Source organism: Danio aesculapii, chromosome 7, assembly GCF_903798145.1.
Source record: "Danio aesculapii chromosome 7, fDanAes4.1, whole genome shotgun sequence".
NCBI classification, from domain to species: Eukaryota; Metazoa; Chordata; class Actinopteri; order Cypriniformes; family Danionidae; genus Danio; species Danio aesculapii.
Genome location: NC_079441.1, coordinates 17,863,334 through 17,927,204, shown reverse-complemented (window position 1 = coordinate 17,927,204; position 63,871 = coordinate 17,863,334). Strand labels below are relative to the sequence as shown.

The following is a 63,871-nucleotide window of genomic DNA, read 5'->3' as shown; positions in this document are numbered from 1 at the left end:
TATCACAGGAGAACTAATAAACTTGATTTCAACCGTATGTGTGTTGAATGTTTTGCTTGTGCTAGCTAGTTTTCAAAAATGCTTGGTTATCAGACACATTTTTGGTTGTTGGGTTTAGTCTGCTCCTTGTGGACTGGAAAAAGCAAGGAACGACACTGCAAACAACCTTATAAGGGTTAGTTCACTCAGAAATGGAAATTCTGTTATTAATTTCTCACCCTCATGTCGCTCCAAAGCCATTTAACCTTTGTTTATAATCTAAAATATCTTCATTTGTGTTCCTAAGATGAAGGAAAATCTCAAGGGAGTAAAACAACATTTTGAGAAATTAATAATCCATTTTTTGACCCTTTAAGGTAAAGTTAAATATGTTATTAGTTATTCAGTATTGAGTATTATTATGGAGCAGAGCAATTTGCAATCCTCTGAGCTTGTCTAGAACTTGACAAAATAATTTTAGCAGTTAAATATGTTATTTTTTTTGCAAGTTAGTAGTTTTCATTGCTGTCCAAATGATTCTTTTAAGGTATATTGCACTTTAAATGTCAAATAAACACAGTTATGTACATTACGAGCATTCTTGTGTAATTCGTAAACATAAGTAGTAGTTATGTCTCAAGTGAAAATCAACTGGTGTAAAAAAAATCAGTGTATTGAACAATGTATTGTATGTATTTGTATGACCAAATATTTAAATGAATTAAACTCCCCACCATAGTATTTAGTATTTTAATTAAATATATTTTATAACAATTGGAATTTTGTCATTAAATTACAATTTCGCAATACTTCTCAATGACTTTGAGCCCATCTCGACTATAAACTATAATTTAATAAGTGCTCGCAGCTTATTTATTACACTTTTTAGCTGTCATGCTCAACACAAATGCCTGGTAATAATAGTAATAAATCAAGTAATACCTTTAATCCCTGAAGAAATGACCTTGTTTTTCCAGTGGTCTCTCACTCGTCCGCGTGTTGAATCTGGGTGTATCAGTGTTACAGGTGTGGTAGAAAGTCTTGCATGTGCTTTTCTTTTGGTGCACTGATCTGCCTCTCCCTCCATGTCTCTCTTTCTCCCGGATTGAGTGAGTTCAAACCAGTCTGATGAGATTCCAAACCAGATTACATGCTTGTTTCAATTACTTTTCACGGTCAGAGCTTGCCAGATGATTCGTGGAAGAACAGGAGTAGTTTTGCTCTCTAATATAAATACATAAAAAATTGTCAGCTCAACACATTTTACATCTAATTCACAACACTTTGCATCATACAAAACCTATAATGGATAGATTCTTGATTCTGATTTGTTAAGCCATCACAGACACTACTGTGAATTACTCTAAAAACATACATTTGTGAATTTGTTACATCAGCTTTATTGCAGAACTGCATCTGTGTTGCTGCGGCTCCATATACTATGCATTTCAGCTTGATTAATTGTTTAATTGAACTGCTTATTACATTGATTGCTTATTTATTGAGGAACAAATGACCCCATTTCATTTTGAGACCATGTAATTCCCCTTATCAAAGAAATTCTCATGCACTCACCGGCCACTTTATTAGGTACACCTTATTAGTACGCGGTTGGACCCCCTTTGCCTTCAGAACTGCCTTAATGCTTTGTGGCATAGATTCAACAAGATACTGGAAATATTTCTCATATATTTTGATCCATATTGACATGATAGCATCACGTAGTTACTGCAGATTTGAGGGCTGCACATCCATGATGCGAATCTCCAGTTCCACCACATCTCAAAGGGGCTCTGTTGGATTGAAATCTGGTGACTGTGGAGGCCATTTGAGTACAGTGAACTCGCGCTTTATGACATGGTGCGGTATCCCGCCGAAAGTAGCCATCAAAAGATTTGTACACTGTGGTCATAAAGTAATGGACATAGTCCGCAACAATACTCAGGTAGGCTGTGGTGTTGACACGACTAATCTGCCCAAAGTGTGCCAAGATAATATCCCCCACACCATTACACCAACACCATCAGCCTGAACTATTGATACAAGGCAGGATGGATCCATGCTTTCATGTTGTTGACGCCAAATTCTGACCCTACCATCTGAATGTCACAGCAAAAATCGAGACTCATCAGACCAGGCAACATTTTTCTAATCTTCTATTGTCCAATTTTGGTGAGCCTGTGTGAATTGTAGCCTCAGTTTCCTGTTCTTCGCTGACAAGAGTGGCACCCAGTTTGGTCTTCTGCTGCTGTAGCCCATCTGCCTCAAGGCTCAACATGTTGTGCGTTCAGAAATGCTCTTCTGCATACCTCGGTTGAACGAGGGTTTATTTCAGTTACTGTTGCCTTTCTATCAGCTCAAACCAGTCTGGCCATTCTCCTCTGACATCAACAAGGCATTTGTGCCCACAAAACTGCCGCTCACTAGATATTTTCTCTTTTTCAGACCATTCTCTGTAAACCCTAGAGATGGTTGTGCATGAAAATCCCACTAGAAGAGCAGTTTCTAAAATACTCAGACCAGCCCGTCTGGCACCAACAACCATGCCACGTTTAAAGTCACTTAAATGAGCTTTCTTCCCCATTCTGATGCTCGGTTTGAACTGCAGCAGATCGTCTTGACCATGTCTACATGCCTAAATGCATTGAGTTGCAGCCATGTGATTGGCTGATTAGAAATTTGTATTAACGTGCAGTTGGACAGGTGTACCTAATAAAGTGACCAGTGAGAGTGTATGTGTGGAAATCCAGCTTACAAAGTGCCTTCGGAATATTATCCCATTTGTGACTTTAGGTTTATTGCATTTAAGTGTTGAATACACAACAAACTATATCAAAATGCCTGTCTTGTCAAATTCATATACAGTGCTCAGTATAATTGAGTACATCCCATTTTGAAAATGAGTATTTTTCTCCATTTCTCAGTGAATAAAGGCAATGTATTTTGGTGCATTTAAACAAAACAGATGTATTAAACAGATATATCTATTAAAATTATATTTTAGTCACCAAACATATTTAAAAATTGAAAGATAATACAATTAAATTCAAGCACCTACAAAATTTCAATAAAATTTTTCAATGTTTTTGCTTCTCTTGATTTTTCCTGTATTTTTTCCTGCATTTAATATTTTTCCATAACATTCAAATTTGTGATTTGGCTGCAGTACTGACTAGTCTTATGTAAATACATACATTTTGTATAGCTTCCTATTAAAATATGAATTTAAAAGATAGATTTGTGAGGGGTGTACTTATACATGCTGAGCACTGTATACAGTCAGTTTAGCATTTAATACAAATATTGTGTGGTAATTATTTTAAATTCAATGCCATACCTAAAATATTAATTAGTAATATTATTTAATACCCATTAATACTGTTTTAAAGGGGGACAGAAGAAGACAAACTTGTATAAATTGCAGTAATACAACAGGTAATATAATAATACATGGCCATGCAAATAAAACAAAACTTCATTATGAGAAACTTTGAGGTAGGGTTAAAGCAGCAGCCTTTTTCCTTCCTTCAAGAAAACAGTGGTCATTCAGTAATCTGAATGCTATTTTAACATTTAAAAGCTACTCTACATCTGCCATAAACAATAGATGGAGAGATAAAAAGACAACAAGCTCAAGTGATCAGGGCTGCTTTGTCACGTACATCACTAAAGTTGGTTCCAACCAGTTCTTACCTTTTGTCTCAACTAGTAGATAAACACTGAAAAGAGTAGAGAGAGAGAGAGAGAGAGAGAGAGAGAGAGAGAGAGAGAGAGAGAGAGAGAGAGAGAGAGAGAGAGAGAGAGAGAGAGAGAGAGAGAGAGAGAGAGAGAGAGAGAGAGAGAGAGAGAGAGAGAGAGAGAGAGAGAGAGAGAGAGAGAGAGAGAGAGAGAGAGAGAGAGTTGCTGTTCGTATTTAAATAAGCAAACACTTAAAGACTAGATCTTACAGGGATTAACATGTGCAGAAAAAATTAATTCATTACTAATGCTGTGTTGCTTATTATTTCCTTACAAGTGTAGAAATCGTATCACATACAGTAGTTATGTTTAAGGATGACAAGGCAAACAGTCATTGTGCTCAAACCATGATAGAAAGCTTCATTTTCTAGACCAGTTGACCTGAAGCCCACTGAACGTCTTGAGAAAGACTCTACAGAGCACTTCTACTGTCTTTAGGATTATTTTAATCTTTATTAATGGTGTGCAATTATGGTGTGGCCTTATTTTAACAACCATAAGCAATTGTACAATGTTTATTTCCATCAAGAGTGCCATTAAGTTTTGGCTGAGGTCCTGTTTTGATAACGGGAGCACCTGATACTGAGGTATTAATGGTTTTCATGTCAACAAGTTGTCGTATGTGGAAAATCAGGCTTCTTTTGCAGTTTGAGCCTGATGAATCTTTGCATGTCATCCTGAAATATGACCATGACTATATTAAGAAATAAAAAGCTACACACCAGATCAGTAAGGGTTTAAAATAGATAATTGTTGGTAAACATATATGCCAAAAAAAAACAACACAATCTCATGGCAAATCAGAACTTTAAGAATTAATGGCGATTTTGATTTAGTCATACATGATCTCATTTGTACATTTAAATATGATTTGCTCACCTGCCAGTGACAGTTGGGTTTAGGGATGGAGTCTGGGGGCACACCTCCTTTTAAAAACCATGTTTTCATAAGAATACAATAGTATTAATTTGTATGAATTAGCGGCTTTTCTGACAGTATGTAAAATACTTACGTTTCCTTGTGAGCCCAGTCTGTCAGAAACATTAATCACTGTAATAAAGATCTGATTATACACTATGCTTACTTAAATCTATACAGATTGTTTAATTTGAAATATAACTAATTAATGAATGCATTTTAACCTTTTGTGCTTGAGGTAGTCTACGATAAGAGTCATGAAATGTTTTAGAGGGGGTGTGTGTAGAAAAAAAAAAGAATCAGTTTGTGATTTCTATAAAATGTGTTTTATTTCATTGCATTATATTTATTAGGACAGTCCCCAGTATGCTGTGTCTTAGCCCACCATTAGGCTTATTTTTGCAATGGTACAACAACCACATACAGTTGATGGCAAAATTATTATCCCCCTGGCAACATTTTTGAAATATTTCTCAAGTGATGTTTTATTTCAACATTTTTCATCATAATAGTTTTAATAACTAATTTCTTTTGTCTTTTCTATGATGACAGTACATAATATTTTAGTAGTCACAGATAGGTCTATAAATATTTGGACATCTTTGGCTCTATACACCAACACAATGGATTTTAAATTAAACGAACAAGATGTGCTTTAACTGTAGACTGTCAACTTTAATTTGAGGGCATTTACATTCAAATCAGGTGAATGGCGTAGCAATTACAAGTTTGCTGGACAGAATAATAATCAAACTTTCACTTTTTAATACTTGGTTGCAAATCATTTGCAGTCAATTACACCCTGAAGTCTGGAGCGCATAAACATCAGCAGACACTGGGTTTCATCCCTGGTGGTGGTTGCCAGGCCTCTACTGCAACTGTCTTCAGTTCCTGCTTGTTCTTGAGGCATTTTCCCTTCAGTTTTGTCTTCAGCAAGTGAAATGCAAGCTCAATCGGATTCAGGTCAGGTGGTTGACTTGGCCATAGCATAACATTTCACTTCTTTCCCATCAAAAACTCTTTGGTTGCTTTTGCAGTAAGCTTTGGGTCATTCTCCATCTGCACTGTGAAGCACAGTCCAATGAGTTCTGTGTTTGGCTTAATATGAGCAGAAAATATTGCCTGAAACACTTCAGAATTCATCCTGCTGCTTTTGTCAGCAGCCACAACATCAATAAATACAAGAGAACCAGTTCTATTTACAGCCATACATTCCCATGCCATGTCACTACCACCACCATGCTTCACTGCTTAGGATCATGAGCAGTTCCTTCCCTTCTTCATACTCTTCCCATCACTCTGGTACAAGTTGATCTTGCTCTCATCTGTCCATAGGATGTTGTTCCAGCACTGTGAAGGCTTTTTTAGAACTCTAATCTGGCCTTTCTGTTTTTGAGGCTCACCAATGGTTTACATCTTGCGGTGAACCCTCTGTATTCACTCAAGGGTGTTTTCTTCACCAGGGGAATAATTCTTTGGTCGTCCACCACAGTTGTTTCTGTGGTCTTCCGGATCTTTTGGTCTTGCTAAGCTCACTGGTGCATTCTTTCTTTTTAAGAATCTTCCAAACAGTTGTTTTGGCCATGCCTAATTTTTTTGCTATCTCTCTCATGGGATTGTTTTGTTTTTTCAGCCTAATGATGGCTTTCTTGACTGATAGTGACAACTCTTTGGGTCTCATCTTGACAGTTGACCGTAATAGATTCCAAATGCAAATAGCACACTTGAGATCAAGTCTGGACCTTTTATCTGCTCATTGTAATTGGGATAATGAGGGAATAACACACACCTGGCCATGGAACAGCTTAGACGACGATTGTCCAATTACTTTTGGACCCTTAACAAGTGGGAGGCACATATGCAAACTGTTGTAATTCCGACAGTGTTCACTTGATTTGGATGTAAATAACCATAAATTAAAGCTGACAGTCTGCAGTTAAAGTACATCTTGTTCGTTTTATTTTTAAATCCATTGTGGTTTCTGTATAGAGCCACATATTTTAGAATTGTGTCAATGTCCAAATATCTATGGACCTAAGTGAATTTGGTAAGATACTAGTATTCAGCTTAAAGTGCAATTTAAAGGCTTAACTGGGATAGTTAGGCAAGTTAGGGTAATTAGGCAAGTTATTGTATAACAGCAGTTAATATTTGTAAAAGAAAACAGCTGATAAAATACTGACAGAATCCAGCCCTGAATAATGTAGCGGCAGTATTGGATTACCCTGACAGAGAAAAAATAATGTTCTGTTTTTTTTTTTCAGACTTTGTCTACATTTTCCCCACAATTTAGGTTTGTATGCTAACGAAGAGTCCAAAAAATAAATATAGAGGCTCAGTAAACCTTTGCTAAAACACCAGAGCTGATAGGGGACTAAGAGTTTCGCACAGAACTGTACATTGTAGCATCTAAAATTCACAGACCAGCCGAAGATAAATAGAGGCAGGTGTTGCCAAGTAGAACCTAGCAACTCTTAGTTTGCATATATTATATATTGGATATATTCCAACCAATAGTAATCGTCCATAGACTAATGTAGCAGCCTACACAGTGTAAACTGACTGTGTGTGAGGTTTGAGGTCAGTTCCCCACCATGGGGACTTGTTGTCTCTTTTCGCTCACACTCTTTGCTCTCTTCATCTGGTAAACCACCTTTGCTGCCGCGTCTGTGAGACTCTGGAGGAAAACAAAACTCGGTTGAGTTCATTTATGCATGTGTACACGTTTGACCAAATCTGACTTTGGACCACAAAACCAGTCATAAATATATTTATGATTTTCAGATTTATTTGAGATTATTTTTTGAAAGTTGAATACACAAGCTTTCTATTGATGTGCACTTTGTTAGGATTGGACATTATATAGCTGACATACAACTACACTGTAAAAGAAATACTGGGTTCCAAACAATTCCTTCGTGTTGCTCCAACACAATGATTAAGTTAACTTAATTGTTTTAACAAATTTAAGTGAATTAAACATAAAATAATTAAGTTGTCACCAAAAAAACCTAAAGAACTGGGTTGTTTTAGCTCATTTTTGTAACACTTTATTTTGATGGTCCATTTGATTATTAGTAGACTGTCTGCTTAATATCTGTTGAACTTTAAGAAACTTTGCAAGTATATGTCAACCTATACTAACCCCAACCTTAACCCCAACCTAACAGTCTACTTATAATCTAATAAAAATTAGTTGGCATGTAGATGCAGTGTAACTTAAATTTAACAAACGGATCATCAAAATAAAGTGTGACCCTTATTTTAAATAAGTAGTTTGAACAAGCAGAAAAAAAATAAAATTCTTGAGTGTATTTAAAGGTTAGAAAAATCTAAATACTGAGATAATCACATTCCAAACTGAATAAACTAAGTTCTTAAGGATTCACATTAATCAAATATTGAGTCTTGAACCCTTGGCCTGCATTTGCATACACTAAACAAACAAAGAAACAACATAACACAAATCAAACAGTAAATTACATTCAACAAATAGAATTACTGTACATATTTAAATGTCTAACTGACATGGGGGGAAAAAATTTCTTAAAACAATTGTATCTTGTAAACAGTCTTATCTACCAGAAGGCAGTACCTCATACGCAATAAAATAATCTATGTGAGGGGTCAGATAATATTTTAGTAGCTTCATTAAGGACTGATTGCTTATGAAAAGATTTTAAAGATGGATATTCCCATTTCTCTATGGCTTTAGATTGATCTGTAATGTTTCCAAACCATACCCAGCAGACACACAACATCATAAGACATTAATATTAGGTTAGAATTTATTTGTAAGCATCTACGGACAATGACTACGTTTACATGGACATCAGTAATCAAATTATTTGCCGTAATCTGAATAAGACAATAATATGATTAAAGTGTTTACATGAGTTGCTTTTTAAATGTTCCTTTTAATGTACGTAGTTCGATAAATGTCATTGCGTCACCACACTATCTAAATTTCCTCCAGAGTTTCGTGTAAATTCAAGTGTTTAATTTTTGATTTGTTAACTTTAACTGCAGTTTGGCACTTTCACTTTCATTCAGGAACATTTCATGCATGCCCTCTGTGACAAACGAGATACTGAATGAGAGTATGAACTGCTGGAAGAGTGTTGTTTTAATGGATGTTTTAATTTGATACCGCATGCTGCAGGTGTCTGTGGTCCTTCACTGACTTGGTAGGTGCAGAGAATAGTGTCAAACAGCAGAGTGTGTATAGACTATCCTGTCGCCAAATGTGGCCAAAATCCTACACTACGGTAATAGTTTGATTAAGGTGTTTACATGTCTGTACTGAACTTCAATATTTAGACTAAAATCAGCATACTCCACATGTCTTAATTCAATTTCTGTTTAGTTCGATTATGACCTTAGTTAGGTTTACCTAAAGGTAACCAAAAATTTCTGTTTAAATGATAGAATCTTAAATCAAAGTATTGTCTTAATCGTATTAAAATTTGGTTATTGGTGTCCATGTAAACATACTCAACATTATTTTGACGTCCAATAAGATGTAAAATTACATTGATATTTTGTTGACTTGAGGTTGTGTTGGAAAATGACCAAAATTCTTAAACCAGCGTTATATTGATGTCAAATACTGACATTTATTCGTCATGTATGGCAACCAAAATCTAACATCTGATAGATGTCATAGTGGTAACATCCACACAACGTCAAGCTGTAACATCATAAGACGTTAATATTTGGATGATTTTAGGTTGCATGGAAACTAACCGAGATGCAACATCTGTCGACATTGATGTCATGCAATGCCCCACGACGTTGTGATACAACGTCAATATGATGTCATGTTGGTGTGCTGTGCCTGCTGGGTAATGTCCATAATGTTATATTAATATTTACAGTAGTAAATTGACGAAATATCTTCACAGAACATGATCTTTATTTAAAGGTGCAGTAGGGGATCTGCTAGAATGCTAACTGCTTAGCATATTATCTTTGGACGGCAGGGGACGGACTGTGTTTCACGCGTGTTTCGACATTAGATCAGACAACCCAGTTCCCCAGTTCGCCAGTTAGAAATGTAGTTAGTGCTTGGCCGGCGGCGTACAGGAATTACTTATTACTAAGCCACACTTACATGCTATTTCAGAGTGAATATTCAGAGTAGCAGTGAACAATATAGGGAGCGCGTCACAGGCTGTCATTGATCAAAAATGAACCAATGTGAATATAAAAGCAACTTCAGCTTAGTAAAGCAGGCTAGGTGGAACAGCACTATTTACTGATGTTTTGTTGTTAAACTAAATAACATCTACATTATCGATGCTGTAAAAGGTCCCTTATGAAAATAATCACATCAATCTTTCACCGGGAGATTTCAGTGGCTGAACAATGAACATGGTGTCATCCTTCCTCCAGCAGAACTAACTCCATTATTGATTCAGGATTTTAAAATGTTTCAATTCAGCATTTGATTTTACCGCGACTGTGACTGTCTCGTGTGCATGTGAATGTGCGGCGTGCATGCAGGCTTGCACACGCTAATGGCAGATATGCATGAACAGAGATGCGCAGAAGTCCAAATCTACATTTGCTCACAGACAGGTTGGGCTACTTATCGGAAGTATGAGAGATGTCCGCCCGACAATATTTAATTGAATGAACTTTTTTTTTTATGCCATACCCAGAATATAAAAATACATTTAGATCATTTACTTTAATCAGTACTATTGGACTGTGAAGAGACTTTCAACCAGCACAACAAAAAATGTTTCTGAAGACAATCACCTACGGCACCTTTAATATTATAATGATTTTTGAAATCTTTTTGACCAATGCAATGTATTTTTGTCTACTGCAATAACATACAGTATATCCATGCAATATAAGTCTGGTGGTCCCAAATGTGTAATAAACTGAAGCACTCCATCTTGGTTTGGATTGAATTGTGAATCCCCAATGTTATACATGTTGAACTCACCGCGGTGGAAGATGTTCGAGATGCTGGTTGGGTGTCAGTTTCTGCTGTGTTCTGTTCAGAGTAAAAGTGCCATGACACAAGGGTTTTATCATTTAGTCACAATGATTCATTGAAATTCTAATGCTGCTTGGGGCTATTTTTGGTGCGGAGCAGGTTTACAACCAGCATAATCACTGACTGATATCTACACGCATGTGTGTATGCATGAGAATGAGCTCTGGCTGTGGTATGCTGCCTTTACATAAACAATGACAATGCTTGATAAATGCTTTAGTATATGTAGTGTTACTTTAGTGACATGAAGTTGTTTTAAAGATACTTTATCTAGCATGGAGGCATTATGTAAAACAGAAGTGTCAGTTGTTACAAATAGAAATTGTCCTTTTAATCAAAGAATCCTAAAACAGCTATATCACAGTTTCCATTTCCAACTGCTGTTTTATTTATTTATCACTGATAATACTCAGAAATTATCACCAAATCAGCATATTGGAATAGTTTCTGAAGGTTTATGCACACTAAAGACTGGAGTAATTATGCAGGAAATTCTGAAATTAATGAACTTACTTAATTAATGACAATTACTGTCACACATATTTTTACACTTAATTCATAAACCTCGTAAAACGTGATATTTTCTCATTAAGACGACATATTTATTCATAATAACAAGATAATATGACGTTAAAATGACATCTTTTCTCAAAAACTAGATCTTATTTTGTTAAAATGACATCTTAATGAATAATATGTGTGTGGCAGCAATGCGTCACATTGATACTGTTTTTATGGTATATTTGTGAACATATAAATTCAGCTCTGGTGAGAATAAGACACATTTCAGGAATCAATTAATACAGTTAAATGAAATAAAATCATCTACAGTTGAAGCCACAATTATTAGCCCTCCTGTGAAATAGTAATTATTTAGCAAATATTTCACAAGCTATGTTTAACAGAGCAAGAATTATACTTCTTTTAGTTTGGCTGGAATAAAAGCAGTTGTATATTTAAACAAAAAAACAAATCAAGGTTAATATTATTAGCACCATTAAGATATTTTTTTCTTTCTTGATTGGCTACAGAACAAACCACTGTTGTTTGCCCAATTAACCAAGTTTAGCCTTTAAATTCCACTTTAAGCTGAATACTAGTATCTCGCAAAATAACTAGAGAAATATCAATGTACTGTCATCATCGCAAAGACAAAAGAAATTAGTTGAAGGTAGGGGTGGGGGATATGGAAAAAAAATCATATCACGATTTTTTCTGGGGAAATCATGATTCACATTTTTTATCCCGATTTTTTTTCCAGGTTGGTTTTTTTAAGACTATTTTGCAAATTACAAAGGGACAATACAACCAAACTAATGTCCCCATATAAACTCTAACCGTGTGTGTTTAAGAATATTTAATCAGGGGTCTGAACCGGTTCAAGGAACGGAAAAGAAAAACGGAAACGAATGACATTTTGCAGGAACAGAAACAAAAACAAGATCAACTTTAATCGTTCTGAACAGAAACATTTACGGTTAACCGGTTAATAATGTTATTTTATCGTTCTCTTTATTATATGAATTCAGGAAATAAAAGGCGTTAATTTTAATCATGTGTGCAAATGCGATGGTGACGCATACAACGTGTAGTGCCTGCGAAGCAGACGCCAAAAGCGAGAGTCGTTTCTGATGCGACGAAGTTGTCTTAAAGTTTACCGAGAACCTGCTCTTTCATGTACAAAGGTATGTTTCGGTCTAAGTTACTGCTATTAAAACTTGTATTTATACAAAATGAATGACTGATTGTCGATAGTTTTTATATGGGTCTCCATAAAGAAAATCATTTGGTAAATATTTCTCTTATCACAAATCATCTGATAAATCGATTTGTAATAGTGAAGGATGAGGGGCAGATCATAAACATGATAAAGTTTTGAATGATGATATAATATCAAACCACTCATTTTCCATTTGGAGAATTACAGCATTTAATAGCTTAGTCATTATAAACAATCCATTAATAAAATACATTATTTACAAGGCTCCTGAAGAAATAACTGAATATGCAATATGATCTGCATAATGATCCCAGTGAAATGAGGTAAGCGAACAGGTAATGTCTTTCAGCCAAAAAGTCTATCAGTAGGATATCTGTAAAAACGCAATCAGAGCCAATGTTATGTAGAAGAAGTGTTGCCTAAACGGCTATTACATTTCTAAAAAAATTAAAACCAAAATACAATTAATTGCATTTTTATTCGTTTGATAAAAATATACGGAGCGCAAAACCAGTATAGATTTAACATAAAGCAGGTTCATATTATAAATATTTCATTATCAATACTTATTAAAAATTCATTTAATTTTACCCCTTGAATAGAATTTTTTTATTTGCACCATTAAGAAATCAGGGCATTCTAGAGCCCTGTAATATTTTGTAATAAATTTACTTTTTTAACTGGTATTTTTTTCTAGAAAACCGTTTTCGGAATGTTTTGTTTAATAAGGAACGCAAGAACAGAAACGAAAAAAATAAATGAATTCTGCTCGGAGTGAACCGAATGGATTTTTTTTGGTTTGTTTTTAAACCCTGCTGTATGTGGCGATACAATGATTTTTCTGAAAAAGTGGATTGTGCAGTAATTTTTATCATCCACGATCAAATATCGTGTTAACGCACAGCCCTAGTTGAAGTTAAAGTCTTATCTGTTATTTAATATTTGAAAAAGAATTGAAATTTCACAGGAAGGCTAATCATTTGGCCTTCAATTATATAGAAATTATTTGCATGATTAAGTTTGTTTTAACCTGGTTGACAGTGGTGAGGTCCTCACAGATCATACTCATGGTACTGATCCAGTTCCCGTAGATACTCTCTTCTTTAGGGCTTGGCTTCTGTTGACTGAAAGAGACAGATATATATATATATATATATATATATATATATATATATATATATATATATATATATATATATATATATATATATATATATATATATATATATATGTATATATACATACAGTTGAAGTCAGAATTATTAGCCCTCCTGAATATTTTTTTTCTAATAATATTGACCTTAAAATGGTTTAAAAATTTTAAAAACTGCTTTTATTCTAGCCGAAATAAAACAAATAAGACTTTCTTCCAATGAAAAACTATTATCAGACACACTGTGAAGATTTCCTTTCTCTGTTAAACATCATTTGGGAAATACTAAAAAGAAAAAGAAATTCACAGGTGGGCTAATAGTTTTGACTTTAACTGTACACGTTCACATACAGTATAATGTATCAGAGTTGTGACTGCTGTACCTGATGTCCTTGAGAAGGTCTTGTTGGGCTGTCAGTTGTCTCTGTGCCTCCTGCACTCGGCCCTCCATCGTCAGCCTGGCACACAGCTGGGCACAATGAACACCCAGAACTGACATATTCAAACTGCCTGCCCAAACCCAGCTATATAAACAGAAGAACAACAGCAGACAGAGATGGAGAAATGAAGATCAATACTTATATCCTTCATGTTTCTTCAATGGTCTTGAAATATGTATGACAAGGGTGTATATATATATATTCAAAAATGATTTTTTCTTGTATTTTTTTTTTACAAAATACTATTAGAAATGAAAAGAACTGTTGTCTATTTTATCATATGAAATTAAGTTTTATTTCTGTGATAGTCTTCGTTTCTCTGGATTTATGATTTATATTTATGTGTTTGAGTTTAAACTACTTTTGTTTTATTTTGTAAACTACTGATGATATTTCTTCCAAATTTAAATTAATAATCTATTTTCAGCAAAATAACACAAAAGGTGGGCAGTTTTCAGACATGTTTATAAACCTCTTTAGATGACACAATACCAGCATTTTAACTCCAGAATAGTTAAAGGGCACCTATGGTGAAAAATCTACTTTTCAAGCTGTTTGGACAGACATGTGTGTAGGTATAGTGTATAGACCGTCATATTGGGGTGATATAAACACACCCAGTCCTTTTTTTAATTTTAATTTTTGTTGTTTTTAAATGTGCTCTTTAAATAAAGCAAACAAACAAACAAACAAACCTCAGTGTTATATGTAAGCGTTCTTACCAAAACGCAGACAAAACAGTTATTTTGACCAATTGTCATTTTCTAAAAATAAAAAAGATTTAAATGACAAAAGATTTTATTAGAAATTTGAAAGATATATTATCATACCTTTATAAAGTAGGATAATATATAGTAAAGTAAACCAATCCCCAGTAAATCAAGGGTCAAAATTCACCCGAAAGACAACCATTGCACTCTAAATGTGTACAGCCCTCATCAAAATAGAAAAATACTTTTTTCCCCCCCCAAAAGTTTGGATAATTTTAATTAAAGTCACCAAACTTTTTTTTACTGTTGTTAAAATGGAGACTAGGTCACTTTTGACTCGTAAGTCAACAGAAGAGTTAAACTCACTTGGATGAATACAGTAATAAGTCTGCAAAATACACTTTCTCTCAATTATGGTTAAATTTGGAAAAAATCCTCCAACATGTGTGGTAACTTAATTGCAATGTTACTATTGTGGTTGTACACATTGCAATGTTAAAGGTGTTGTTCACCCAAAACTAGAAAAATCATCTTTTTCTCACCCTTCACTTGATCCAAACATGTCTTAGTGATTTTACTTCCATAGCATTTGTTCTTCCTACTATAGCTTCCTACTATGGCTAAAAAAGAAACTCATAAAGATTTGAAACCACCTAAGGTGGGGTAAATAGTTAATCAGGTTTTTTGCAGGTTTCTGCAAGTTAAATTCAAGACTTTTTAAGACATTTTTAAGACCATTATGAAGGAAATTTTAGACTTATACAGGGCTAAATGCTAAGGATTTTTTCGAATTTCCCAAAAAATATTTTTACTTACCTTATCAAAAATGATTAAAATGTAATACATTTAATAATACAATGATAATAATTTTGTTTGAATATTTTTTGTATTAATTTTCAAATATATCCATTTACAAACCCTATAACCCTTATCAAAAAAAAAAAAAAAACATAGCTGTCAATTACTTCAATCTACAATAATAATAATTTAATAATAAAAAAATGTGGGTCAGGTCAGTCTCCTCGGCAGTAAACAAACAGAGAACTTTTAAACAACTGTAAGAAAAGTAATTAAAAGCTATTTTTAAATAAAAAGTTAAAAGTTTTATTTAGACGGAGTGTTGGTGATTGTATGGGTGTTAATGGCCAGATTGGGTAGCTATACCTGAACAAAGGAAAATTAAGACCTGTTAAAAAAGTTTTAAGACCTACAACACAACATTGCAGTAGGTTTAAGACTTTTTAAGGCCCCCGGGGATACCCTGTGAGGAAATCAAAATTTTGGGGTGAACTGTCTCTTTATTGCGGACATTATATTTTGGGCAGTCCTATGTTTTTCTGTGCTCTTTTGCAGAGATTCTGCATGTGGCACAATAGACTAGAGAACTGAGTGTTTTGTGTGCTGTTGTTGTTTGTGATGTAGTGCGTAATTTGCCTGCTGGTGGTGACTCTCTTTTGTTGAGTGATGACTCTGGTCACGTTCTGCAGTTCTCGAGTCCTGAAACTCAGCTGTAGTTGAAAAGGGACCCGGTCCCGTTGTTGGAAACCTACAAGTAAAAACAGTTCAACAATGCTATTTGCACTGTGCGCTGTTGCCTTACCAAGTTATTTTACTTGGTGTGTTGATCTGTTAGATTGCTAATACAGGAAGTTGTGATCCACATTCATACGAATTAACCATTTTCGGGTTTCTCAGCAGCGGAAGTTGTCATAGTTGGGTAAACTTAGAGCTCAGAGAATGAGAGAGTACAACTAATATTTTTTACTATCTTGATTGCTCAAATAATAAAAGAAAAACTCCACGATGGTGTTATCAAGACATTCAGAGAAAGGAGAAAAATTGTGTGAGAGTGATATGGCAGCCAGAAGAGAGAACAATTTTCAGATTTACTGTCCTGCCCAAGGACGCTGCATTAGAAACAACCTCGCATAAGAGGTAATTTGTTTTTTGTAATTTGATGCAAACATTATATAATACATTTGTAAATACATATAAATGTTCATACGTTTAAAAAAAACTTCTTTTAAAAACTTTCAAGGATTTAAGATGCTGATAACTTGTGAATTCTTGTTTTTTTTTTCTGACATTCGTCAGAAAACAGACACAAACGTTTCCGCTCAAGTCTTCCTCAGTCCCTCCACCTTCTTTTAAAATCACTAATTATGTTGAATAAGCCAATATTCAATTATTTAAAATAAAGTTAATTTGCTTCCATTTAAATATTAGACAATTTTCACGTCATGAGGAATATCACATCCACTTATACGTACAATACATTAATCCCATAACCAAATAATTATTATATTTAAATCACATGCAATCAGCGTTACATAACTGAAACAGACAGTCATCAATATCTACTTGACAAGTCTTTAAATTGCATAACAATGGAAAAATTCAATACTTCTGTGTCTGTTTCCTGACGAAAGTAAAATAAAACTTAAAATAAAAACAACAATATTCATAGTGTGGATCATTACTTTCTCTATTAGAAACCTAAAAGCACAGAATTTACAACTGGCCCAGCCGGGACTTGAACCAGCGACCTTCTTGCTGTGAGGCCACTGTGCCCCCCCCTTGAATTAGTCAATGTTTACTTATTAAAAACAGTTTATCTACTTCCATTTAAATATTAGACAGTTTTCACATCATGAGGGATATCAAACCCACCCATACAATACAGTAATTCCATAATCAAAAATGGATTCTATTAAAATCACAGTCATCAACAACTTCATAAGTCTTTAAATTGCATAACAATGAAAAATAAAAAAATGTTTGTGTCTGTTTCCTGACGAATGTAAAATAAAATGTCACCACAAGAATATTGGTATGAGTGAGTATCACTACTTTCTCTATCAGAAACCTAAAAACTGTGAAATTCACAACAAACCTTTTTCTGCAAACAGATTTACAACAACATCTTGGTTGTTTTTTTCAAACTGCTTCAGTTCACTTTCTTTCGTTTGCACACTGTATTAAATGCTTACTTTCAACTTTTTCTGGTCTGACTGCAAACTGGAAAGTGATCTCGACAGCCTCCGTCACATTGCCAATCTCTCTGACTAACCGATGATTATCCTCTTCGTAGGGGAAGTACCTTGTCAATCAGAGAGGAAAAAAACAAGAGTGTGTGCATGTGTTCTTGTCAGAGAATCGTGGTTATGTGTGTGGTGGAGGTAACTAACAGATACTTACATGCCGTCAGGTGCCAGAAGTGTTGCCATGACGCTAGTTGCTAGGACGTTGTCAGAAATAGCACTCTGAATCTCTGTGGCGACGGTACCAATGTTTACAATATTTATCTGAGAAATGGACAAGAACAATTACTATGAAAATGCATAGATTACATTTAACCCTTGTGCACTGTTCAAATTAACTAGCCTTTTATTATGTTAGGGATGAAAACATCCACTGAATTAAACTGCTGTAAAAATGCATCAGATAAATATTTTTTAATATTTTTGCATTAATCAATTAATCAACCTCAGTCCTGATCAAAACAGCTAAATGTTTATGTAAATTACAGGATTTTAACTCTTTTTAATTCATAAATGATGTCAGAGCGATTTGGTGATTGGAATTTTTCATTTTAGGTCGACAGCTAATGTTCAAACTAATGTTAAACTTGTTGTGCACCCACTAGTGATGGATGTCTTGCAAATGTGTGCACCAGTTTCCAATAGTCATTGTTTAAAGCACCCATTGAAATACAGCAGATGGGGAAAAACTGAATCCTCCTCCTTTGCATGTGTGGGTGTCACCAGTTCTGAGTATCAGTTTCCCTGTAAAAGGCTTCAAGCTATACGTTACTAAAACCATTAAAAACAGGTTAAGCTTCTAAATGTTCAGGATGTGCTAAAAGTCTGTAAAGTGACAGATATGGTGACTCATAGTGCTGTTAGCAGAAACAGTAGAGCAAGAGGCGCAGACAAAACTAGCATTTCTGAAGAGTTAACAATGGCCAAGAAGTGTGTGAGATGTAACCAAAGTATTGAAGGCAACGCCCTTATTAGGTATTTCTGAAATCCTCATTTACCTTTTGGGTTTTCTAAAATCTGAACGACGTTTAAAAGTAAAAGTTGTAGGCAGCAATTACATTATTTAACCAATAGGTGGCCAGCCATTGAATAATTCCTTCAAAAATGATCATTTGGGTTTTCTAAAATCTGATCTAATATCTGCAACATTTATTTATTTGATTATTTGGAGCCCAATTAAAGGGATTGTTTACCAAAAAAGGGAAAATCTGTCATCATTTTGAGCCTTGACTTGCACCAAACCAGTTTGAGTTTTTTTCTTCGGTTGAACACAAAAGAAGATCTTTTGAAGAAAGTTGGAAACCTGTAACTATTAACTTCCATAGTATGTTTTGCTCCTACTATGGATGTCACTAGCTATGTTTCCATTCAACAATTTTTTGGCAAATTTTGGAATATTTCGTTAAAAAATATGCAAATAATGTGCATAAAAAACTTATGCACACAACTGAGTAGGATTAACTTTTTAATCAAATAAGAAAAACATTTGCATGATTTCAATGTAATGCATTTACAGAATAATCTCCAGATGTGCATCAAAATTTCTGTTTTAACATATCATGTAACAAAAATAGTTGTGATGGGATGGCATTGATGGACAAAGCAGTAGACTGACAATTTGAAATAGGGGTGTAATGGATCACGATTGATCTGTGATTTGTACAGATCACAAACCATAGTTCGGAACACACATGACCCACGAATTAATACTTTTTTCACTTGTAGATTAATCCTAAATGTGTAACGATCGCAGAGAGATTATCTCTCGCGTCATTCAAATCACATGTATGAAAGCATTTAGGCTTTCCTGTAAATTATAATAATGATGATGAAAGATGTTGTGGTAGGTGACTCGGGATGTGGTGGGTTTCTTTGGTTGTTAAAGGTGTTCACTGCTTGTTTAGCCTGCATGCATCAATGCATTGAGTGTAAGCTGCACGATTGATCATTAAAAGATCGAGATCTCAACACCCACGCAACATTAATTATAAATGATGCTGATTTACATTTGTTTATTAATCCTTCGAATCGCTGCATTAAAATCTGAAAACGCAAAACTCAAGAAAGAGATTGAGTCTTTATTCTTTTGAGTTAGTTATGAAGTTACAAACAGTCAAATAACACAGAAGTACTGGTATAACAGTTTATAGTTTAGATATAACCACTGATGTTTATGGTAAAGATTAAAATCACAGTCATATGCATTTACGACGTTTAAAAGTAAAAGTTGTAGGCAGCAGTTACATTATTTAACCAATAGGTGGCGACAACCAGCCATTGAATAATTCCTTCAAAAATGATCATCTAGCAATGAAACATGAAGTTTGAGAGTGAATAACGAAATCATTTATTGAAAATGAGACTAAAATAAATATGGGTTGTACAAATTATAATGTTAGATTCATATATTTAGCATTATCAGCAACAGTAGTAGTAAGAGTGAATTTTTCACAGTACTGAATATTTAACATTTTTATTCAGCTGATTATTTCTTCATTTTATTTTTAATAAAATTACAGCTTCTAAGTTCTGTTTGTTAAAACCAAAAGGGTCTTGCAGTACTGCTTCTGTAATAAATGGAAAGCAAATGACATTTGTCTTCTCCCTTTTTGGCTGATCTGAAAAATGGTCTAATCCCTGACTTAAAAACCATAACATGATCCAAACCGTGAGATTTGTGATCTATTACACCACTAATCTGAAACGTTGTCTGGGTCATTCTAAAAAGCCTCAGCTAATGTCCGTCATCACAGTGGTTCAGTATTATTACCTCCAGAACTGTCTTGAGTGTCTAAGCTTCCAAAGAGCGTCTCACACCTTCAAAAGCCATTCATTTTTATCTTCATCCTCTGAGGCACAACTCAATTATTACATAGGGAAAAAAGACCCACAATGGATTCTCCAACGACCAGCAAATTGCATTTTTCTTATTGATATTTGGCTCCAGTTCATCAGAAAGTAACAATTTTATTTGAGGAATTTTATTATTTCAGTTATACACTGCCTACTAATGTTTATTAATGTAGAGTTAATGCTTAACACATAATGAATTCCATATTTGCTAATGCTTAATAAATGGTTCATAGTGTGTAGTTATTATAAAGTCTTACCAAATACTTTTGAACAAAAAAAAAAATGGTTTGGAACAAGTCAAGGGAAGGTAAACGATGACAGATTTTTATTTTTAGATGAACTATGCATTAAAGGTAGTGCATCAACATAAGCCAGATTGTTGAATACAGTCAGATTGTAAAATACAGCCGTAGATGAGAAAGAACTCACTCTTCCTCCTGTGTGATCAGCCAACTTCCCAACCTCCGCTAGACGGCAGTCCTCTCCTTCAAACGTCATCACGGACACGATCACACTGAAAATGACCACAACGATAGACCATTGTTATTATTCGACATTGTATTTTTCCTGTCTTTCTGTGTGTGCATTCGTTTAATTGATCATTGTCAATTACATAATATATCTATATGTCATGCAGTCACTCACCCCTTTTCAGCAGCAAAATGTGCTAACTGGTTGTAGAAGTAAGGTGAAGGGGTGGGACAATGAGAAGACTCTTGGTCTAACTGGCCCAGGCCTATGTTTGCCTGCCCGTCTGTGCAAATTATAACCTGAAACAAAACATTATATTTTATTCAATGCAGATATAAGCTCTTTTCTGTGATTGTTTTAGGACTTATGATTCTGGGAAATGACTAGAAATAACAAAAGGCAAAAATTGTCAAACTACCTGCTCTACAAGCAAGCGTGTTTATGGCTATACATAAAAATACAATTAATAACAATAAGAAAAGACCAGTTTTCAATAGCCGTGCCCACGCATACGTGAAAGAATGAGGTCAAGACACAAACAGGCCACTTAATTAGGTACACATGTCAGCTTTTTTAAGTTTAAACTGAACATCAAAAAGGAGAAGAAAGATGACTTAAATGGCTTGGTGTCTGACAGGTTGGTCTGAGTAATTCAGAAACTGCTGATCTATTGGGATTTTCATGCACAATAAACTCCAGGGTTTACAGAGGATGGTCAGAAAAAGAGAAGTGAGTGGCAGTTCTTTGGGTGAAATGTCTCACTGACGGCAGTAGTAAGGTAACCACACGTTACAACCAACGTCTGCAACAGAGCATCTCTGGACACAGGGGCGGACTGGGACAACATTTTCAAACGGAAAAAGTTATTGATGGTCAGGCCAAAGTGAATAGCGTGATGTTTATGAAAAGTGTGGGGGGGAAGCGGCAGGCCTGAATCACCGTGGCAGGGCAGATAGACCGCCAGGCCACCGGGAAATGTCCTGTTGCTCCCTATGGCCAGTCTGCCCCTGTCTGGACACAGAACACAAGTGACTGGACTACAGATGAGTGGAAAAGGTTTGCCTGATCCGATGAGTCTCAAGTTCTGCTTCCACCCCCCAGCAATATATATTGCAATATGAATACAATTTCACCAGATAACGTGAATAGTCCTATTTGGAAAGAATTCATTAATTTAGATTGATGGTTTTATTGGTTGATAAATAGTCTTAGTCGCTGACATAATCTTCAGCAGGAATGGTGAAAACTCACCCATTCACGCGGGGCGTCAGTGTCAACCCTTCCCATTCACTTTGAAAGGGTGACGTCAAGCTTTGCTGAATTGTATGTCCGTCTGGCTGCAGAAGTTGTGAATTTCTCAACTTTTTAAGTGCCAACGGAAGCGTCAGCCAATCAGATCGCCTTATGCAAATACCCCAGCTCAAACAGTAGCTGATTGCAGACTAATTTTATTGGCTGACACTGCTATGACGATCGCATCAGCCCCAACTTCAGACACACCCTCTGTCAAGCTTTGACGCTGAAGCCCCGTGTGATTCGGGTATAATGGCGGAGGGCTGCTTCTCACTTAGGGCTGTCTATGCCACTGAGGAAGAGATGGCATCTACAAAGGGAGAATGTCAATCAAAGTGTTTCGACACACTGCTTTTATGAAGTGTGATAATAAAAAAAAATATAGAATTAGTTAATTATTACCATTAGAGGCTGGCTGTATTCACATACTGTTGCCACACAAAATGTCTGAGTGCCTTATTGAATGCTTTCGGCTTCCACCCACTTCTAGCAAAGTATAACTAACAAAGTGGCTAGTGAGTGTAAAATAAATAAATAGACAGATAAATGTAGACAAGACTATGGGACTTCAAGACTATGGCCTTTGTGTTAACAGTATTTATCACTGAAGCAGGTTTAGTGACAGACTTTATGAAGACTGACTTTTGAACCAGTGAACTGTGATGCCATGGCAACAGAGATGAGGGCCGCAGGTCCCAGTGCAGTAGCTCCGTGCTCTCTGAGTCTGAGGACAAGAAGACACTGAAATAAACTATAAAGTTACAAAAGAGTGTTGGACTTTCTGCATAAATAGCACTGGAATGAAACATTGAGGTTTTAATAGGTGTTCAGATTTTAATAGCTTCAATAGGGAGATCTTTGTCCTGAAGGTCATGACCAGGTGAGGAAGATCATGTCCCCGTTAAAACTATTAAGGAACCATTTTGTGTACCTGGCAGGGGCGTAGTGGACATTTTAAAAAGACGGAGGACCGCTGAATGAGATCCAAAAGTTTATGTTCATTTAATTATTAATCACCATTGCTATGCCCCTGGTACCTGGTATCAAATAAGTGTAAAAAACAGTCAGTGTTTCAGTATCAGCCAGAAAAAAATGATTCTTCACCTAAATATATTGACTTTTTTGTTGTTTTTTTAACAGTGTATGTTTTTTTCAGTCTTCCTTGAAAATGTACAGGCTAATATCCTTCTATTTATACCATAGTTGAGCTTTAATCAGATTGGTTACAGCGTGTGGTAACAATTTAGTTTGAGTACCAATTTCCATTATTAACTACTTGCTTATTATTAAGGTATTGGCTGTATATTAGTACTTATGAAGTATATGATCCTATTCTATATACCTAAACCCACCCAATACCTAAACCTAACTAATACCTCACTAACAATTAATAAACAGCAAAGCAGTTCTTTATTGAGCTAAAAGTCTTAATTAATAGTTTGGTTGAAGCGATTGTATTTGGTAATAACTGCTTTTTGGATTCTTGACAATAATTTTAGGCACAATTATCCTTTACAAACTCTTCAGTTTACAGTGATTTCCTAAAGCTATGAACTTCAACAGTGTCAAATGAAGCAACAGCACAACAACTCTCAAATTCAGACAGACCAGCAGAAAAAAAATTCAGGCAAGTTAGTAGCAAACCTACAAAACATCCGCCCACACACACATGCGCAGATGAAAGACAGCATGAAAAAATTCCACTTACTCTTTGATTTTCTGGGTGAGAGGCTGAATAGTCTCTGCAATGCAGTGTGGGGTTTTGTAGTTTTCTCCCTCTGTCTTCAGATAGTCGTAGTCCACCAGTGCCCAGTCTTTCAGACAGAGCGGGACCCCTGTACCATCACCGTACACTGTTACCTGAAACACACAATATTCATGCTTCTCTCAAATCCAAAACCTATACTTCACCTCCATATAGAGTTCAATTCACATAAACAAATGCAGAGAGTCAAGACTTTTTCATTAAATGGCTCTTGGAGGAAACACTGCAATGTTAATAGGTTTCAATGGGGACATTTTAGTCCTGAAGGTCCTGATTACAAATGACAAAAACTGGTGATCTGGTGATACTATACAATACAGAATATGTCCAAAAAAGGAATAATACATTTATTACACCACTTAATCATTTTTGTCAACAGTTAAAGAAAATAAATTTGTTTATTGTTTGTTCCTGTTAGCAAATACATTAACTAACATTAACCAACAATAACTAACATTAATGTTTAGGATGAATTATTAGATGGATTGAATTGAACCAACTATTTTGTAAAAAAATATTTACAATTTTGAAGCCTTGCCAAAAAAACGCAAGCCCGTTATGGCTCTGGGATGAAATATTGCCATTTTAATAGGCTTCAGTGGGGACTTTTTTGTTCCCTCAAGGTGCTTTTTTTGCACCTATTTTTATAAAATGTCTATAAAAAAATACACATTTTTGACAAAATGTACTTTGTTTGCATTAACAAACACAAAATTATTATGAAAACTAAAATTAGAAAGCCAAGATAAAACAATAAGTGTTTCAGAATCAGCCCCACCTACAGTTGAAGTCAGAATTATTAGCCCCCCTGAATTATTATTATTTTTTTTCTCCAATTTCTGTTTAATGGAGAGATTTTTTCAACACATTTCTAATCATAATAGTTTTAATAACTTATCTCTAATAACTGTTTTGTTTTATCCTTGCCATGATGACAGTAAATAATATTTTACTAGATATTTTTCAAGACACTTCTATACAGCTTAAAGTGACATTTAAAGGCTTAACTAGGTTAATTAGGTTAACTAGGCAGGTTAGGGTAATTAGGCAAGTTATTGTATAAATATGGTTTGTTCTGTAGACTATCAAAAAATACATAGCTTAAAGAGGCTAATAATTTTGACCTGAAAATGGCTCATAAAAAATTAAAAACTGCTTTTATTCTAGCCGAAATAAAACAAATAAGACTTTCTTCAGAGGAAAAAATATTACCAGACATACTGTTAAAATTTCCTTGCTCTGTTAAACATCATTTGGGAAATATTAAAAAAAGAAAAATAAATTCAAAGGGGGGCTAATAATTCTGACTTCAACTGTAAAAGCATGTTGAATTTCTAGCAGAAGGTTTATTATCTTGCCTAACTTACTTACACAGCTATCAAGCGTTTCTCAACTTGAAAATGTACACTTCACCTCCAAATGTAGTTCACTAAAGGCTAATTCACACTAATATATGCAGACAGCCATCACATCACATTCATTCATTCATTCATTCATTTTCCTTCGGCTTAGTCTCCATTTCAGACGTCACCACAGTGGAATGAAACTATTCCAGCATATGTTTTACACAATGAATGTCTAACTCAGTATTGGAAAACACCCATTCACACACACTCATACACTACGGACAATTTAGTATATTAAATTCACCTATAGCGGATGTCTTTGGACTGTGGGGGAAACCGGAGAACCAGGAGGAAACCCACATGAACACGGTGAGAACATGCAAACTCCACACAGAAATGAACCAGTCAGGATTTGAACCAGCAACCTTCTTGCTATGAGATGACAAAGCTAACCCCTGAGCCACCGTGCCACCTCACCACATTACAAATTAAAGAAACTATTTGGTACCATTTTAAAATATTGAACACATAGTTAAAGCTGATCTCTTTACTAACATGCTTTTTTATGTAATCACATAATTGTAATTCATTTTGCAATTTGGTATACAAAACTTTTTTACACTTCAAACAGTTTTATTATATTTTAATACAATACACCTTATTGAAAAATGTATGCTGTTTGCATAAACAGACGAAAAATGAAACAAAACAAGATAAGACAATCAGTGTTACAGTATCAGCCAGAAATATATCCATGTTGAATGTCTACTGAAGAGTTATCCGCCTTGTTACACTTGCACATCTATCATGCTCCTCTCAACTTGAAAATATATACTTCACCTACAAATATAGTTCTCTAAAGACCTATTCATACACTCTCAGATAACATCACAGCACTTCTAAAAAAAAGTTTAGCACCTGACATCTGCCAAATCACCACACATAAGATGTTGCCCACACACAATGATAAAGTGCAAGAAAGTTTCTGACTGCTCATGCCATTGTGGTTTGAACTGGTCCTACAATGCCTTTATCAATATAGTTTTGCTTGCTTCTCTTTTGCTTTATGATGATTTATGCTGGCCACAAAACCAGAAGCCACAAGCTTGTCAAAAGCGGAAATTCTCACAGCTCGACATCTTGGTATGCTTTACTGGTCGGTCGAGTCCTGGCTTTAAAAAGCTTTTCCTTTTCATTTCTAAACAGTGTGATTTACATCAGTGTGTGTGTACAGTACGTAAACATATGTGAGATGAGTAGTGTGTCTAAATTAGGAAGAGTAGGTGAAAAGTAGAGAGACAAACTACTTCTAGACATTGGATGGACATTGTACTTTGCCATAAGGCCCCAGTAGAAGATTTATTAAGGAAAGTGGTGTAACTCAGTATTTCTCAACGATGCTTCTTGAGGACCACCATCACAACATGTTTTGGATGTGTCCTTTTATCTGTCACACCCATTACAGGTCTTTCAGCCTCTGCTAATGAGCTGATGATCTGAATCAGGTGCGTTTGATTAAGGAGACATGGAAAATGTGCTGAGCTGGTGGTCCTCCAGGAACGTGGATGAGAAACACTGTTGTAACTGATGGTGGGAAAGTGCAGATGCAGTGCATTTGAATTAGATTCACTATGTAGAGATATAGTAGTACATACACTCACCGGCCACTTTATTAGGTACACGTCCAACTGCTCGTTAATGCAAATTTCTAATCAGTCAATTACATGGCAGCAACTCAATGCATTTAGCCATGTAGACATGGTCAAGACGATCTGCTGCAGTTCAAACACAGCATCAGAATGGGGAAGAATGATGATTTAAGTGACTTTGAATGCAGCATGGTTGTTGGTGCCAGACGGGCTGGTCTGAGTATTTCAGAAACTGCTGATCTACTGGCAGTTCTGTGGGCACCAATAGCTTGTTAATTCCAGTAACTCAAATAACCACTCCTTACAATCGAGGTATGCAGAAGAGCATCTCTGAATGCACAACACGTCCAACCTTGAGGCGAAACTGAACTGGAGTTCAACGAAACTGAGTTCAACCTTGAACTGGAAACTGAGGCTACAATTTGCACAGGCTCACCAAAATTGGACAATAGAAGATTGGAAAAACGTTGCCTGGTCTGATGAGTCTTGATTTCTGCTGCAACATTAGGATGGTAGGGTGAGAATTTGGCATCAACAACATGAAAGCATGGATCCATCCTGCTTTGTTTCAACGGTTCAGGCTGGTGGTGGTGGTGTAATGGTGTGGGGAAATTTTCTTTGCACACTATGGGCCCACTAATACCAATTGAGCATCGTGTCAATGCCACAGACTACCTGAGTATTGTTGCTGACCATGTCCATCCCTTCATGACCACAGTGTACCGCGCCATGTAATAAAACACAAATCATCTCAGACTGGTTTCTTGAACATGACAATGAGTTCACTGGACTCAAATGGCCTCCACACTCACCAGATCTCAATCCAATAGAGCACCTTTGGGATGTGGTGGAATGGGAGATTTGTATCATGGATGTGCAGCCAACAAATATGCAGCAACTGCGTGATGCTATCATGTCAATATGGAGCAAAATCTCTGAGGAATATTTCCAGTACCTTGTTGAATCTATGCCATGAAGAATTAAGGCAGTTCTGAAGGCAAAACGAAACTAGTAAGGTGTACCTAATAAAGTGGCCAGTAAGTTCACATATAAATTCAAATGGGACTCTTATAGTTGGATACAAATTTAATAGTTAGCTCCTGTGAATTTTCTTTAAGTGCAGTTTTAGCTGTTAAATGTGTTGACAATGCATTTTAAAGGTACTATTTTTAATAACTAATTTCTAATAACTAATTCCTTTCGCCTTTGACATGATGAGCGTACATAATATTTTACTAGTTATTTTCCAAGAAACTAGTATTCAGTTTAAAGTTTAATCAAAGGCTTAACTAGGTTAAGTTAACATGGCAAGTTGCATTACAAGAGTGGTTTGTTTTATAGCCAAGCAAAATCAATAATTTCTTAAGGGGGCTAATAATTTTATCCATAAAACTGTAAATGTAAAAGCTGCTTTAATAGAAGGCAAACTAAAAGAACTTAGATCTATTCATAAGATAAAAATATAATAATGAATACTGTGAAAATCTCATTGCTCTGTTAAACATCACTTGTTTAACTTGAAACCTGAAAATGAATAAAAATTTCACAGGTGGGTTAATATTTTTGCCTTTAACTGCATATTGCATATACTGGGTATATGCAGAAACCCTAAAGGTAACTTCAATACCTTTTTAAGACTTTTTAAAGACCTTCTCAGAATATTTAAGACCTCATCGCCACTTCAAGTTCTAATCAGTATCAAACCTTTAACTTAATAAACAGTTGTAGTTAAATAAATCAATGGAGCACAACCATGCAAAAGAACTCTGATAAGTTCGGAAAAATAAATTACGTGGTTGTTTTCAGCGACAGGCTTCAGCCACTGTTTAAACTCGTCTTTCTCCAACCAGGAGTATGCAAACTTACATTTTCCCATTTTGTCATTTGTTTTTTGGAGTCAAACACTTTGGACAACGCTTGAACAAAAATTAAGACCACAGAAAAAAAGCAATTAAGCCTTAATTTTATCATAATTGATTTATCAACTTTTTAACACTTTTTAAGACCCCGCAGACCCCCTTATATAACAAATATTACTGTAACGAATATGGCCAATCAGACACATACTTATTTTGCTTTTATTCAACAAATGCGTCAGCCAACACAGCACCAACATCTGCCCAGGAAAAGACTGGATGGTCAGTTGTAATCTGATTCCAAGGTATTTATGACACAAAGGAATGTGGTCAGAACTGGACAAAGAGAAAACTTTTATAAACTCCGGGTTTAAGACTGATGCTTTAAATGTAAACTTTTATTCTTTCTTTATGTGTAATCAGGTGTTTTGCAACGTTTCCCTTGCTCCTGTATTAATATTATGGTTTTAATACTTCTGCAACCAATGTTTAACTCTACCACAGCTAAACAAGATCATAGATGGTTCATGTTTGATGTCCCTGCAAAGCTAATTTGATGTACTGAACAATAGTTTACATTTCATGTTAATACGAGTGCAACATATTACCATTTTAAGAAACTTGAACATTTCTGCCTCAGTTTACATCAAAATGCCTACGCAGATCACTACACTTCTGAACAAAGGACTATAAACCATGCCTCAGGGAAGTTTAACTTCGGATTAGTCATCCTGGCCCTGGAGGGTGAATACGAACCATCTATATAAAAGCTTGTGCCTAAGGCCACCGCCCAGAAACAGAGAAACCCCAGAAAACAGAACCCCCAAAGAAAGAAACCCCAGAAACCTTAGGCCAGAGACCCCAGGACCCCAGAGAGACTCTAGAGGACTACAGACCAGAGCAGATGGGGGACCCAGACAAAATGGGTTAAACGCACAGCTCAGACATTTCCATCTCTGATACCTTCTTTTCTTTCTTTTCCGTCGAGAGTCTAGTTAAGTTTAGTGCGCCGCAATCCAGTAGTCATCTGGACTCGCCCGGATGCCGCTTCAAACTTGAAACAACCGACTCCACCCTACTCAAAGCCTCGCGAGGAAAAAGAACAACCAGCCAGCCACGTGCTCAACAGAGGAAGCTTCTTCACATTCCAAAAGGAACGCAAGTAACACTTCCATCAGAACTGGTGTAAACTAAATGCAACCCTAAAGAGACCATAGAAGGGTCAAATTGATTATTTTTGGTTTGCTTGGTTTGGTCTTACAAAATCCGAGGTTTTCCATCATTACATTCTCTCAAACTCTTCTTTTACTTTCTTTAATCTTCTCTACACTTGTATGAATGTGTGTTTGTGTAAAGTGTTAGTTTCTGTTAGATTAGTCAATAAAGTGTCATTTTGTATGAAGAAAGGTCCCTGTGCATATTTATGAATCTAATGTCTTAAACTTCGATCTTGCTATCCTGCTTAAACATAAATGGGTTTTTATTTTGATAGCAATAGGCTTAATTAAAGTCAACTGTCCATTCGAACCATCGCTGGATGATTCGTTTGTTCAGATTTAAAGAGTCGATTCTTTGAAGCCCCGTTTAAATGAATCTTCTTCTTCTTCCCTTTGAGTTAATTCGCAACATTACAGATGAATTGAATACAACTTATATTTGACATAATATATTAAAATGTTTTCCTCTTATATTTTTAGTTGCACTGTAATAACAGCATTACACTGGTTTTATGTCAGTCTTATGTCTCCTCCAGTAAGTGTCTTTACCTCATTGTTAAAAGTCACGAGAGCCACTCTTCGGTGAGATGAGGTTTTCAGCAGGGAGGACAGCACCATCTGAAGAGCTTCTTGGACTCCCTGACAAAAGTAACTACACATGTACTGACTCCATGTATGGTGCCTATTTATACTTTAGCATAAAAAAGGCAAAAGTGATCTCTCACCTGCAGTCGTGAAACATATGTAGGTGATCGCATGCTGTTACCAGGAGAGATCTGAGGGGACAAAAATAGATCTGTAATCAAGATATGAAACATGAGTGTAAGAACAATGACATAAAAAGTGCTGTATGTAAGTTTTTGACTCTTCTGAAATGTAAAAAAATACCATAATATGTTTGCATTTCAGAAACACGCTAATTTAGCATATTTGTTTATCTGAAAAACAACGCAGTCAGTTATTCTCCTTTGAAAATGTGCACTCAGAATGTATTTATTTATTTATTAGAATTTATTAAGTCTTTATTTTGGTCTGCATAACTCCACCCACTGCCAGTTTACCCAATTATATTTAGACACCCCGGTCTGCTTTGGTGGAAAACACAGGATATTTCATTTTAATCTTGAAGGCTGCCTCAATGTGTGTATGTGCAATGGAATAGCACACAGGTACAGATGGCACGCACTGCGGTGGGGCCCTGCGTAATGGGGGGCGGGGCAAAATTAAGGTTGTTCATTTCTGTAATTTTAACGATCAATAAAAATACTATAATATCATCCCGTATATGAAACATGCTACACTTTCATAATTAATTTGTTTGGTATCATTTGTATCATATTTTTAATATATTTTTTTTGTCGGTCAGTCTACAAAATAAACAAGAAGACTGAACAACATTTGAGGTGAAATGGATTGTTTAGTGGCCAAAACAGGGCCAAACACAAGCTGTTAGCCTAAAAAAGTAAACATTTACAAGTAATGTCTTATTGTTTACTGTATTACAAAACTATAATTACATCTCATACACGAAACATGTTACACTTTATTAATTCATACATTAACACTATACTCAAGGCTAATAAAATAAAACCCACATATCAATACCCTGACTTTTTTCTTAAATGTATGCATATTTCTCTCGAACATTGTTATTTTATTAAAACACAAAAGATTTCTGATTATTTCTACCTTAAACTACTGAGGTCAGAATCATCGCATGCATTTCAGTGTCTCAATTTCCCCTATGCATTTAAATATACATGAGTCTGTTGCCGGGCAACTTTCTGCTAACATAAACATAAATGTAAGATAAAAAAACACACAACTTCAAAACAACATATTAAGTTCTGCGAAAAAAACAAACAAAGAAGAGTGGAAGTAAAGTGGGGTGCGCACATACAAATTTATAGGCTGTATTAACAAAAATATCACAATTTTAGGGTAATGACTTCATAAAATATGATGACAGATATTCATTGCTTAGTTCTAATATCTCAATAAAAGCTTTGAATATAAATATAATGTGACAATATGATGTCTTACATGAGGACATTCAGAATGACTAATATAGCCATTCTACTTAGTCAGTTCCAGTGTTAACAAATATTTTTAAGTAAAAAGAGTGTGACAGACGGAGCATCAAAGCACACCCATTTGGTCTCTCAAAAGGGAAACTGTTGTATTTTTTAAATAAATATCTTATTACTTGTTATTCTTTGGTTTTCCAATTTGTCATAAGGGTGTGGTAATTATTTTTTTAATTTCATACTTTTATTGAAAATTTTTGTCTTTTTTGGTCTCACTTGTATCATAATTTTTTTTTAATAATATTTTTTTTCTGGGTTTTCACCTTTAATTGATAGGACAGTAGAGAGTATTGACAGGAAAGTGTGGGGAGCAGAGAGAGGTGAAGTATCAGCATAGGACTGCGAGGTGGAATCGAACTCGGGTTGCCGTGAGCACCGGAGTGCATGTGTCGACACACTAACCACTACACCACTGGCGCCGACCATTTGTATTATAATTTTAATATATTTTAATATATTTTTTAGTCAGTTATCTACAAAATAAACAAGAAGACTGAACAACATTTGAGGTGAAATGGATTGTTCAGTGGCCAAAACAAAAGGGCAAAACACAAACTGTTAGCCTAAATAAAACTAAATATTTAGGAGTAATGTCTTATTGTTAACTGTATGACCAACACAACAGTAGCTTAGTCCAATTTAAACAGTTATACCTGTTAATGACAAAATCATCCATCGTGCCAGTGCAGTTTCACTTTAATTAGTTTAATCAACTTGATTATTTACCACAATAAGTTAGGACAGGCTTTCCAAGCATAATATTTTCAACACAAAAAATATTAGCGTGTCCATGGGCATTTTATGGTGCTTTTACACCTGTGAATTGATTAATTTATTCCGAAACAGGGATTACAATTGTTACACTGTTGCTCTTTGTTGTTGGTGCGGTTCGCTTTCACACGGCAAAGTTTCTAAACAGACCAAAAGAGCTAAAACAAGTCAAGTGTGAGTAAACTCTCCTCACATTGGTCAGAGTTTCATGGTTTATTTTTCAGAGTCCCGCCCAGCTGTCAGGGGTGGTGGTTTGGTGGTGTTTGACAGGGTGTGTGCAACGTGTCTGAAGAGCGAGGAGGGAGACGCGCAATTTCTGGGAGATTATCACTCGTTTGCGGGCATCCGGGAGTCTCTGTGCATTTGCGGGAGACTCCCGAAACTTCTGGGAGACTTGGGATGTCTGGAATGACCTCCCCCCTACTCATATTTCTCTCTTCATATAGCCTTATGCCTATTACATATCAATAATACACTGTGATATAACCGGGCTCGGATCGTATTGCTTTCTCACTACAATCGATCCGCTCCAGAGTTCGTTTCAATCGAGCCGAGACAACCTCATTCAATCGATCTCGGAGCAATTGTTTTGGTGCGGATCCGAGCGCGATTGCTTGATTCACATATGCCAAACGAACCGCGCCAACTGGGCAAACGAGACAGGTTCCAAAACAAAAGTCTAGGTGTGAAAGCACCCTTAGACATTGTCAACTTTCTTTAAGAAAATTGCTTAAAGAAAGAAAGACTATGGACATTTTCAAAGGTAAAATGCTTTTTGTTCTCTTAACAAGTTCTTATGAGTAGATAATATATATATATATATATATATATATATATATATATATATATATATATATATATATATATATATATATATATATATATATATATATATATATATAGTTATAGTAGTCCGTTCTTTTACATGAAAATAAACTATAGCAGACTCTAGGACATAACAATAATACGCCTTCATTCTTGTAGGTGGGCCCAGGCAATTTGCGTTACACCACTCTGCGTATGCGACAGAAAATGCCTCCAAAATGAGACACAGATTCAGAATTAGAAAAAACCACAAGGTGTTTTTTAATGAGCAAATGGTATGAATATTACAAATATAAACATTAGCTGAGCAGGTTACATTGTAAGGCTCAATCGTCATGCACGCTCCCTCCTGTTGGTGTCGTTATTCTGGTAATATACGCATATGTGTAGTCATTAGCCCCTTTCACACATACAGACCTTTCCAGAAAATTACCGGCAATTTTCTGAAAAGGTCTGTATGTGTGATCAGTAACATTACCGGTAATTTGTCGGAATGCTGCGCTGTGTGATTGCAGAAGGAAGATTGCCAGAAAGAGCGCATTCACGCTTAGAACACGCTGACGTGAGACATTTACTTTAGCCAATCAGAACACTCAGACGTATTCACACCCACGCGGTTTATTTTAAAAAAGCCTTTGGAATATTTTTTCCAGATGTCCATACCTTTGCTAGATGTTAGTCAGATAACGTTTCTATGTTCCTTCTTAATTCCAACTGTGGAAAAAATGAACGATAAAACGCTTTTGACAAACCGCTGTTTGTTTACCTTCAAGCTCTGCTTCAGTTGCATGACGCGTGTGCATGTGAAGGAGCCGGTGAGCGCTAGCACACACACATATTATGAACATCTCGACATCTGAAAGTGTTCCTCCATATGTTTTCATAGAAGTTGTTCACAATACTTATCCATCCACAGAATTTGTAATGTAGTCAAATGTGTAAACATTTAGCTGCGGTTCGTGTTTCTGCCTTGGGATGGTTCACAAAGCAGCTGCATGAATGCTAAAGCTTTAAATAAAAGTGAAACCATCAAGAAAAGGCTGACCCCGTCTATGTTTAGAAACACAAGCGCTGCCTTTTATAGGTCATCTCTGGTTAATGATGTCAGAATTTACCAGTATTTTGGAATGGATGTGTAAATGGTCTTTTCTGGAAAAATTCCGCCTCTCCGTGCCTGTGTGAACACCTTTTTTATGAATTTACAGGTAAAGTCGTTCTGGAAAGTTTCCAGATATTTACTGGTATCACTGTGTGAAAAGGGCTTTTGTCAGAGGGGTCAGGTGAAAAAAACGCCCTCCAAAGTTTTGAATGTGAACTGCAATACCTAGTTCAACCACTAGGTCAATCTTACATACTGCATCTTCAAGATGTCTATAAAGGCTGATTTCTTAACTTGGTCTTGGTGTATGCACAACACCTTCAGAAAAAGGCTAGAAAAATTGCTGTGTTTCCACTCACCCAGGCCACACACTGAATTTTGACCCCCTTTACTTGGGGGGGGAGATATAGTACCATTAATATACATACAAATAAATTGAGATACAGCTTTTTTGCATGAGCTGTGACGTCTACTACACCTTTTGCACTCACTCACTTAAGTGAAAGACATAATTAGCTCTCCTTATTATTTTGGCAACTGTTGTTTGTTATTTATTCTGTGTTGGCTGATTTGTTTTAATTTATTTTAACCTGAGATTCACAAAGCAGATTTTTGTTGTATGATGTACAATGATAATAATTTGAATGGAAGTGACCTCAGAAGTGACGCTCATGCTTCCGGAAATGTCCACACACAGGACAATAAGCATGTCATCCAGATTCTCGTAGTCTGTTTCCTTCTCGTCCATGTAAAGCACATCTCTGCCTACAGGACTGCGAGAGGTAAACCGGCCCCTTTTCAGTGAAGACTGGGGAAAAACGTTCTCCTTTCCACAAAACTCACAACACCACAGCTAAAGAGAAAAAAACACTCATATTTTAAACACAATAACACTCACATATCAGATAAACAGACATTGGTTTAACTTACTGTTGTTGATTGGTTTGTGACTGGGCTGCTTGCAGAGGAAAGGACGGCACTGCACTTTCCACAATGCACTGGTTTCTGGGTGCTCTGTATAGCAGATGCTACAGAGACAGAAGTTGAGCTGATTTGCATGGGTAAGATAATGCTTTAAAAATATATTTAGCAGTGCATCAGACCTTTATTAATGTCCACCAGACTTCCCACTTTCAGTGACACTACATTGATGTTAGCTTTAAGACGAGTCTCTTCATTATTCTCCAGGCCTGAGAGACAGAGATGCACAGTAATAGAGAGAACAGATTTTGTGCACAGTAAAAGAACATATTTTGTGTTATTCAGCTCAATAAAGCAAATAAATTAAAGAGGTCATGAACTGATCAATTCCCCTGCTTTTTTTGATATATAAGTGATCACTGTGCTATAAAAACATCCTGTTAGTTTCATGACGAAAAAGTCTTTGGTTAGTGTAAAAACAGCTTATATTTAAGTCAATCTGCATAAATGACAGGTTGTGGAACGAGCTACTTTTTTGTGTAATAAACTCCACCTCCACTGAAGTAACCACTGACTGCAACTCCGCCCACTGATTCACATTTAAATAACAATATCTAAACACAGGTCTATGCAGAAAACAAACAATAAAGAGGCCTGAAGTAAACAAGACCTCAACAATAATAAATAATAGATACAATTCTAAGTTACAATTACAAAACTACAATTACAAGTTCCAGACCAACAGTAATAACTTTGGTCAGTTCATTTCTCTGCAGATTTGTTTGAAAACAAGACATGTTTTTTTGTTTCGAGTTTGTGCCGACTTTATTGGACTGAGAGTAATGTTGAACCTAGGTCTGGATGATAAAGATAGTATCGTTTTTATTGACCGAACACCATCATCAATAACGGTAAAAAAAAAAAGTTTGGTATGAAGTTTCGGTATGAAGCGCTATAGTTTTATCAAAATGTGGCTGCTGAGCGTGCACCTTGTGAAACAATGCTTAAAGTGTAAGTTTGTCATTTCCAATGGAGGCGCATGAGTTGCAGCACAAATAGGGAGTGAAGCGCACATGTTGTGCAAGAGTTAACTTTCAACTTTTCAGAATGCCATGTGTGCACCGCATTAAGCCTAGTTCACACTACAGGATTTTAAGCCTGATTTGAGCCCGATTTGCAAGTTAACGAGCTCACCGACAGATCGGGCTGTGATCGGGAGGAAATCTGCGGGTGCACGGCGCTCACCAGTCTTTACTGAACTACTACTGAACAATGCATCAAAAGAGGCTCGCTGAAACGTCGCCGACACCTCGCAGACGGAAATGTAATATCTAGCATGCTGAATATTCCAGAGCAGTCGGCCGACTCGACCCCATGTGCGGTCAGATGTAGTGACGAGCTGCAGCCAATGAGAGAGCATATCAGCATAAGCTGAATGCCTGTGTGCTCAGGAGCTCAACAGAAACGTCTGTGATTGGCCAGAATGGGCATCGGTGCACTCGCTTCATTCTGCGTTAACACGGACACGAGAGTCGGCTATATTAACAGGGGAACTAGAATTCTGTAACTATTAGAATTACCATACTGCTCATTCTGACCGTTCTTATATAAAACGTCATATTGTCACATCGTATTTACATTCAAAGCTTCTATTGAGATACTAAAATTAAGCTCTGAATGTCTGTCATCATATTTGATGACATCATTACCCTAAAAATATTGTCTTTTTTGGTAATACAGCCTATAAATATGTAGTTAAGATACTAGAAGATGCAAAGGTCTGGGCCTCGCTTTCATTTTCACTTTCAAACAGGAGCTATTTCGCACCACAGGATATGCTGTTTTGAAAGATATACCTGAAGTAAATTTATGTTTTTGCTATCAGAGAGTTATGTTTATGTTAGCAGGAAGTTGCTAAGCAAATAAATGCACGCATAATTAAAGTCACAGCAAAAAGTAGCATATATGCATGCAGTCATGTTGACCAATATGGTAAAAATTAAAGGTAGAAATGCTCAGTTCTTTACTGTTTTGTAGATTAAAAAATAACAATTTTAGAAATACACAGATATTTAGGAAACGTCAGGGTGTTATAGATATGTTAGTTTTATTTCAAAGAGTTATTAAATTACAAAAATTAAAAACTCTCTGTGTATCAATCCACTCAAACCTTGCAGATGAGCGATTGATCCGCTGATGCATCAACTGACTGACGATGTTTTTAAATGCTTCCTTGAAAGCTTGAAATGCTGTCAGTGATGTCATCAGCACACAAGCAGTGTTCAGCTTTTTCTGACTACTCCTCCCTCAACATTTCATTGGCTGTGGTTTGGTAGCTGGACTGAGCTGTTGGGGAACTAGTTGTTGTCAGATCTTGTAGTGTGTGACCCCCCTCTTGTGGATCATTTATGTAGTGTCGCGTAGTGTGAACACCACAGCGATTAAAAGACACACAATCAAGTCATGTAGTGTGAACAGCACAGCGATCTGCCGATGTTTAAAATCCTGTAGTGTGAACTAGGCTTAAGTAGAACTAACCAATCTGCACACTTATGGAATATACACATTTCAGCAACGGTAGACTAATTACTCTCAGACAAACACAGTGCACCTAAACACTGCAGTGCTTTTTACTTTCTCCATAAACTTGTATCTGAGCTAAAGCAATAGTTTGTCTGTTTGTCATCCTCTGAGAAAACAGTTGAGAGAAAACATCTAGTTACAAAAATACGACAGGGGAGCATGAGCGCAAAGCGCATTGAAGAGGGTGAAGGAAGTCACACGCCTGCGCTTTTCACGTGCAAATTTTGGGTTGCATCATTGCCACTTCAGATAGGAATAACAACACATGCAAAAATGAGTGCCGTATAGCAGCAGTGAGGCGATTATAAATAAAAAAGGATGTAAGGATGTCGCCACAGTGGCTTTTTGGTTTCTTTTCTTGTTCATCCCAGCCAATCGCAGCCCATTTCAAAGAGTTTTTAGCATAGGGGTAACATAGTCATCCAACTTCACAATTTGTAATGTTGCAATAAATATTTAAATAATGATGGTTGGTTCCTTTACTTGAAACTCAGACTTGATTATCATAATTTGTTCTGTTTACAGAGTTTGCTGTATCAATATTATTCACACCCAGATGTTGATCTACCTTTAACATTGCACACACTTTGTAACATTCTGTCAAGTTGAAGAGTCTCTTTAACACCTATGTTTATTTATTGTAAAGAGATCAGACATGGGGCAACGCAGTGGCGCAGCAGGTAGTGCTGTCGCCTCACAGCAAAAGGTCGCTGGTTCGAGCCTCGGCTGAGTCAGTTGGCGTTTTTGTGTGGAGTTTGCATGTTCTCCCTGCATTCGCGTGGGTTTCCTCCGGGTGCTCCGGTTTCCCCCATAGTCTAAAGACATGCGGTACAGGTGAATTGGGTAGGCTAAATTGTCCGTAGTGTATGTGTGTGTGAATCAGTGTGTATGTGTTTCCCAGTGATGGATTGCAGCTGGAAGGGCATCCGCTGCATAAAACAAATGCTGGATAAGTTGGCAGTTCATTCCGCTGTGGCAACCCCAGATTAATAAAGGGACTAAGCCGAAAAGAAAATGAATGAATAAATGAGATCAGATATTATTGTTTAAATATTTTTGTTTTGACTATTAAAAACTTTCTGCCCTAATAATGTTGGTAAATTAAAATAAAGTGGTTGAATAAAAAACACTAATATTTCTTATTGTATTGTTAAAAAATATTCAATAATTATTGATATCGAATGATATAAAACATCATATCGTGGTATTTTTTTCTCCCAGCCCTAGTTTAACCACACAAATGTGAGTAACTGTTTTTATTATTTTTCACTATTGACTTTATTGAATATTTATGCATTTTGATGTACAATCTATTCAAATAGCAATATTATAAGTAGACATAATAGTATAGTACATATTAAACAAAAAAGGCATTCAATAAACACTTAAATACAATAAAGCTATTTATTAACATGTCCAAGGTCACATGAGGATTTAATGAATAGTTTGTGTGCATGTTTGTGTTCAGAGGACAGCGTTTTCTCACCTCTGGGTGGTAATGGCGGTGGGACAGGACTAGAGAAAGAACTTCTCTTCTGTATGTTACGTGGTGGTACAGGTGGTGGAAACAATGATGGAGCTGTAGTAATAAATACAAGGTCAGAAATTAACATCTCCATTAAGAAGCTAAATTTTCTACTGTATTAAGTATTAGGTGCACACAAGTATTAAGTACCTAATTAGTAATTAATTGTTGTTAAAAAAAGTAAATAATTACTTTAATCAGTCAGAATGAAATATATAAACAGTTGTCACTAAAAATGTAAAGTTAAAATCAACATTTTAAAAAAGAGCACCTTGTAGGGCTGCAATTTGTTGTTAATTACTGATATCTTAACATTACGACATAGATTATTAATGTTATATACGTGTTAAATTCAGGCAACACGGAAAAACAAGCTGGTCCATGATGATAGTTATATCCAAGTTACAATTCATATCTCTCGTAATGATTGTCTACATTGATGAGTTTAGCTTTATAACTTTGGGCCCTATCATACACACAGGGCAATGCGGTGCAAGGCGCGACGCAATTGTTGTTTGCTAGTTTCAGCTTGGCACAAGAGTCGTTTTGACGTGTTGCGCCAGCCACGCTGTTTAAATAGCAAATGCATTTGCGCTCATATGTGCGCCCATGGGCGTTCTGGTCTAAAAAAGGAGGTGTGTTGAGGCGCATTGCTGGCACGTTGCTATTTTGAGGAGCTAAAATAGAATGTTCAATAGACCAGATCAAAGCTATTCTATAGTCCAGCGCAGAGCGCATTAGTTATGCGCCTCGCTTACACATTGCTTAATACAGACAGAAATATTTTTACAAATGAAAAAGAATTAAAATATTATGGATATATATAGGATATAATAAGGATGTATATATAGGATATAAATAGAAAGGATTAAAATATTACAAAAATATTATTTTCTAGTCTACATAAATATAAAAACCATACTTTCATGCCTTCTTCATGTCGGAGGGCTTTTTCAGGTTATTTGTGACAATTTGCTTTTGTATAATGTCATTATTATTAGTAATATTATTTATTATATGCATATTTATATTTGTTTTATTAAAAACAAGCTTAGATTTGCCCACCTGTCAGGTTTTAGACCATATGGGGCATAGCATGTGTATTTGGATATAACTCAGTTTTTTGACCGCACTTTGTTATTATTGTTTATTTATTCATTTGCTGGAAATTAGAACTGAATTTAGAAATAGTTTTTAAACTATGCATTGTCAAAATAGAGCCTTTTGTATCTGCACTTGTTGTGCATCGTAAGAGATTCTATTCATTGCCTGCAGTGAGTTTGTTAAACACTAAAGCACTCAAATACTTAACATCAATATGTTTAATTGGTTATTATGCTCATTGCTGCAAAAAATAGTTTATTAGACTAATGATCCTGCTTTTATTCAGTAAGAATGCATTTAGTATAAAATACCCAACAATAAAAATATTTACATTATTTGATTCATTTTTTTCAAATAAATAATATTCTTTTGAACTGATGAACAAAAGAAAATCTGTTTTCGCAAGCGTAAGCAGTGAGAAGGTTTCCTGTCATCAGCTTTTAACACCCACGAAGAGGATGTGATGTTACTTTTCCAAACGAACAATTACTTTTTAAACACAATCGAGCACTTGTGAACTGAAAGTGTGCCTCCATCCACCATCAGGCAAAGTTAACAAATTCTATTCAATTTTATTCTTCTCAATCAGAATAATAAAACAAAAAACTGGTACAAACACAATATTAAAAAAGAAAATTACATTCCCAGTTTTGAGCCAGCTCATAGCTAGAATATTATCCTCTTTACACATTAGGAGCATTGTTCATAAATGTGAAGAAGAGTTATTGTCATTTATTCACCTGGTTTCTGAACAACAGTAATGCGGTTGTCATAAGGGTGATCTGAGATGGATTGAGCTCTGAACAGACCACAGGGAAGAGTGGAGGCAGAACCTACAACACATGAACAATCATGTTTACAGATAGAGTGACTACATTCACTAAAAATAAGCATTTTTTTCTGTAGTGTAAGAATCTCTAAACATTATTTCACTAAAAATAACCTATCTCTATTTAATAGTTTCCAAGAACGCAAAAGCTTAATCATTAATGGCAAAAAAAGCTTTCTTTTTAAGAGTGTATATTTAATAATATAAAACCAGTTAGATTGAGGTGAGCTGTAACAATAGGAGCTTGCATTTTCAGGGACAATGACATAACAGAATAGATTGTATATATTTTATATATATATATATATATATATATATATATATATATATATATATATATATATATATATATAAGGGCGACATGTTGAGCGGGTAGCGCTGTTGCCTTTGCAGCAAGAAGGTTGCTGGTTTGAGCCCCGGCTGGGTTAGTTGACATTTCTGTGTGGAGTTTGCATGATCTCCCCGTGTTAGCATGGGTTTCCTCTAAGCGCTCTGGTTTCCCTCACAGTCCAAAGACATGCACTATAGTTGAATTGAGTAAGCTAAATTGTCCTTAGTGTATGTCCTGGTCCTCCAGGTTGGGGGTTGAGCCTTGGGCTAGCGACCCACCTCGTAAAAATTTAATGTTACGAAACACCGACATCTAACCATTAAATACAGAATATAAGAATGAAAGAATATAAAGTGTCAGATAAATAAGTGTTGAAAAATTGTCTGTTAAAAAAAATCTAAATAAACATCTACCGCTCTCTTAGAAATAAATTGGCACTGCTTTTCTTAAAAGGTTACTGTTAAAAATGCTGGGTTCCACACAATTGATTTGTGTAGGGACAACATGAAGGAATTAAGTTAGCTTATTAGTTTTCCCAAATTAGAAAAAAAAAGTAGATTGAACATAAAACAATTAAGGTTTTCCCCCAAAAGCCCTCAAGAATTGTGTTGTTTCAGCTTATTTGAAATAACAAGTTTGAACAAACTTCAAACATAATTTTTTCAGTGTATCTTTGAGTATAAATGATCCATTTTGGTAGTTTAAAAGGTACATATTAGTACCTAAATAGTACAAAGTGTACCGTTATGGTATCTTAAAGGTATACCTACAGGCTCGTAGCCAGCCTGGTGAAAGGGGGGGTGGTTCTTTTTTTCTCAAAAGTGGACCTTTTTGCAGTTATTCACCTCGTTTTCTATTGAATTATGAGGTTTTAAATTCCGCATTTTAAGAACTTTCTTTTGCTGGATTAGCTTTTTGACCACACTTAACCACACTTTTGATGTACCAAAAATATTTACCAACGATTTAGAATAAAGAAATACAATAATATATACAAAAATACAATACTTATTTTAAAAATACAAATCTATTACATCATATATCATTAGAAAAAAAGAAGGAATCTGTTGAAGTTTTTAAACAAAAAAAGTGTAGCCTATTATCATTTACTAGGCAAATAACAAACTGGCCAGCACATTCCACTGCCCTCAGTCAGAATTTTGGGATGCCGAATTTGGCACCAAAATGGTCAAATTCAGAGTCCCAATTTCTGTACCGGCAGCCAACACAGGATTCTGCTTGGTTCTAAAGCCTTTTTCAATAGGTTATTTTCACTTTTTATGATGGCATGGCAGTCAAAATAGGACAAATGAGCTCATGTATGGGAGAATTTCTGCACCTTTGTCAGGTGGGGTAGGTCTTTTGAACCACTCGAACCCCCTTAGCTACGGGCCTGCAACATGAACCCTATAGGTATAAACTAGGGCTGCACGATATTGGATTAATCTAACATTGTGATATATTTTCATTTTGCAATATACATTGTGATATGAATACAATTTCACCAGATGACTTAAAATCTCTATTTGGAAAGAATTTATAATGTTAGATGGATTGGGATGATTCTGCAGTGGAATTGCATCTCCATCAAATCTAATAAACAATCTATAATTCTATTTTTGGGGTCCCCTGACACATTTTCGATGTTGTCCGTGCTATTTTCAGTGCATTTCTGTATTTGCATGTGTTGTATTTTCAATCTATAAATACAATCAAGACAAAGATACATTGAAATAGTGTTTTCCGAGTCTAACAGTATTCAAGTAATTGAATGATAAAAATAATTCAATTCAATTAATCGTTGTTAAAGTCACAAATGGTACAGTTTATTATGCCTGAATGCTTTTAAGGTCATTATACAATAACAGGCATCAAAAACAAATTATAACTCAACATCATGCATCCGGCTATGTAACTATTGCGAAGGATCACATTGAGGTATGGATGCTGAAACGATATATTGTGCAGCCCTATTATAAACGTAACTTTTGGAAAGCTACAGCCACATTGACTGTTTCTTTTGTATCTTTATTACTGACAGAGTAGAAAAACCAAGCATAGCCTGCTATCTCAAACCTGTTTTCAAATACACGATATTTTTATATCTGATCTGCATCTGTTGTATATTTTAAAGATGAACACCTTGCATTTTACTGTTCTCGATAACACATGCACAGCAGCACACACTAACCTTGATTCGACACTTTAGCTTCATCTTCTGTTAAGCTCTCAGACCTCCAGTTACACACAACATGACTGCAGGCAAACTCCATCTCTGTGGGTTACAGGCAAGAACAGCGTTGCTAAAATAGCCAGCAATTATAGAGATTACTATGATTATATATAAAGTGATTATATATAAATCAAGTGCTATTCTTTAGTCAACTGAAAATAGATCCACACTTCTAAACAACATCTTCAAGATGCATGCACCCCTTACTGCTCAAGTGCAGTTTATTGTTAAGTTCTTAGATTCCATTTCCTGTCAGGACGGTTGAGTTTTACTTTGATCTCAGTCGCTAAAGGCATTGACACCTGTGGTGGCAGTTTTCTTTCGTAGTAAAATGTTCCCAGGTTTAGTAAATGGCCTGATTATTTATAGGAAAGCTATACAGACAACACATACTGGCATTTTATCATACACTGTATATGACATGTGTAATACTTCGTCACGTTTACTCATACAAACACCAAAAATACATGTCAATTAATAGTATGACAGAAAAAATCCTGAAATATCGCATAAAATACAAGGTTTATATACGTTTACAACGTGCTTACCTGGTGATGATAATTCGCTGAATTGTCTGTCATTCAGCTGGAGTAAAAAAACAGTCAATATTACAGCGCTGTTTGACGCAAACCTGCTGTTTATGTGTGAGTGTGCATGTGAAGATACAGGAAGTCAGGAAACCGGCGGTATGAGACTAGAAAAGGGGTTTTAAAAACGTAAAGAAAAGTAAAGAAAAGAGAAACGAAACAAAATGTCTGATTTGAATGTGATTGTGTAACTGTAGGTTTCAAATGCACATTTTCATATTTAGTTTTTTTTACTCAAAATGAGTAACTTTATAACTTAATTAATAGCAGCAGCTCTTTATTATCTGCGTTCACACATCATGTAAATAGAAACTCGACACATTTACGTCATAACCTCAATAAAATAAGCTTATGGCACATAAACAGGATTGCCAGGTAATGTTCACTGTGAACAAGTGGGTTGTGAGTTATGAGCACATGTAATGTGTATTTAAATAGTGCATTTATTAGGTATGGCCATCCACCCAAAGCACTTCACAATCAAGAGGGGGTCTCCATACACCTCTACCAAGGCTAGGTAAGGCACATTTATTTATAGAGCACATTTCATACACAATGGCAATTAAAAGTGCTTTACATAAACAAGAATAAAAAGTATAAGTAAATAAAAACAAATAATAAAAAGGATTAAAAGCAGATTAAAATGTGTTAAAACAGGTTATAAAAGAATGAAAAGCAAAAGAAAGACATAATAGTGCGATTCGTCAGATATAGTACAGTGCTCATTCAGTAAAGGCACAGCTTAACAGATGTGTTTTCAGTCTTGACTTGAATGTGCCTAATGTTGGAGCACATCTGATAATTTCTGGAAGCTGATTCCAGCAGCGGGGGGCGTAATAGCTGAAGGCCGATTCACCCTGCTTTGACTGAACTCTTGGAATTTCTTGTTTATATGATCCTAAAGATCTGAGTGATCTGTTAGGTTTTAATTCAGTGAGCATATCTGTAATGTATTGAGGTCCTAGGCCATTTAGGGATTTATAGACAAGTATTAATACTTTAAAATCTATTCTGAATCTAACTGGGAGCCAGTGTAAAGACCTGAGGACAGGTGTGATGTGCTCTGATTTTCTGGTTCTGGTCAGAATTCTGGCCGCAGCATTCTGGATGAGCTGCAAGTGTCTGTTTTTTAGGAGGGCCAGTGAGGAGGCCATTGCAGTAATCCACCCTGCTGCTGATAAAAGCATGAACAAGTTTCTCTGAAAGTCTTCACTGGAAACAAAGCATCTAATTCTTGCAATGTTTTTGAGATGATAGTATGCTGATTTACTAACTGCTTTGACATGACTATTGAAACTCATATCTGACTTCAGAGTCACACCAAGATTCTTGACCTTATGAGAGAGAGTGATAAAGCCAATTTAGTGGATGGGGAGGATAGGGAGGCCATGATGGGTAAGGGTCAGTGGAGGGAATTTGGGCAGGACACCAGGGTTAGACCCTTGCTCTTTATGAGAAGTGCTTTGGGATTTTTAATGACCACAGAGAGTCAGGACCTCGGTTTAAAGCCTGGTTTATACTTCTGCGTCGAGTGAACGGCATGACACATGCATTGCGCGTTTCCATGCATTTATACTTCTGCATGCTGTTTGTGTTGCTCTGCAATGATGCTAACGCTAACTAGCAGTAAGGTTTTTATATTCCTCTGTGTCGAGTTTCTTCGCAGGTGTTTTGTTTTTTCTGAAAGCTACCTTATTGTACAAGTGGCTCAAACTCTTATTTTGAGGCTGGAACCGGTGGATGTGCAACAACTTTAATCATGAGGTAAACACAAAACCAAACTTTCCATCTAGACACTCTTCATAGGACTTGACACTTGTAAACACTCGCTCCAGAGGGTTCACAAGGCTCTCGGTCCTGTCCACACTCTTCAGCGTTACCAAGCCGACCAATCACAGAGCTTGCGCTATGCGTCGTTGCGATGTGTAGGTAAATTTTTTAAAAGGTGCGCTTCAGCAACGGCCACAGCAAGGGCTATGCAACCGCGCGAAGGCTGCGCCAGAGCATATGCGTGTGCTTGATGCAGAAGTATAAATCAACCTTAACGTCTTATCTGAAAGATGGCGCCCACTGACAGTATAGTGTTCCCTTCACTATACTGGGGCATTAGGACTCACACTGACCACAGGATGAGCACCGCTTGCTGGCCTCTCTTCCAACACCACTTCCAACAGCAACCTAGTCTTCCCATGTGGTCTTCCATCCAGGTACTGACCAGGCTCAGCCTTGCTTAGCTTCAGTGAGTAATACAAGCATAATAAAATAATACAAGCAACAAAAATATATTAGCTACACCCAATGGTGCCTTTAAAGCAAGGGCGTAGAATGGGCATGGATGGAGGGGACGTGTACCCACCAAGATCTATCAATTACTGAAATGTCCCTACCAATAATTTAATTGACTTCAAAATAAAGTAATGCTCCTCATCTCTTAACCTAGACGTGAAAACTTTCAATACATTTATTTACTTCTCAGCTTAGTCCTTTTATTAATCTGGGGTCGCCACAGTGGAATGAACCAACAACTTATCCAGCCCTTCCAGCTACAACCAATCATGGGGAAACCATATATACCATCCATACACACATTCACTATGATCAATATAAGCATACCCAATTCACCTATACCACGTCTTTGGACTTGTGGGGATCCAGGAGCACCCGGAGGAAACCCACACGAACATGGGGAGAACATGCAAACTCCACACAGAAATGCCAACTGACCCAGCCAAGGCTTGAACCAGCAACTTTCTTGCTGTGAGGCAGAAGTGCTACCCACTGCGCCACCGCATCGCCCCACTTTCAATACATAACATAAGATTTATTTTTATTTATACTATTATTACTATTTTGTGCAGTCGGTAGTCTCATGTAAGCGCATGTATGCAATTCTGACAGTCAAATTAAAGGGAGATTCATAAAAAAAAATTCACAATTCTGACATTATTTATTAAAAAAAGAGAATATAATGAAAATTATAATTATATAATGATAATTACAAAGATACAGTGCAAAAGATCATGTCTTGCTTACATTTGTAAAATTTTGGACATTCTTAAATCAAGACACAATTCCTGTACATGAAAATAGGAGAAGTCCTATTTTATGAAACAATTAATATTGCAAGTTTTGTTTTTTATTTGTTTTGTTTCTTGAATCAGGCCACTCATTTGATATGAATCACTACTGCTTTTTCTGTTATTAGAGTTAGTTTAATAGGTACACAACACTATCCAAATATGAAGGATGTAGGCTGTCCAACATGCATTTATTTAGTTATTTTTTAACTTTGTTATCGTCTTGTTAAAGCGTCCTTGAGCACTGGAAAGGTGCTATATAAAATAAACATTATTATTATTATTATTATTATTATTATTATTATGTATGCAGAATCATACATTGGTGGACACACAGTTGTCCTTATCCAACTTTCTTAAAAGAGTTACTGTATGAGCAAATCAGCCAATTACATCAGTGAGTGTTTATTTCAGAGCCTAATATCTGACACCTATTCAACCAGTGTGTTCCAATGAGGGGGTCAAAAAAAGACAGAAAATATCCTACTACATGATTTGTAAATCCTGATAACATTATCTACATATAAGTGGACGTCTAAGAAAACTACAAAATAGAGCACACTGGTTCATGACCCCTTTAAATGGGGTTATTTCATCAACCCAAAATGACAGAGCCAGGATTGTTATGTTAATCAAACAATGCTGACTGCTGAAAATACCTACTGATGTCACAATTACCTTTGATTGGAGAGTATGTTAATATTGCATCTTCTTGAATGTGTAGTAAATCAACAGCCTTTGTTTCCTACATGTTAGCAAGCTACTCCAACTCTAGGCTTTTAAGGAATCGAGTACGGCCCTCAAGATGGCAGCGACCGCCACAGCACCAGGGTCCGGCTGGGTCAAATGTTCAGACGCAACATAACTGGCACGTCCAGCCCTTGCAGTAAGATTACGGGTCGATTCTGCTCCCAAATCTGCTTTCTGTTACAGACAAGAGGCTAACGTTAGAGATGCAATTATGAGTAAACAAGAAGGTTTAACTAATACTCCAAACCTCCGCTGCTGCTTGTAGCACTTTAATGAGACCACCAGGGGGCGCTGTGGACAGCTTCTTCAGCTCCTCCACAGCCGGGCATAGGGCATCCAGCTGAAAGAGAAGACAAAAGGCCAGTGTTGTTAATGATTTGCAAGCATCAAAAGGTTTGATTTAATGTTAGTGCAAGGATAAGATTAGCAGGTTAATTATTTCACATTTCACACTTGACAAGTAGATTTTCATTTGTGTCAGAGTTTAATGGTAAATTATTAATATTCATAGATATAAATAGAATGGTTTAGCAATATGCAGATTTATTCAATATACTGATCATGTACATTAAAGAAATTTTATACACTACACATATAAATTTATGCAAACCATAAATTTTTTTGAAAGACAAGACAGGCAGTTTTTTATTAGTAAGAATGCATTAAACAAAATATATATTTTAAATAAATGCTAAAATATTTCCTGAAAAGAAAACGTAACGATCACAGTTTCTACCAATAAATAAATAAATAAATAAATAAATAAATAAATAAATAAAGATATTTTGAGCAGCAAGTCAGGATATAAAACTGATTTCAGAAAAACCACATGATGCTGAAGATTGAAATAATGATTCCAGAAATTCAGCTTTGCCATTACTGGAATAAAGTACATTATAAAATCATAATAGTTATTTCAAAATTCACACAAAAAAAGCCACAATCTTAGACATTTTTCAGAAATTCATTCATTCATTCATTTTCTTTTCAGCTTAGTCCCTTAGTCCCCCATTATTCTGGGGTCACCACAGCAGAATGAACCACCAACTTATCCAGCATATGTTTTACGCAGTGGATGCCCTTCCAGCTGCAACCCAGCACTGGTAATTTTCCAGTAATATAAAAATATAATAAACCATATATTTTTATGGTGGAGTAATTCATGAACTAATCTGCCTTTACAGTAGACAAATTACAGAATACTGTGCACTACTAAAATTATATTGATCAGTCATAGCATAGTCCGATCTGAAGACTTAAATAATGATCCCAAAAATTACATTATAAAATCATAAGTTATTTTAACAATAAAAAGCCACAATCTTTGTATATATTTACAGTTTCCTGTACAGTTCAATTCATTTTTCAGAAATATACAAATATATTTAAAATATAAAATAATAAACCAAATATTTTTCTTTATTCCTTTCTTTATTTCTTTATTATTTATTTATTGCCACATCAGCAACTTATGGTTAAATCAGGGCAAAATGCATATACATAAAAATATTACATGATAAAAACAAATTCGTATTACAATAAAATGTTACTTTGACAAATATATAGAATATAAATAAATAAAATTCACACAAATAAATATTTAAAGTTAAATATGATTTTTCATTTCAATTTTTGATGAATTAAGATTCTTCCTGGTGGTACCTTTTTTAAAATATCCATCAAAGTACTCTCCTTATAAAGAATTTTGTCTAATGGAAACTTTCCAGCAAAATGTTTCATGGTAAAAGCAGCTTTACAGTAATTACATTTAGGTGGTGCTTTGTTATTCAGTAAATACAAATGAATCAACCTAGAATATCCAATTTATTGTCTATTTATTTTCGGGTTAATTTCATGTAATTTATTATTTATGCAGTTGTCCCATTCCCTTTGCCATGTTTCGTTTATATACAAATTAATAGTAGGTTTCAGGTCCTCAGGAGGAATTAAACATTCTGTCACTTTCAAGGAGATAGCCTGTTTTGCTGCTTCATCTGCTAGTTCATTTCCATGTAGTACCAAATATTTTATGGTAGTGTAATTCATGAACTAATCTGCCTTTACAACTGACAAACTCCAGAATACGGTGTACTACAAAAACTATATTGATCAGTCATACCATGGTCCGATCTGAAGACTTAAATAATGATGCCAAAAATGACATTATAAAATCATACATTAGTTAATTATAAAATCATAACAATTATCTAAAAATAAAAGTTTCTTTGGTGAGCAATTAAGTAATTTTTAAGAAATATAAAATATCTATTTAAAATGAAACAATAGTAAACCATATATTTTATGGTAGTGCAATCCATGAACTAACCTGCCTTTACAATTGATTAACTCCAGAATACTGTGTACTACAAAAACTCTATTAATCAGTCATACCATGGTACGATCTCCTGGTTCAGCACCTCCATATCTGTACGAAAACAAGCAAATGTTTCTGCAATTAGATTACAAATCTTTGTACACTCAAAAACTGCTTCAAACTACCTACTGGATATTATATGAAACAGCATAATTTTTAAGATTAATCTGAGGGGACAACTTCATTCTTTTATGTTCAATCCACTTAAATTTGTGAAAACTTGATCAAGTTGTGAAGTTAACTTGATCAATTTGAGTTTGAACACAAAGAAATTGTGTGAAACCCAGCATTTTCTACAGTGTCCAATATATTTTGAAATAAAAATGTATAAGAAAACAACTCAAACTGACTTGCTGAGCCACAATTGCACTGCATTGTCTTTGGTATTATTTAAAAATATCATTATATTATCATTATAATATTAAATTAAGCTGTAATTGTAAATTGTTCATGTTTAGGTGTACACTAAAAAAACTAATTCATTGGATTTACAAGATACTTTTAAGGTAAAGAATTGCAAACAGTTCATATAAGCTGAATTTAAAAACAAATTAAGTTGAACATTACTAAATTTAATTTGTTTGTTTAAATTCAGGCCATGTAAATTGCTTGCAACCACTTTAAAACTATTTATTAAATCCAATGAATCATTTTTTTCAACGTACAGCACGAATTAAATATTCCACAACACAGACAGCATCAAAGAGACGAGGAAGGGTTACAGTTGGCCTCACTGACCTCTTCATGGCTTCTGTCCCAGCATGCAATGCTTTGGCCCAAGCAGCACCATCACAGTTTTGTCTTAGATGGGGGGCAGCCGCGGACAAAAACAAGCAATATAACTGGAGAAAAATAAATAAATAAATAAATAAATAAAAATCACAGGTCATTGCATACAACATTACATTTTGCTTTCAGATTTTCAAGTAACCAGTCAGTTCAAGACAAGAGTTTATTGACTGACCGCCCCTGATGATCCTCCCATCCGTTCTTGCACCAGCAGAGCCAGATCTGCCAGAAGCTGACCAAGGTTTCCAGGGATTCTGCTGGTCTGGAGCCACTCCTGAATGGCTGGAAAAGAAAATTCATAATTTAAACAGCATAACACAGCAAAGGGTCCCATTAGGCTTTTTACACTTCAGCTTATTTTAGTGTAAGATTTTGCTGTTTGAGTATGACAAAAATCTGCAAAGTAAGAAATGCCATGTACAAAGGAAGTTATTTTTGATATCAATAAGCGCTGTTTTTCTGAACTCTGAAGTCTTAAGTTTCTTCTAATGTACACATTGCAATATCCCAGACTTTAATTATGTCTGCCCAAGAAGGCAGATTCAGTTAATATAGCATGTTTTCAAGAGATGCTGTTTCATGAATCCAGTATATACTTATAAATGTTTACATTTACTGAAATAACCAGCATGCTTTTGGCATTACTTTATGTGTATTTGATAGATGAAAAATAACTTTAAGCATTTAATACACTTTTTTGAATAAAGCCCAACTCACAGTGTGTGATTTTTAAGATTCTGAAACAACTGTAGCATGTCAGACTGCACGATAATGATCCCATTTCATACTGTAAGGTCTCAGCTGTCATAATGTCAGACTGAATAACAATTAAGACACGCCGAACATGGACACGAAAAAAACTCCATTCATCTGTGACACTTTCACTATCCCACATTCTGACATGATACCTCGTGGTAAACATAAACAAACTGCAGCGGCAATATTGCTCACACTGTGTCTCAATAATAAAACTAGGAAAATAAGTCAGCATTTTCCTGTGGTGGTTTGTGTCATCAGATTTGATGCTCCTATTGGTTCTTGGTTTGACACTCATTGCAGCTGAAGTCACACTGCAGAAAATTGTTTGAAATCTTGACACTGAGCATGTTTACATGGACACTAATAACCTCATTTTAATACGATTTAGACAATGCTTAAGAGTCTTATGTAAAAAGTGATTTTTGATTAATTTAATCCGATTAAGGTCATGATTGAACTAAATAGAAATGGAATTAAGACATGTGGAGTATGGTGATTTTAGTCGCATTATTGAACTGCAGTACAGACATGTAAACATCTTAATCAAACTATTACCACTGGATATTGCGACAGGATAGTCCATACACACGGCTGTTTGACACTCTGCACCTACCGAGTCAAAGAAAGACCACAGACACCTGCATCGTGAAATGCAGAGGATTTTCCCCATACGGCGTGCGGTATCAAATTCTATTAAAACAACACTCTTCCAGCAGTTCATACTCTCATCTAATATCTCTTTTGTTACGGGTGGGGACATGCATGAAATGTTACTGACTGAAAGTGAACTTGCCAAACTGCAGTTAAAGTTAACAAATTAAAAATGAAAACCCTGGATTACATGAAACTCCGGAGGAAATGTGGATAACGTGGTGACGCAATGACGTTAATCGATCTGTGTGCTATAAAATGCAAAACAGGATTATGAAAGGACCATTCAAAAAGCAACTCATGAAAAACCTTCATCATATTATTGTCTTATTTAGATTAAGGAAAATAATTTGATTATTGATGTCCATGTAAATGTAGTCACTGACAGAACTTGATCACAGGGAATATCTGATCGCAGTGGCTGTCAGTGAACATGTCAAACCAACGATCAAAGATCACAGATTTTAGCCTAGGGTAACAAAAAATTTTTTAAGAAGATCCTAAGTTTGTCTCAGACAATTAAATCGTGGCTGAAATCATACAGTGTGAGCAGGGCTCAAGTCCAGAGGCGGAGAGCAGCATTTAACTATTTGCATTAAAAAAAATAGACAAATGAAAACAGCAGGTTTTTTCTTGAAACCAAAAGGGGGCATTTAAAGCATGGTATAAGAAATGATCCATGAGGTATTTTTCATTGGAAGTTCACAGACACGTTTTGGGACATCTGAGACTTTACTGTAATTAAAGTCAGAATAGGACCCCTTTAACTCAAACTGAATACATTGGCCTGCACATTATGTGATTGTTGAAAAAGTTTTACCATTGGCTACGAGAGCATGTGTGCTCCCACAGTCTCCATCTCCTGCTGCACGGTCCAAAGCATTAAGTTCCTCCTGGCGCTGAAGGAGAATCTTACACACGGCCTCCAAAACCAGACGAATGACAGATGAAAGAGCACCTGTGGAGCAGCACGTCTGTGATGATCAGGAGCTAAAGACTTTCACTAAATATATAAGGTTTAATAAATATGTATTAAAAAGCATTTTCAAATTGTAATAATATTAGTAATATTATATTTTTTGGTGCTCAGCATACTCGTCGAGCAACAAATTACTAATACAAAACTGCTGTTGACAAGTCCATGGAACTTTCCAGTGTTACTGGCCAGTTTCTCTGTAACGCTTTTAATAATTCTAACAATGTCGGAGAAAGTTATGTGGTTCAAATCACAAAGACTGCAATGTAATTACTAAATTACATCAATATGTAGTGTGATATGCTGCATGTTTCAGAGTGAAGCAAACATCTTTACCTGTTTGAAATAAGCATGATTTATAAAGTAACTGTCAAACAAAAGAGAATTTCAAAAGAAATATCTCTAAGCAGTTTTTAGAAGAATTAAAGAAAAGAAATATATAAATCAATAAAAGTTCCATACAGGGTTTCTGCAAGTTAAATTTAAGATTTAAGACATTTTAAGACCATTGTGAATGAAATTTTTGACTTATACAGGGCTAAATGCTAAAGACTTTTTCGAATATCCCAGTTAGAAAATATTTTTACTTACCTTATCAAAAATGATAAAAACGTAATACATGCAATAATAATATAATAATAATTTTGTTTGAATATTTTTTGTATTAATTTTTAAATATATCCATTTTCAAACGCTATAACCCTTATCAAAAAGAAAACAAAACATAGCTGTCAATTACTTCAGTCTACAATAATAATAATTTAATAATAAAAAATGTGGGTCAGGTCAGTCTCCTCGGCAGTAAACAAACAGAGAACTTTTAAACAACTGTAAGAAAAGTAATTAAAGGCTATTTTTAAATAAAATGTTAAAAGTTTTATTGAGACGGGTTGTTGGTGATTGTATGGGTATTAATGGCCAGATTGGGTAGCTATACCTGAGCAAAGGAAAATTAAGACCTGTTAAAAAAGATTTAAGACCTACAACACAACATTGCAGTAGATTTAAGACTTTTTAAGGCTTAAAATTTACCTTTTGACATTTAAGACATTTAAAGACTTTTTAAGGCCCCGCGGATACCCTGTCTATACCTCTGTTGTTACATAAATAACAATAATATTATTATTGATAATAATAATAATTACTATTATTTAATACAATAAGGTACTAATAAATAATTCAGTTCAATAAGTGATATTAAAAGCAATATTTATTTAATACTTACAATTCAATGAATTATTATTATTAACAACATAATAATAATGATATTAATGATAACAACAACAACAACAACAACAACAGAAACAATATAGTAATGATACTAATAATAATGCAAATAGATTATTAGATTAGTAGGCTATTTGTTTTTATATAATATATTTTACATATAACTAATATAGTGTCATAAAATAAATAGTCTCTCTACCTTCACTACATTTGTCTGAAGCCGCAGCAGGTTTTGCAGCTGGTTCCACAAACAGGTTTCTTCCACTCACAGAGGCTGTGCTGAGGTTTGGCCAGGCGGGGGCTGTGGTTTTAGCATCTGACAAAAAAAGACAGAGACAAAAAAAATCAGAGACACACTTTTACTACATTTGCTCGGTGTATACATTCACTACATAAACATTAATTAATTTAGTTATAGAGTAAATAGTGTTTATAGAATTTGAGCAATTTTAATACTTTAAAGGAATAGTTCACACTATGTTTGCTCTCTCATCACCTGTTCGAGTTTTGTTTTCTGCTAAACACAAAACGAGATATTTTCGAGCAACACTGGTAACTAAACCATTTTAGGTCTAAACTGACTTCCAAAGTATTTTTTCACTACTCAATACTAGTCAACTTTCACTAGACAATGGAGACTCTTTGTTTTTGGTCAGCAACATTCTTCAAATTATCATCTTTTGAGTTCTGCAGAAAGAAACATGTAAGTTTGAGGGCATGTATATGGTACATTGTCCTTTTTGGGCGAACTAGTAGATTAGTAGATTGAGTATAAGTAGATTGAAACTGACCAGGTATTCAATATGGTATTTTGTTAGCTGTAAATGATTTCAGCACAAAAAAAAAACGGATTTAAACAGATCTCACCAAACAGTCTGAGCATCTCTTCATCCACCTTCATTAAAGAAAGAGACATTCCTGCCATCTCCAGTGATGTCATAAATGACCCAGACATCACCCTGGAAACAAGCACGCCTCGCTCCTCTGGAAATGACCACCATCCAATCAAAAACAGTCAACAGCAGTTAATCCATGATATCTAATTCTATTAAAACAGCTCATACATATTTTTTTAAACTCCTTTAACAGTACAATGAAATACAAATATTAGTATGTTATTGTTATGTTATATTAGTAATATTATTATGTTATATTAGTAATAATATTAACAAGATCATCAGTCTCACCTAGGCAGTGTATGGCCGCTTTAGAGACCACAGCTATTTCCAAACACGAGAGAGCGCCCAGATTATTCACACACAGCACCACCTTGTCTCCTGTTAGAGAGATACAGCTTTATTCATAGTTCATATAAATATACACAATAAGAACCTGAGCACTAAAGCGTCTTACCTGACTTCAGGGACAGATGTGACTTGTTTGAGGAATCAGTCATGTGATTAATTATGTTTTTCACAACTTCATCTGCAGAGTCCACCTGAAATCAACCAAATCAGCAATGTCAACAGGTCTTACGCTAATCTTTAGTGTGGGAAAGACTGGCATTTTGAAAAGAGTCACCTTTGATCTCTTTATACCTGGCTCTCCGTGGATCCCTGGACAAATAAATATACAATGTATTAATACATAATCTTTGTATTAAAAAATAATGTGAAACAACAATCATTTTTTGAGTTCACAAAATAACTATACAGTGGTGTGAAAAAGTATTTGCCCCCTTACTGATTTCTTTTTTGTTTGTAACACTTCAAGGTTTCAGATCATAAAACTCATTTAAATATTAGTCAGACAACACAAGTAAACACATCATGGAGGAATTAAGGGTAATTAAGGGATTAAACAAAACACAATAATCAGTAAGGGGCAAACATTTTTCACACCACAACATATACAGTTGAAGTCAGAATTATTAGCCTTCTGAATTATTAGCCCCCGCTTATTTGCTGTTTAACGGAAAGATTTTTTCAACACATTTCTACACATAATAGTTTTAATAACTCATCTCTAATAACTGATTTCTTTTATCTTTGCCATGATGACAGTAAATAATATTTGACTAGATATTTTGGGGATGGGGTTGGGGGGGGGCTTCAACTTTATATAAGAAAGCCAGGATTCCCTAAATGGATAGCTCACACAAAAATGATAAAATGTTTTATATAGTACATGTTTTTCCTGCTCGCAAAACTTTTAAATCCCTGGTAGCCCTCGGGCAGGCACTTTATTAGTATTTAGTAGCCCGAATTTAAATTTAAGTAGCCCAAATACAAAATACATTATTTATTAAATTATTAAAAAAAATAAATAAATAAATAATTAATAAATAAAATTGCCTCGTGGTTCCATCCCAAAGAGGGAAGAAATCACTTTCCCGAACTCTCACATTCAATCTGCCCAGTTGGTGGAATGAACTCCCTAACTGCATCAGAACGGCAGAGTCACTTGCTGTCTTCAAGAAACGACTAAACTAAACTATTTAGTCTCCACTTTCCTTCCTAATCTGCAATTGCCTCTCTGGCTATACCACTAAGTGTACTCTCTCAAGAAAAAAAAAACATTACTAATGCTTTGCTTCTTAGACTTTACACACCTGAAACTTGCCTATAGCACTTATTCACTGTTGCTCTTATAGTTGTGTAAATTGCTTCCTTGTCCTCATTTGTAAGTCGCTTTGGATAAAATCGTTTGCTAAATGACTAAATGTAAATAATTTATTAAAACCAAAACATCATTTATTTTAAAAATAACCAAAATATTACTTAACATTTTTATTTGATAATATTTTTAAATAACCAAAGTGAACATTGTTTCAGGTTATTTTTGGCAACTATAAAAACTTTCCATTATGTTACAGGGTAGTTATATTTAAACTAAAAACAACAATATACAAATATTCAGAATGTTCCCTCATGATTATTTAATATATATTACTAACTTGATGCTACCTGTAAAAATCTGAATGATTTTAGTTCTGAGCTGCATCACAGAAGACATTTACATAGATAGTTCACCCAAAACCTCAAATTCTGTCATTATTTACTCCTGCTTTACAATTCAGACCTGTTTGAGTATCTTCTTCTCTTTTTTTGGTGAACATGTAAAAAGATATTTTAAAGAAAGTATATAATGCTTCAAAATATCTTTATCTGTGTCCAACAACAACAACAACAGAAAACTAAAACCAGTTCGAAACATATTAGGTGTAAATAGTAAGTGCATATTCATTATTTTGGCAACTGCCCCTTTAAGTGCAATTTTTTGAAAAAATACACAGACATTTCCTTTCACATGCTGACTGACAATTGTTTACCGGTCTTGTTGAATAAATGCGAAAAGTAGCCAGAAATTTTTTACTTTAACTGTAATTAACTGTAATCTATCTTTTATAACCATGACGTGTGTCTCAATGCTTAATTGAATGGTTATTTATTTAGAGTCTGACTGACTAACTAGTAAATAGTGATTACATAAAGATATGATATTTAAGATTTCGCACAGCTTAGACAGGCCTCATGATGTGAATATTTTCTTTTGTGTTTTGTGTCTACAGATTTGGAACCACTCGAGTGTGAGTAAATAGTGCATAAACTTTAATTTTTTGGGTGATCTATCCCTATAAATTGATCACAATTGCCAGAAAAAAGACATTTTAAACATTATAAAAGATTTCTACATTCTTTACTTTTATTTAAATCTTTTTAACATTCTATTCATCAAAGTTTTCTAAAAATAATTCCACAAATATACTAAGCAACACAATTATTGTTAACATTGATAATTATAGTAAAAGTTTATCTTTGAAGTATCATGTGACAACAGAGTAATGGCTCCTGAGAATTCAATTTGCATCACAGAAATCTAAAATATAGTATAGAGTTAACATATATTGAATTTTCTTTTAAAATTGTAATTATATTTCACAACTTTATAGTTTTCACAGTATTTCAATCAAATGCCTCTATAGTGACCATAAGACACTTAAAAATCAATCAATGAATAAAATAGGCAAACTAATAGTAAGTTTCTATATGCTTCTTATAAATGTCTCCTACCCAGTCCCAGCTCCATCTCTCCTGGTGGAAGCTGGAAAGTCGGCAGGCATCCAGGCACACTGCATGGAGACAGACTAACGCCCAATGTGCCTGTTAAAACACCACAATGTATATATTGTTAAAGTACATAGGATAGTGGCTTGACTTACACAATAGAAACAGTTTTGAAAGCCAGACGGTGCTATAATGGTTTCTCACCTATTTTTTTCGTAGCTTCATTCAACTGTGCAACAATGTCATCCAAAGCACAGCCTTTCTCTGCCAGAGCTCCTGCTAACTAAGAAGAAAAAGGTAGATTTTGATGCAAGCGATGACTACAACCATATCAATCTCTTTGGTGAAGCTTTTCATGGTACCTTGTGGATGAACACGGTTCCACACAATCCTCTCCGTCCAGCCTTGCTAGGCTGAGTGAAGGCACAGTCATCGGCCACAATCACCATGTCCACCGGGACACCCTGTGACCGGGCCTGTTCTACAGCAATGCCAAAGTTTAGCCGGTCTCCTGTGTAGTTCTTGACGATGAGCAGGACGCCTGAAGCTCCTCCTTTCCACAGGGTCAGAATGGCGGCCAACACACTTCCGGGAGGAGGAGAAGCAAACACTGATCCGGCCACTGCTCCGGACAGCATTCCCTCTCCAATGAAGCCTGAATGACAATACATGTGTTTAATTTATACAAGTATTATACAAATATTTAAAAAATTATTATAATTTCAAATAACTGTTGTCCATTTTAATACTCAATAGTGTGAAAATGACTCATGAATCAAAGCTGAATCATTACTCCAGTGTTCAGTAACATGATTCTTCAGAAATCACTTTGATACGCTGATTTAATGTTCGAGAAACATTTCTGATTATTATTATTGAAAGAAGCGGATTAATATTATTGTAAAAAAAACTTTAAAATTTTTTTTATTAATAAAATGTTCAAAAGAAAATGTATTTGTTTGAAACCACAAACTTTATTATGGTTATCTATTCACAACATATTTTTCAGCATTGATATCAGTAATAGTAATTTGTTATTTCATAACACTGGAGGCTTGTACAAAGACCTCAGAGTAGTAAAACAAGTAAAAAATGAGCAAATATTTGACAATATTTATTGAAACCAAATTCTCAATGGATTACTGCTTAATCAATCAGACTTGTTAATTGCACATTAAAACACATGGTGCACATACACTCACCGGCCACTTTATTGGGTACACCTTACAAGTACCGGATTGGACCCCTGTTGCCCTCAGAACTGGCTTAATCCTTCATGGCATAGATTCAACAAGATACTGGAAATCTTCCTCAGAGATTTTGGTCCATATTGACGTGATAGTATCACACAGTTGCTGCATATTTGAGGGCTGCACATCCATAATGTAACTCTACCGTTCCACCACATCCCAAAGGTGCTCTATTGGATTGAGACCTGGTGACTGTGGAGGCCATTTGAGTACAGTGAACTCATTGTCATGTTCAAGAAACCAGTCTGAGATGATTCGCGCTTTTTGACATGATGTGTTATGCTGCTGGAAGTAGCCATCAGAAGATGGGTAAACTGTGGTCATAAAGTGATGGACATGGTCCGCAACAATACTCAGGTATAGGCTGTGGCGTTGACATGATGCTCAATTGGTAATAATGTGCCCAAAGTGTGCTAAGGATATATCCGCCACACCATTCCACCACCAGCGGCCTGAACTGTTGATACAAGGGAGGATGGATCCATGGTTTCATGTTGTTGATGCCAAATTTTGACTCTACCATCTGAATGATGCAGCAGAAATCGAGACTCATCAGACCAGGCAACGTTTTTCCAATCTTCTATTGTCTAATTTGGTGTGGTCTTCTGCTGCTGTAGCCCATCCGCCTCAAGGTTGGACGTGTTGTGCGTTCAGAGATGCTCTTCTGAATACCTCAGTTGTAATGAGTGGTTATTTGGGTTACTGTTGCCTTTCTATCAGCTGGAACCAGTCTGGCCATTCTCCTCTGACCTCTGGTCATCAACAAGGCATTTGCGCCCACAGAACTGCCACTCACTGGATATTTTCACTTTTTTGGACCATTCTCTATAAACCGTAGAGATGGTTGTGCGTGCAAATCCCAGTAGATCAGCAGTTTGTAACAAACTTGCCACGTTCAAAATGTTTATTTGAGTTATTGGAATCAACAAGGCATTGGTGCCCACAGAACTGCCGCTCACTGGATATTTTCTCTCTTTCTGACCATTCTCTGTAAACCTTAGAGATGGTTATACGTGAAAATCCAGTTTCTGAAATACTCAGACCAGCCCATCTGGCACCAACAACCATGCCACGTTCAAAGTCCCTTAAATCCCATTTCTTACCCATTTTGATGCTTGGTTTGAACTGCAGCAGATCGTCTTGACCATGTCTACATGCCTAAATGCATTGAGTTTCTTCCATGTGATTGGCTGATTAGAAATTTGTGTTAACGAGCAAATGGACAGGTGTACCTAATAAAGTGGCCATTTGTATGCATTTTTTTATTAGTTCTGGGCAAAAAAATGTATTTTGATCAATCGCATCCAGAATAAAAGTTTGTTTTGACATCCATGTATTTAAGAAAATGTTTATTTATGTTTAGATATAAAATATATGTGTACCTGATACAAATTATATATACATTTAAATATCTATGTATCTAAATTGCTTTCTATAGTTTTGTTTTATATGTGACACTTAAATTATGTCAAAACAAACTTTTATTTTGGACATGATTAATCTTTGCCCAGCCCAAATTATTATAGAAAATACTGTATTCAAAGTAACACTGTTGTATGGACCATATAACAGGGACTGAACAGGGTGTGATAGTTTTGCAAACAATTTTAAATATTCTCGTGCATGTCCTTTAGTTTAAGACTAAGCACTGAGTCAGCTCTCATTTTCAGATGTCTGCTGTACAGTGTGAGTTGAGCAACTGCTTGTCTGTGCCAGAGAGATAGAGACCGACAAAGGAGGAGCTGCTGGATCACGCTTTACCTGCATGAGCGGGTTCATGGCCAGATCCTCCTCCAGACAGCAGGGCTACCTTTCCCTTAATGCTTTGCAGATCAGAGCGCAGCACAACCCTGTGGCCCCGCAGCAGCACCAGACCCCCGTGACTCCTAACCAGACCCTCCAGAGCCTCGTCCACACACCTGTCCACAGAGTTCAGCAGCTTCCTGCGCACCTGCTCCCAACACAAATAAAAAATACATGTCTCCATTTACTCTAGTTTACCTTTTTGGTGAATTGTGGAAGTAACTGAAGTGAAACTGTAAACATTCAGTGAAGTGTTTTTAAAAACTGAGGTGTCATTATTCTCCTCATAGCTCTACCATATGAATATTAAATCCTGGAATATTAACAAGCAGTTTCTTAAAGTTAAATTGCTATTGGCAGATCATATATAACCTTAACTTGTTTTTGGCAGCAATATTTCAGATGCAAATTAAACATTATTGCACTGTGGATAATATAAAGAGAAAATAATATGGAGGAACAGACCACCAGTAAACTCCAAATATATGTCATGCCAAAAGTAACGTTATATTTATTCAACATGACTAATAAAACAGACCTCTTACTCAGTGTTCATTATGTACATATTTACGCAGATTTATTATTGAACTGAAGTGTTTGGAAGTTCCTAAACCGAAACTGCAACCTGCCATTTAAAACGCAGCATTTACATGCGGAAAAAAGTTGCCACAAAACGTCGCAATTATCACGAATACATAAATATTAACATGTGCTGTGAGATCAAAATGTCAGTGTTTGCAGGAGAAACCGTTACATACCTCCATCGTGCCTGGACAACCTTCGCCCTCTGATGATCATTTCCGCAAACAACAGGCATCTGTAATGATTACGTCACAACACCCACCCCCGAATCAAGAACGCGCATATTGAAGTAAAGAAATCTCCCTGCTGTGAAATTAGTATTTCTTTTTTATATATCTCAAGGGCTGTTTAATGGACAGTATATTTTCCACTAAACATTTTTTTAAACATAATAGTTTACTAATTTATTTTATATTGTAATATATAATATATCAAATGATGTCTCACTGGTTATTTAACTTAAAGTGTAATTTAAAGGCTTAACTAGGTTAATTAGGATTACTAGGCTAGTCATTGGACAACATTGGTTGGTTCTGAATAATATTCAAAAATGTTATTATTAACCTATTATT

The 63,871-nt window shown here is 35.4% G+C and overlaps 3 protein-coding genes across 3 annotated transcripts in view; all 3 read right to left on the bottom strand.

Annotated features, from left to right (window-relative positions):
* LOC130231773 (E3 ubiquitin-protein ligase TRIM39) overlaps window positions 1-1,125 on the bottom strand; it is a 17,710-nt gene extending 16,585 nt beyond the window's left edge. Inside the window, exon 1 of the mRNA XM_056461181.1 lies at window positions 922-1,125. The gene's annotated coding sequence lies outside the window, so the exon portion shown is untranslated. The remainder of the gene's footprint in view (window positions 1-921) is intronic.
* Window positions 1,126-6,591: 5,466 nt separating this feature from the next.
* si:dkey-9k7.3 (circularly permutated Ras protein 1) lies at window positions 6,592-45,110 on the bottom strand. The gene is made up of 20 exons (XM_056461180.1): window positions 45,016-45,110; window positions 44,426-44,509; window positions 41,815-41,907; window positions 39,932-40,024; window positions 36,045-36,131; window positions 35,872-35,969; window positions 35,597-35,794; window positions 30,885-30,935; window positions 30,709-30,798; window positions 24,035-24,186; window positions 22,969-23,050; window positions 21,208-21,332; window positions 20,992-21,076; window positions 17,867-17,973; window positions 17,659-17,768; window positions 16,103-16,214; window positions 13,902-14,042; window positions 13,396-13,489; window positions 10,592-10,642; window positions 6,592-7,312 (listed from the first exon to the last, which is right to left on the bottom strand). The coding sequence occupies exons 2-20, from the start codon at window positions 44,505-44,507 to the stop codon at window positions 7,217-7,219; spliced, it is 1,947 nt and encodes a 648-aa protein (XP_056317155.1). The 5' UTR covers window positions 44,508-44,509; window positions 45,016-45,110; the 3' UTR covers window positions 6,592-7,216.
* Window positions 45,111-45,545: 435 nt separating this feature from the next.
* On the bottom strand, window positions 45,546-63,529 carry tkfc (triokinase/FMN cyclase). Its single transcript, XM_056461179.1, has 16 exons — window positions 63,476-63,529; window positions 62,676-62,865; window positions 60,027-60,319; window positions 59,869-59,947; window positions 59,671-59,760; window positions 57,179-57,213; window positions 57,011-57,095; window positions 56,845-56,934; window positions 56,525-56,641; window positions 55,857-55,973; window positions 54,275-54,412; window positions 52,220-52,326; window positions 51,994-52,097; window positions 51,273-51,306; window positions 49,129-49,221; window positions 45,546-49,055 (listed from the first exon to the last, which is right to left on the bottom strand). Exons 1-16 carry the CDS (start codon window positions 63,479-63,481, stop codon window positions 48,903-48,905), a joined length of 1,731 nt encoding a protein of 576 aa, XP_056317154.1. The 5' UTR covers window positions 63,482-63,529; the 3' UTR covers window positions 45,546-48,902.
* Between the last annotated feature and the right edge of the window lie 342 nt (window positions 63,530-63,871).

What these genes read in the sequence shown, in the direction of transcription:
- tkfc (XM_056461179.1), bottom strand. An exon ending in GAACCGTGTTCATCCACAAG is followed by an intron (nt 59,948 to 60,026) that starts GTACCATGAAAA and finishes TTTTCTTCTTAG; the next exon opens with TTAGCAGGAGCTCTGGCAGA. An exon ending in AGAGATGCTCAGACTGTTTG is followed by an intron (nt 55,974 to 56,524) that starts GTGAGATCTGTT and finishes TTTTTTTGTCAG; the next exon opens with ATGCTAAAACCACAGCCCCC.
- si:dkey-9k7.3 (XM_056461180.1), bottom strand. Translation starts at nt 44,507, where the DNA reads ATGGAGTTTGCCTGCAGTCATGTTGTGTGTAACTGGAGGTCTGAGAGC. An exon ending in CATTTTGCTGCTGAAAAGGG is followed by an intron (nt 21,077 to 21,207) that starts GTGAGTGACTGC and finishes GGTCATTTTCAG; the next exon opens with TGTGATCGTGTCCGTGATGA. An exon ending in CAGACCAGAAAAAGTTGAAA is followed by an intron (nt 16,215 to 17,658) that starts GTAAGCATTTAA and finishes TTTTACTTGTAG; the next exon opens with GTTTCCAACAACGGGACCGG.